The 72089-nt window shown below is 41.5% G+C and overlaps 3 protein-coding genes across 3 annotated transcripts in view; all 3 read left to right on the plus strand.

Annotated features, from left to right (window-relative positions):
* The window catches only part of KRT23 (keratin 23), a 15341-nt gene extending 9120 nt beyond the window's left edge, over positions 1–6221 (plus strand). The window contains exons 6-8 of the mRNA XM_044999704.1: positions 2558–2778; positions 4328–4359; positions 5777–6221. Of these exons, the coding sequence (XP_044855639.1) occupies positions 2558–2778; positions 4328–4359; positions 5777–5880 (357 nt within the window). The 3' untranslated portion in view covers positions 5881–6221. The remainder of the gene's footprint in view (positions 1–2557; positions 2779–4327; positions 4360–5776) is intronic.
* A 14947-nt stretch (positions 6222–21168) lies between these two features.
* Positions 21169–33695, plus strand: LOC123356436 (keratin, type I cytoskeletal 19-like). Its single transcript, XM_044999693.1, has 9 exons — positions 21169–21263; positions 22088–22619; positions 27818–27900; positions 28349–28505; positions 29310–29471; positions 29581–29706; positions 29846–30066; positions 31875–31918; positions 32938–33695. The coding sequence occupies exons 2-9, from the start codon at positions 22185–22187 to the stop codon at positions 33033–33035; spliced, it is 1326 nt and encodes a 441-aa protein (XP_044855628.1). The 5' UTR covers positions 21169–21263; positions 22088–22184; the 3' UTR covers positions 33036–33695.
* Positions 33696–40464: 6769 nt separating this feature from the next.
* Positions 40465–46850, plus strand: LOC123356434 (keratin, type I cytoskeletal 12-like). The gene is made up of 8 exons (XM_044999691.1): positions 40465–41019; positions 41639–41721; positions 41988–42144; positions 43475–43636; positions 43737–43862; positions 44272–44483; positions 45541–45632; positions 46699–46850. Exons 1-8 carry the CDS (start codon positions 40465–40467, stop codon positions 46794–46796), a joined length of 1485 nt encoding a protein of 494 aa, XP_044855626.1. The 3' UTR covers positions 46797–46850.
* Positions 46851–72089: the final 25239 nt, after the last annotated feature.

Genomic DNA, 72089 nt, shown 5'->3' on the forward strand with positions numbered 1-72089 from the left:
ATTTAAACTGATGGACACTTGCAAAGAAGGCTGTTATACCGCCACTATGTAGAAAATTCATTAGATACTTCCCTTCTTGTGACTGCACATGGAGGAACAGGAAGAAATGAGTGATATGACCTGGAAACCAGCCAGCAAGGTGCTCCAGTGGGGGGAGGGGGAAGGCTGAGGAGTTTTCCTAGTGGTCCAAATGTCAGGTTTGGAAGACCATGAGATGATATGTGAAATCCTACTACCAACAGTCACACACACTAGGAAGAATATTGGCTGAAAATCTTAAGAATTCCTCCGATAGGGTGACCAGATGACAACTCCAAAATATCGGGATTGCCGCAGGGGGAACGCCTTTTCAATTGTCACACTCACCACATCCAGGTCTTCGGCAGCATTTTGGCGGCGGGTAATAAATCTTGCTGCCAGAGAAAGAAGTACCCACCACCGAAATGCCGCCGAAGACCGTCAGCAAGTGAAGGACCCGCCGGCGAAATGCTGCCGAAGACACGGATGTGCCGGTGAGTGTAACAATTGAAAAGACGCTCCCCCTGCCTGTCACCGCCGCCTAATCAAAAACAAACAACCAAACAAAAACTGGACGCAGTGCACGAAACAAAATATTGGGACAAAAGGCGTCCCAACCGTACTTCGGTCAGGATGCGGGGCAAACTGCTCTATATCGGGACAGTCCCAATTTTATTGGGACGTCTGGTCACCCTATCCTCAGATTTCCCAGAGATTAAAGCTCCTGTGTCCATGACATGGAGAGCTTGGAGTAACACTGTATAATAAGAGGAAAACTGACAAAATGATCAAAGAAATGTCTCATTTACAAAATATAAAAGTGTATTTTGCAACTCCAGAGAGTGGAAATCTGTAACTTCCAAAGTCAGTAATCTAAGGTTAGAAAAATTCTGATATGCCATTGTATAACATGTATATTTGCCTCCCTTTTAAAAACTAATAAAAATTATCCTTTGTGATTTGCTAACACCCCAGATATAATCTTTCAATTTAGAAAAAGTTAATTACATAATAAAATGTACATTTGGTGTCAACCTATTGTTCCCTTTTCATTTTAGACCACTGTAAAAACAAAGAGAGTCATAGAGGAATCATCATAATTGAGCTGCAAATATAACCTTAACATTTCACCTTTCTAAAAAAAATTTCTGGATATGTCAATGTTATGTTAATAACTTTTGCAGAGGTTATTAAGAAAAAAGAAATGTGACCTCTGAAGATCATATTAAAAAGTTATATCCAGAAAAAGTAAATATTTCTAAAATTTAACTTGAGATTTATTTATGTTTACTTAGTCCTTGTCGACACCAATTTCAGATTGATTATGATAGCTAATGTCTGAGAAGGGCATGACTGATCACAGTATGAATGCAGTTTTATGCCAGTGTAATTCTGTTTAAAACAGTAGCTATATTGTTGTAAAAGTGAAGCACCACAGAGGTGAATCAGGCCAGAAAAGTGCTAAGTATTATTATTACATTACTGCTGTTGATAAATAGAATAATCAATTGTTTGACCACACTTTGATTTATTATGAAATATACTCTAGAGACCAAATAACCAGTGTCAGTTGGGCTTATTAATATGTACAGGAAAAAGATTCTATGATACCAGGCTCCAAAGAGCTATCCTATGTAGCGATGTTACATTCATCTTACATAGATGGTGTGCTCTCCACGTTATACTTTTCAGCTGGTATCATTTATATGATGATTTTACAAGTTAGATATCTCTTTACACATCACTAAAATCCAATCCATCAGTTTGTCTCAGTTCTCTAACTTCTTGTTCTGTCCCTTCCTTATCTTTTTTTTTTTATATACTAGCATTCCAGGTACTGGTCCATGAAGGTACTTCCCTAGCATGTACTAAGACATAGAACAAATGTACCTTGATTTTGCAAGTTTCCTTTCTGTTTGTGCCATCTGCCTAACTAATCAAATGCCAAGATTTATGGTATACTTAGACTACAGTAACAGGATTATTGTATAGGCCAGTTTAGGGTTTATCACTGTTATAATATTTGTGCTGAATGTTATTGTTGTTTAATGCATAGATAGATAGATAGATAGATAGATAGATAGATAGATAGATAGATAGATAGATAGATAGATATGCTAGCCAGCATATATTAGTCAACAATGCACAAATGCATTTTTGTACCTTTTTGTGAGGATTGTGCATAATTATGGAGATTGTCAGAGTTCAAGTCAGGTGGGATCAAAAGGCCATTCCAAGATTTCCTTAAAGACTGACTCGGTTACCCTTTGAGCATGGAGAACAGGGATGGGATGATTTAGGCTCCATTCCTGCAATTATGCACATACAACACTTTATTCATTCATACAACACTTTACTCATTTCAATGGGATTACTTACATGAGTAATCATGCATGTAACTTAAATGTTTGAAGGACTAGAGCCTTACATTTGGAAGCTCTTGCGGTTAGGGACCGCGCTTTCTGGTATTTTTGTACAGTATACACTGTAGCCACCTCATAAATAATGATACTAGTCTTGGTATTTTCTGCTCTTTCAGAAATATGCCCTCGAAGGTACCTTGGCCGAGACCCAGGCTCACTATACATTTCAGCTCCAGAATATACAACAATTCATCTCTAACTGCGAGGAAGAGCTGAGTCAACTCCGCCAAGACATGAAGTGCCAGATCAATCAGTATAAGATCCTCCTTGGGATCAAAACCCGCCTGGAAAAGGAGATTTCCACTTATCGTCAGCTCCTGGAGGGAAATGCTGACGGGTAAGACAAAGCTAGCCTAATTTGGGTAGAGGAGAGGGGAGTCCTTATGTTTATGTAACTTATTTATTTATGTTTAATCAGTATTTGTGGGCACCATGAAGATGGTAGTAAACATTGGTATTCTTATGTGTGTGGACCATAATAAAACCCACCAGATACTTACTGCACAGTGAAACTTGCATCGATATTATTTTAATTAACTACATTTATTTAACAAATATCTGCATGTATTGCTCTTGTGTCTAGTAATTGGGATACTTGAATTATTATGATATTTTGTATTTGTATAGTAACTTCCATCCCAGGCTCTCAGAGAACTTTAGAAATATATAACAAAATAAATTCACAGTACCCATGGAAGAAAAGTACATTTAATTAATGCTATTTTATAGGTAAGGAAACCAAGACATAGACAAGAGAAATGCATTACACAAACCTAGAATTCACCCTGTACTAACTGAAAGCATCTCAAAGTCTTGTAATGAAATGTGCTGCGTACTGTGTAACACCTAGGCTAGATTCTTCGGGGCTGTGATAATTTAGAGTTAATTTGTTTACATCTCTCTCTCTCTATGTATATATAGATATATATATAAACTAAATATAAATCTAAATTTATAAATTTAACTAAAATTTAACTAAAACAAAATTGCTACTATGTTCTTACACTATATGTGATTCATTTGGACTCAGGAAAAGATGGAAATTTCCCTAAAATTATTTTTCTATTTCCAGCCCAATTTGCAGTCTAAAAAGAAGAATGGAGATATGTTTGAATAGGCTTTGGATAATCATCCAAATTCACAATTGCCTCCATACTGCATCTCTGAAGTTTTGCCCCTCACTAATGAATTATCTAGTCTAGCCACTCTTTGACTCTATGAATCTCTGCATTTGGAAACCTCTTAGCTCACAGTTCTTTGTTCTGTCAATTAAAATTCACAACTTGCTTCTAACACATGAGACCTGGGAATTAACTAACCAGATGGAGGAAGGTTATTAGTACACCTCTACCTCGATATAACGCTGTCCTCAGGAGCCAAAAAATCTTATCATGTTACAGGTGAAACCATGTTATATCGAACTTGCTTTGATCCGCCGAAGTGCGCAGCCTCCCCTGCTCCCCCGAGCACTGCTTTACCATGTTATATCGGGTCTCATTATATCGGGGTAGAGGTGTAGTTAGTAGTAATTTACAGTTCTGCTGCTGAAACTCCCAGAGAGCACTCTCCTCCAAATACTGAACTCCTGATCAGAAACCACAATGGGCCCAACACTAACCTTTTATAGGACATGATGAAAGATACACTTTTCCTCAAAAGCAACAACAGTAAAACACAAAGGAGGGCATTCAAAGTAGAAATGGCTGGACCCAAGAGTAATGAAGAGCAAAATCCCTCATGGTAAAAAATACATGTTGTCAGTTTTTGTTTTTGCCCTTTAGATAGTGGCATGATGGTCACATTAGAAATACCACTGATGGATATATGAATGGATACTTGAACTGAGAATATTCATTTATTTTACCTTCATTTTATTATTTTTACAGAATAACAAAAAACTCTGAATCAAGCACTAAAGGTAAAAACTCCTTATTTTGTTCTCTAGAGTAAATACTAATCACATTCACATTGGATGACATTTATTCCTGTGTGGAGGGTCTATGCAAAGCTTATGCACAACTTAAGTTCCACTTAAGCCACATTTTGATATGGTTTAACTGGTGCATATGTCTCATGCAGGGGTGAATTTCACTCAGTTTGTCTACACTGCAATAGAAGGTGTGATTACAGCTCAGGTAGGCATACCTGTACTATCTTTAATCTAACTAGCCCAGCTAAAAATAACAGTGAAGCTAGATGTGGGCTAGGAATATGAATACATACCCAAGTGGGCTGGGTGCACTTGTAAGAGCTTGCAATTAAACCAGTCCTGCTGCAGCGTCACTGATCCTTTTAGCTGTCCTAGCTAGATTAAAGATAGCATGGGTATGTCTACCTGAGCTGCAATCACACCTTTTTGTTGCAGCATAGACATATCCTCAGCGTGTGCTGCTGTGTCCACCAGCTTGTAGCCATTTCTTGTACAGACTTCACCAGTTACTGAAATACATCATCCACAGCTAAGACTCTAGCTCAGGCCCTCATGGTCCTCAACAGGAACAGCAGCTCCACTAGGCAAGCTAAAAAGTAGCATCCCCTTTGGTTGAGCCAGTAAGTTTGGGCTGTTTGTGCCGGCTGCAAGTCAGTGCTGTCTCATATATCTATAGACAAAATTTTGTCTTTTTCACATATTTCTTTTAGACACATTAAGACATTTTGACTAGAGACGTGGGCAAGTATCTTTATTTATGTGATATCCAGATAGTTCACCTTTAGGTTGTGTCTATTATCACTCCATTCTGCGTATAGAAAAAATCTGCCTTTGTGAACTGGTGTCCAAAACTCAATATGCAAGCACTGAGTGATTGTGTTTGTTTTGCATAAAAGGTGCATACTAATTTTTGCAAGAGCAAATAGCTGTGTCCACAAAGTGACAGTGAAAAACTGGAAGCTACAGCTGACAGTTTAGCCCTAGCAGGGTCAGAAACCAGCATCAGAGACTAGAAATCAGTTTGTACCCTGCTTCAATACCAATTTAAACATACAACATAAGAATGTTGCCATGTCAAGCCAAAGGTGAAACATACAGAGCTTTTGACTAGCAGCTCAGACAGAAACGTTTCACCATCCACATGACATGCCATAAACCTATTTATGAACTATACTACCCCAGAAAATCTCTTCATGGCTACGTCAGGTCAGGGCCAACGAACATATAGCATTACATTTTCAGCTGATATAAATCAGAATAGCTCCAATTACTTCAAGAGAACTATGACAATTTACCATATCCGTGGATCTGGCCCATAAACAATGTACAAAAGCAAACTTTCCCTTGCTTGGTTTCTTTTCAATACTCCTCTTGCCTAATAAATCTCTTATTTACTTCCCTTCAGAACACGCTGGAATGACCAGTGGAAAGATCAAAACAATCACGCAGGACAGCGTGAATGGGCAGGTGGTGTCCTCCACCATAAATGAAATCAACCAGCAGATGTGAAGCAAGGCACATCCTAGGCCCTGGCTCTACCAATGGCCTAATATGTGGCCTTGGATCAAACCTCTTTCATGCTCTGTGCTTCAGTTTCTCTCTGTGGAAAATCAGCATAGTAATACTTACCTTCTTTGTAAAGCACTTTGAGAGCCACGGATGAAAAGTGTTATATAAGAGCTAGATGGCATTATCTTTTTTTAAAGAAAAATTCTTTTCCCACCAAGACATGGAAGAAAAGCTAGGTAATGAAAATGAGTCGGGAATGTTGGTACTGAATGTGGTATACATTTCTCACCAGGGCCATGAGTCTGCTGACCTCCTTCTATAACTGACATATTGTTTTCCAAACTGACTGTAACTTAATGTGAATTTAATAATTTTTCACCTTTGCTGTCAGTCTCAATTACCTTTTATCTTTTACAATAAATCTCATTGTCTGTAATAAACTCTATTCAAATACTTTCGCTGGTAGTTGTAGTTTTTTTACATTAAAAAACTAGAGGGCGGCAGATCCAAGAGGCCTGAAAACCTTGTGTGTCTTGGGCAAGTGTGAAGCTGGATGGTAACATCATCATCAATCATCATAATAATCAAAGAAAAGGGTTGTCACTGTGCACAAAATCCTACACCTGCCAAGTATATAAACAAGGTACGTTAGGCGTTTCCTGTGTACAACTTTTTAAATGTCAGGTTTTAAATATATTGTTTTTAGCATTATTTTAAAGTATATTTTAATGAAATGCCCATTCTGGAAATGTGTGTTTTCTCTTGAAGACCAACTGTAGAGAAATCTGCCTGTAAAATCCTCCTTCCATCAGTCAATATAATTAAATTCCTCTTCTTCATCTATATTTTAGAGTTTGTCCAGATACATCCTTCAGCCTCCATCTTTGAATTCCCAAATTTTCTCTGTGATGTGATTAATCCAACCCATCACTTGACTGTTTGCCTTCCTAACAGAAGTTCATATCCCATGTTGATGAGTGCTGTATAAGAACATAGATAGATAAATAGGTGTCTATTGACATATCAAAGAATAGAACCAAGGTCAATCATATTATTTTAGGAGTTCATGAACAAGTGAGCTGAACTGGTTAAAAAATTTTAATTTGAAATTTTTTAAAATGAAAAATGGCTTTTTTTTATCAAAACAGAAATTCACTTGGGACATGTTTGATTTCAGTGAAAATTTGTGGAGGTCATCAAAAAAATTTCAACTGAGAACTGAACATTTTGGGTGTTTGGTTGCCAAAAACTGAACCATTTTCAGTTTTGAGGTTTTCATTTTTTCCCTCAATAAAAATCATAAAAATGTTGAAGAAAAATTTCAATGAAAACAAAAACAATTCATTCTCATAAAAAATGTTGCAGGAAAAAATTTATTCTCAACAAACTCTACTCTAGTAACGAGGAGAAAGAGAGCCTGACAATCTCTGTGGCCAAGGCTTGCAGTTCCTATATTTCACATCAGCACATTCACCAATCAGGAGAATATCCTGACAGTGATGGGACAAATGACAGTGAAGTATAATAAATAGAGACACTGGCAAATAGAATCAACACAAGTGAATATTCAGCCAGGAGGACTGGAAAATGAAGCAACAGAAGAGAGACAGCATGGAGGAGCATGAGCAACTGCATGTGATTTGCACTCCCCAGCACACATGCACACCAGACAAAACAGTTCTGGTCTGACCAGTCTTATCTCAATGGGAGAAAATTACATTGTGTTCCTTCATACCTGCGCATCCTGAGCCTTAATGGGTTTGCACATATATTCTGTTGCTTAGTCTGCACTGAAACAAAGATCACAAAAGAGGGTGAAAGTCTCAAAAACTCAGGAAAAATGTACTTCTAAAATGCACTAAATCCAACCCCCATGACCCAGCCCTTTCTTACTGGCATGTTAGGACAAGTTAGTGATCACCCCTACACCTGGTTGCGGAAAGAATCCCAAGGGCCTTGAACAAATTACTTAATGTTTTGTCTAAATTGGGTAAAACTGGTAATACTGGATTGGTGGCTCTAGGCTAATTGAAGCTGTATTCCTTAGTGCCTAGCAGCTCCAACCAGCCAGGCCTGTTACTTAAAGCACCTGGGCTGGAATGTACCTGGCTGACTCTAAACAAAAAATCTGGATTCTTTTAAACTACCTTTCCACTCCCCCAATCCTAAAGTTTGGTCTAAATGATACTGGCTGGATTGGTCCCATAGTTACCCTTTCAACCCTTATGTCAAGGATGGGGGGGAGTAGGTGGCTATGCCAGCTCTGTGCTATCAAAGGATTCCCTTGCACTGGGGGAATACTTAGATGCCTGCCTGTGTTGGCTTTAGGCACCCCTTGCACCACCAGAATCTCCAACAAGAACCAAGGAATCACAAGCTTTAGACTAAAAAACGTGTAGACATTTTAAAAAAAATAATCTTAATAGTAAGAATATAAGAACATAAGAACAGCCGTACTGGGTCAGACCAAAGGTCCATCTAGCCCAGTATCTGTCTACCGACAGTGGCCAATGCCAAGTGCCCCAGAGGGAGTGAACCTAACAGGCAATGATCAAGTGATCTCTCTCCTGCCATCCATCTCCATCCTCTGACAGACAGAGGCTAGGGACACCATTCCTTACCCATCCTGGCTAATAGCCATTTATGGACTTAGCCACCATGAATTTATCCAGTCCCCTTTTAAACATTGTTATAGTCCTAGCCTTCACAACCTCCTCAGGTAAGGAGTTCCACAAGTTGACTGTGCGCTGTGTGAAGAACTTCCTTTTATTTGTTTTAAATCTGCTGCCTATTAATTTCATGTGGTGACCCCTAGTTCTTGTATTATGGGAATAAGTAAATAACTTTTCCTTATCCACTTTCTCAACATCACTCATGATTTTATATACCTCTATCATATCCCCCCTTAGTCTTCTCTTTTCCAAGCTGAAGAGTCCTAGCCTCTTTAATCTTTCCTCGTATGGGACCCTTTCCAAACCCCTAATCATTTTAGTTGCCCTTTTCTGAACCTTTTCTAGTGCTAGAATATCTTTTTTGAGGTGAGGAGACCACATCTGTACACAGTATTCGAGATGTGGGCGTACCATGGATTTATATAAGGGCAATAATATATTCTCAATCTTATTCTCTATCCCCTTTTTAATGATTCCTAACATCCTGTTTGCTTTTTTGACCACCTCTGCACACTGCGTGGACATCTTCAGAGAACTATCCACGATGACTCCAAGATCTTTTTCCTGATTTGTTGTAGCTAAATTAGCCCCCATAGTGATTTTCATCCATATATCTCAAGGTGAGACAAATGGAGGAACAACAACATAGTATTACATTAATTTTACTGATGAGTAAAGTGAGGCAGAGAGAGGTGAAATGACTTGTCCATTGTCATATAATAGGCCAGTGGCAGAGCTAGGAACGGAACCCAGATCTCTTGCTGCTACGTAAGGGGCCCATCCAGTGACTCACAGAAAAGATTAATTATGTCACACAAATACATTACTATTAACTACACATTATTTCTGACTATATGAGAAATAGAACAGGAGTGTAACCATTTAATACAAAGCAACAGTTCTATTGGCTAAACCTGGTGGTATCTCAAAGCACAACAGCAGAGCTCAAATCACCAATATCCCAATACATTTGTTTTGGTTTTGACCTAAGATTAGAATAATTTTATGTGAATGTATGTATGCTTACACTTCTAAAACTTCTAACTAATATTTCTTATCAACATTTTAATATTCAGGACTGCATGATTTCAGAGTAATACTAATATGGATGATTGTAATTTTTACAATATTTATGGTTTCTGTTATGCAATATTTGAGTATCATTTTTTCACAGGATGTATTTCGCTAACAAAATGTTTGATTTTAAAAAGGATTATTATAATCCAAGTGAAACATAGGTACTATATTATTAACTGGAACATAATTACTGATATGTTCACGTATGCTATATAAGGCTATATGTGTTATGTTTGTGTTTTCTTTTAACTGTGAAATGATAGCATTCATGATTCTAAGGAATGACTGGAGGGAAAACAGCACAATCAAGACAATGGATTTCAAGAAGGCAGACTTTAGCAAGTCGGTAGATAAGATCCCATGGGAAGCAAGTCTAAGGGGAAAAATAGTTTGAGAGAGTTGGCAGTTTTTCAAAGAGACGTTATTTAAGGGCACATGAGCAAACTATCCCACTGTATAGGAAAGAGAGGAAGTATGGCAAGTGACCACCCTAGTTTACCCAGGAGATCTTCAGTGATCTGAAACTTAAAAAAGAGTCCTACAAAAAGCAGAAACTAGGTCAAATTACAAAGGATGAACATAAACAAACAACACAAGCAGATATGGACAAAATTAAAAAGGCCAAGACACAAAATGAGATTAAACTAGCTAGAGACATAAAGGGTAACAAGAAAACATTCTACAAACACATTAGATTCAAGAGAAAGATCAAGGACAGGGTAGGCCTGTAACTCAATGAGAGAAAGACAATAACAGAAAATGTCGAAATGGCAAATGTGCTAACTGACTCCTTTGTTTCAGTTTCCACCAAAAAGTTCAGTAGCAATTAGATGTCTAACATAGTGAATGCCAGTGAAAATGAGGTAGGATCTGAGACCAAAATAGAGAAAGAACAAGTTAAAAATTAGACAAATTAGATGTCTTCAAGTCACTAGGCCTGATGAAATACATCCTAGAAGCTGACTAAGGAGTTATCTGAGCTATTAGCAATTACACCTCTACCCCGATATAACGTGACCCGATATAACACAAATTCGGACACAACGCAGTAAAGCAGCGCTCGGGGGGGAGAGGGGGGCTGCGTGCTCTGGCGGATCAAAGCAAGTTCGATATAATGCGGTTTCACCTATAACACGGCAAGAATTTTTGGCTCCCGAGGACAGCGTTCTATCGGGGTAGAGGTGGATCTACAAAAACTCATGGAAGAAAGGAAAGATTCCAGAGGACTGGAAGAGGGCAAATATAGTGCCAATCTATAAAAAGGGGAATAAGGACCACCCGGTGAATTACAGACCAGTCAGCTTAACTTCAGTCAGTTTATCATGGAAAGTATGGGAAATATGAAAGTGGAACTACTTGTGTGAGTAAAGTTACAAGGAAAGTAGTGAAAACTGCTATGCAAAAAAGACTTGATTTTCATAGGTACTGACTAAAGAAAAGTGTCATATCAGGTCTTGAGATGGGTTTATTTACTGTTCTCTTTCTAGAAAGTCATTCTGATAGTCTATCTTAGATGGAGAATGGCAATTTCAACCACCTGCAGAACATAACAGGGGTGATTTTCAAAAGCTAGCGTCCATCGAACTTAATTCCTCTTAAATCCTGAGAGGCTTTTGAAAATCTTCCCATCAAGTCCTTCTGTAATACGGAAGACAAATTGTCAAAGGTAAGGATGCACAAGGAACTTCAATGTACTGGATGACGCTGTACCTCAAGAGCCACCTGAAAGATGGAAATCACCACTGACTGTAGCTGCTGGAGGCAGAGAAGAGCAAACAGGAAAATAGAATCACTTAAACTTTGAAACTGAAGATTCAAGATAGACCAGAACTTCCTGTAAATAAAATTCTTCATGATTAGCTCAGAGTTCCTCCCACCCAGGATAGCTCAAATTCAGTTAATAGAGACATGAGACCTTTATAACATTAGGAAATAGGAACCATTATTATAATAGAATTGGAACACTGAAACTCAGTGATGTCCACACCCTTGATCTACAAAAGTCCCTGAAGGGTTGCTGGGAGATGCCCATTCCTGTGGATGAATCATTTGGAAAAAGGAAGGATCTATCAACAGGAAAACAAGGAGAGGAAAAAAATGGGAGGCCTGTACACCCTTAGCACAGCTAAGAACTTGTACTTTCTGAATTATAAAGCAGAACCATTTTAATTACTGGCTTCATTTGTCAACTTGGCTTAGTGGTATCTGAAATAATTTATGATCTGACTGGTTTTTCACTGCTTCCTCACATTTCCTTCCTCAGTGTAAAATTTAGCAATTTTAGAAAAGTTTATTGCTAAATTGACTTGATCAACATACACAAGCTATGCTTCTCTCTTATGGCTGCTGATCTCAGCTAGTTGTTTGTAAAATGCCACATCAGATGCCAGTGTTAATTGATTTATAATTGAGGTTCAAGGTCCTTTTAATGGAAAACCAGTGCATGGTTGACAAAGTAACAAGGCATGCCATGTTAACACAGGTGTATCTCTTTCTTTTATACATAATGAAAAAGGCCTCCTAAAATGCTTTGAATGTGTATCATAAACTCAAAGGCGTACAAGCAGTAAAAAACAATTAAAGTAAAAGCAGTTCCAACAATTGTCTGGACTTCGTGGGTAATTTATCTGAGTTTTCTACTAAAGATATAGTATATTAGGTAAACTCCACATCACATAGGATACATTTAATTTATGTTCATGGATGACTTGTATGATCAATGCACCATTTTGCAAATATTTATGTTTTCATTTAGCTTTTTACCATTCTCTTGACATTAGACGTGCCAGATTAGTTTAGACAAGAATCAGAAGAGGTCCCTGACCTGGACTGGAATGCTCTGAGCTATGACTAGGGATCAAGAGATACAAATAAAATTCAGTTTACAGAACTATCTAGTTTTCCTATGAAATTTTTCTACATTTGGATAGGAGAACATTAGGAAGCAAGCTAAAGCTTTTAAGAAAAGAGACACGGTCAATTAATGGTACTTCTCTCTTGATAGGTTCTATAGGAGATAAATATTATTATTCAGTGCTATTGGAGGTGGGCCTCAAATCTGTTTCCTGCTTGATGGGAGCAACAGAATAAAAGCCCTTCTGACCACATTTCTGGAGGAAAGGGAGAAATTCTTAACAGTGAAATTTCATCTTGACGTCCCCACTGCTTGTAGCAAAGAAGCTATCTTCTCGGGCCAATTTTTGTACCAGCCCTGGTGCCATTTTGAGAAGTATGCAGGTTGCTCTCAACTCCACTTGCTCAAAGGATTGTCCACCAGCTGATTATACCCAGACTATGTCACACTCAGGCTATGCTACTAATATATCTCTATTTGCCCCTGACATGCCCACACAGGTAGGAAGGGAAGGAGGTGCAGATGTCAGCTATAGTGGAGCTACATCTACTGAGCAATCCCTTTTGCACTGCTTGAGTGACACAAGGGTCTGGTGCAGTGGGGCTGAGGGCTCAGAGAGCATCTGGACCATAAACTGACCAGTGTCTAGGAAACAAAATATTTCTCACTTCATATCTGAAAATGTTACCAAAATGAGTACCTGGTTTCTGGAAGCCTGCATGGCCTAAGAGAAGGACATCACAGACTTCCAAAAGGTTTTAAAATAAAAATGTTTGGGGGTTGCATGGGAAAGCGAACGACACAGCAACATTTTATTTGAGGGGGAGGAATGTCACTCACATCTGCCCAGTGGTTGTGTCTATAGTCAGTGTCAAGCCCTTATTTCTCCATTTCACAGTAAGCAGACATATTTAGAACAATCTCAGAGATGCATGATCTTTAGGCAGACGAGCTGCATAGTGCAATACTGGGGTGAGTTTTCTTCTGTTGGAGGTACCCTTAAATAAGGTATTAACAAAGGTCTCTTCTTTTGATCTCTAGAGGTTTTGCTATCTGGAAGTTAAAGGCTACCATGGCACTTACCAAAAAGAGTAAGGAATGACTAATCCACTGGTAAACATTAATTCAGCTTCTAATGTGCACAGTGATACGTAAACAATTGCAGACTACATAATAGCTGTTCCTACTGCTTACAAAATCATTGCAATATATTTGTACTTTAAACTCAACACTTTTTATGTAATGTTTGAGATTATGAAGGTAATCCTCACAGCACTTTAAACATTTAGATGTAAAAGTCCTTAATCCCTTAGTCTACTGGATAGTGTGAACAGATTTTTAAGATGTAAAAAACATGAGTAATATATATGAGACTACCATGACAAAGTACATTTGCTTCAACTGGAAGCAGCTGCTTTCTTAGCCATGCTCAAGTCCCAGCATGGATTTCTTCCTGTAAAATAATGTCCTAATTACACCACAGGTGGCTGATTTAAGAAGACATGCGGAGGACTCTAGCGATGAATATATATGTAAAACAAGTGGGTTAGAGTGATTTGGACAAGTCCCAAAAGGAAAATACTTGGTTTTGATATCCATACCTCACATACGGCATGCAGAAACCCATAGATGTTAAAAACAACAACAACAAAATACTAATTAAAATGTTTGTGAACCTCCTTCATTCCCTGACTCAGTCCAAGGGTCCTTTCCCTTAGCTTCATAGTCTTTTATAGAGAAAAAACACTGTTTGACATTCTTGTAGATGGTATTAAAACAGGTATTTACTGTCCTTTTTGGAAGAAAAAGAGAAAAGGTTAATTAAGATGGCCTAAGCTGATATTGTTGTCACCAGGGGCGGCTCTAGACATTTCGCGGCCCCAAGCACAGCGGCATGGTGCAGGGGGCGCTCTGCCGGTCACTGGTCCCGCGACCGTGGGACCAGCGGACAGCCTGCCTGCCGCCCCCCCGGCGACCGGCAGAGCGCCCCCCATGGCATGCCGCCCCAAGCACGCGCTTGGCGTGCTGGGGCCTGGAGCCACCCCTGGTTGTCATTGAAGTCTGACCCTGTCTCAAAAGAACAGCAAAGGTAGAAAAGGCAGCCTCTTCTGTCTGTGGTGCAGACGTTCACTTGCAGCACTGCATTTGGTGATTTCAACCACAAATATTTCCTTCTGTTTCTAGAATCTTTCAGCTCATTATTATGCCATCCCATGATTTTACCAGGGGCTCTGAAGACCTCTTATCACAGTTCTTTTAACTTAAACATTCAATTTATGCTAATCTTTGTCTCTAACTTCTGCTTACTTTTACAAAAAAGCAATTTTATACAAGTGATTTGGACTTTTGTTATATTGGATAATTTAGAGCATAGAACTCTGAACTAGGGCCACCGAGAGTGGGTTCGGGCCCTGGCGAAAAAATTTTTTCGGGCGTCTCAGCAAGGGCGGACTGGCTAAACAGGAACGATGAAGCCAGGGAAGCCGGGCCCCGGGCCCCCTTCCAGACCGTCGGGCCCCGATAATTTGTACCAGCTTCCCCCACCCCCTTGTCGGCCTGCTCTGAACAATACATCCTAGTCTATATGTTCAGAGGAAGAGCTGCCCCTATAAACTACATGGATTATTGCTTCCTGAAGTTGTCACTGAGCAGGGCAGTTGCTTTGTTCTTAATTTACTTCAATAAGCTGTACTTCTTGGTCACAGCTGGAATGAGTAATAATCATTCTGAGCATTAGATAGGGACGTGGCATTTTGAGGATGCACTATTTGGACTAACAAAGATGTGGGAAATAATTTCCTTACAGGGTGGAGAAGTGCCCCAAGTGCTCTTCTCCCCTCACCTCACAGTACAAATATTTAATTTAAAGCAGCTGAAAATCATATAACTTGGTGAAGATTAGAACTGAACACTATCTTGGTATTACATGCCAACTTGCTATAAAATATATAGGAAATTGCTACAGAGCTGGCACCGTTACATATCTCAGCTGCCCTACTCCATGCCAGATCAGTGTATGAAGTGTCATTATTAGAATCATAGAATCAGGGTTGGAAGGGACCTCGAGAGGTCATCTAGTCCCACCCCCTGCTTACTGTAAGAATAATGTTAACAGGGTTTCAGGTGACTGGGAACCATGGTACATCAGCGATAGTGTTACAGCAAAGAACAGATAAAGAAGGATAAAACATAGCATAATAAAATAGCCATTTTCTTGTTGCATGTCAGCTACACTCCATATGTGGCATACTAATCAATATGAAACACATGGTGATCGATTCCTAATTCAGAGGAAAAACAAATAGCCACAATGTTTGCTGTTCCTGCTCAAAGGGTTCCCTACCCATATTTGTGATTAGGTCTTAACTACACTATAAATAGCCTCTTATTTCCTAAGAAGCTTTTTCCTGCACCATTTCTCATTGTGCAAGAACCACCTTAGCATATATTTAGAGAGAGAGAGAGAGAAACCTTCTCCCGTGCTGAGAATTAGAAAGGTGGAAGGAGAACTGCAAAGAGATATGTTGCAATATTGAACAAGGAACCCCTTCTCCCCTGAATGCATATTTACATAGGGAGTCTATTCAAGACTGCATCAGTGAAGTTCTTCAGTATACAAAAGTCCAACCTAAGAAGTGGACTGAGATCAGCAACTCATTTCACACAGGCCACTAACAGGCAGCAGAGAGCCATGACTTTTGTACCCGATCAACCTGGGCAACTATCAAAGGCTGAGATGAAAGGTCGCCATTATCAATTCCCAAAGTCAGCCAGTTTTTGTTTTATCTCTTTACAATAAAAGCAAAGCATACTTTACACACAAAGATTTGCATGAATACAGGACTAAGGAGAGGCATGTCCCCTTTCTTGCACTTCAGTGGGTTGGTTAGTAACTAGATGAGTAATACTAAATGGCACGCACATGTTAGCACACTCCTGCATGAGTCATCCTCACTGCCTTCTCAAATATCACACAGGTAAAATTTCTTCAGGAAATTAAATAATCTCGGAATGTTTCTGTGAACACCTTATTTCACTAGACACAAACCACTCAGCCTGTGCAGCTCCTTTCCCTGAAAGCAGTTGCTGCATACGAATCTGTAGCCTGTTTTTACGGAATATTCAGGAGTGAAACTTACTGGGAGGGAGAGAAAAAGACAGAAGCGTGTAGTATATTAACACCCACAAAAAGGTTTAATTGTAAACTTTCAGAAGTTGCTAGGAAACAATGTTCCACCTTCAGGATCACCAATCACCCAATGATACTTGACACCCACTGAGAGTTATTCTGATGAAGTAATACATCTAACTTGAATTTGCATCGATTGGCTGACTTACTCTCAATCCCTTTTGGTGGTTTGAACTGTAGCCTGCTTCTGCAGTTAAATTTCTCTTAATAAACACTATTGTTAATGTTCCCATTTGCCTTTAGATTCAGAAATAACTATTGCTACAAATGCACCAGGATGAGAGAAAAATGGTCAGGGGAGAAAGAGAAGAGAATGGTGGGAAAGGAAAGAGGAGTAGTCAAAAGAAAGAAATGAAGTGGACAGAGACAGGAGGAAGAGAAAGACACAGTGATTGTCACAACCATAACAACTCTGTTATCCATGGAAGGAGCAGTGCTCTGGCACCTCAGTGAATCATTGTGTCCAGATGGTGGATGCTGTGCTCTGTTGTTAGTGGAACAGCTGCATCAGGAGAGACTGTGAAAGACCCACATCAGAATATCTTATAGCCCAGTAGTTAGGGCTCTCTCTAATGCGTGGAGAACTCTCTTCAAATCTATTTTCCTCTCAGGCAGAGGGGGGAATTAAACCTGGGTCTCCCATAACACAGGTACATGCTTAGGACACCTCTTCCCTGGGCATCTCCTGTTGGGTAGCTTTGTGGCTCCCTGCTTAGTGTGCAGGCTTTTGTGGATTATATTCTGAGATACCTATCTCTCCCTCTTCATTGTATAGGGATCCTTGACACCGTGGATCACAGTATCGTTCCAGTGATTTTCTAGGTGCCTAAGTCCCTTTGTGGATCTGGGCCTGTGTAACTTTCAAAGTTAGTTATTGCTCGAAATATGCAGAAACACTTGATGCATTCTGTTCTTTAATTTGGATATTATAAGTGTCAAAGTTAGACTCAAGACTCCCAGTTTGTCAGACCACTCTGTTTTATTAGCACAGGACTCTGCTAATAACACCCAGATAATGTGAGCACCATGCACAGGGCCGCCCGGGGTGGGGGGGGCAAGAGGGGCAATTTGCCCCAGGCCCTGGGCCCCACAGGGGCCCCCACGAGAGTTTTTCGGGTCCCCTGGAGCGGGGTCCTTCACTCGCTCCGGGGGCTCCGGAAAACTCTTGCGGGGCCCGGGCCCCCAGAGCTTCTTCCGCTCCCGGTCTTCGCCGGCGGGGGGTCCTTCGGCTCCGGGGCGGAAGGACCCCCCGCCGGTGAATTACCGCTGAAGCGGGACCCACCGCCGAAGTTTAGCTCGGTCTTCGGCGGTAATTCGGCGGCGGGAGGTCCTTCCGTTCCGGGACCCGCTGCCGAAGTGCCCCGAAGACCCGCGGTGGGGTCCCCCCGCCGCCGAATTACCGCCGAAGATCGAGCTGCACTTCGGCGGCGGGTCCCGCTCCGGCGGTAATTCGGCGGCGGGGGGGCCCCCACCGCGGGTCTTCGGGGTACTTTGGCGGCGGGTCCCGGAATGGAAGGGCCCCCCGCTGCCGAAGACCCCAGGCCCCCGGAATCCTCTGGATCGTGCAAGAGACAAATCTTATTTATACAGATAAAAGGGTGAGAACTTAACAAGATAACAAAGGAAGCAGAATCTGATAAGTTTACCTGGGCTAGACATGTATATCTTATTTCCTTAATAACTATTACCGATCTTCTGTTAATGTTTCACCATTAGCTTAAGTGGACTCATTGTTTGTGCCTAATGTTTCTTTTCCTGACACCTGTATTTCAACATTTCTTATTTCTGCTTAAAGGTGCATACAACATTTCTGTAATCCATTCTTATTTTTACAATATAATTCATTCTATTTTCACACAAGCCACTGCCAATCAGTGGAATAATTAGCCAAGTGAAGTTATTATGACTCAAACACCTGCTGCACTCAAAATAAGGTCTCATAAGTATTAACTCTGTTATAATAGATTCTCCACTCCTCTCAGATTTAATGTTTTTAATAAACAGATAAAGATCTATTGCTGGTTTCCATAGTTACTGCCTAAGAGATTTGATTAGTTTACCTTGACTTCAACTCTCATAAATATTCTTCAGTCATTTACACATATCAGTCACACACACAGAGGGTTGAAGTCCAAAGACAATTCACATTGATGAGGGCAGGGCATCCCTATATAAAAAGTTAACATGCAATAATATTTTAAATGTTGTTCAGATTGGGTTGGAAAACTTTCAGACTTTGAAAATTGCACTTTATGTGATGATCAAAAAGTATGAGGGAAGTGCAGATTCTCAAAATGTACTTAAAATGTTTAAATTTAGGGCCAATCTGTGTTGCACCAAACTGGAAGGAAGCCATCAGAGAGCTAGCTATTGCTTCCTGATTCTCTGCCTGGCCCCAGGTGCAGGTTACAGAAACCTAGGAGCTGCCACAGCACAACAGTCCATTAAGGACAGTCTGCCAGCGAAACACAGGTAGAGCACAGTCCACTCTGACCACACCTCCGCCTCCTCTTCACCATCTAATATCTGCCCTCTACTATGAAATTGACTTCTTATTACTTGGGCCTTAGATGTCCCCATGTCACCCCCTCCCCACACAGAGGCATAAAGAGTGGAGCAGGTGCAACCATCCCTCAGTTCCTTCACCAATACAGAATCCCAGAGGAGTAGGTCTCTGTAGTAGAAGGGAAGGAGGGCAGGTTGTGGAATCCATGTGGACAACACATCTCAAAGAGCCACAGTTACTGTATCGTAAGTAACTGTTCTTTCCTCTTCTATTGATTGTCCACATGGATTCCAGTCATTGTAACTAACAACCAGTTATCTGTTTGCCTGGAGATGGACAGTAGGAGTCCTACTTAAACAATGATTGCAAAGTAGTCCTACCAAAGCAGGCATCTGATCTGAGAATCTCTGCCAAGCTCTGAACATCAGCATCTGGTACAGCTGCTTTAAACTATGAAAGCCCGGTGTGCTTTTTTGACTGTTCTGCTTAATAAGGTAAAGTAACTGCAGTTCTCTGAGGTTCTAGAGCTACTGTCTGTTCTGTGCATACCTACGCCATACATGTTCTGAAAACACCAAAATTTGTTCAATAACCCATTTCTTCCCTAGCTTTATCTCCCTGTATTTGGTACATAAGCACCTGTGCCCAATGTACAGCTTACAGAATAGTTTACCTAGTAAGATCATTGCTATTAGCAAGGCCTCACTGATTCTGGTAATTGGTTAATCATGAAATGTAAAAGACAGTCAGTCTCCTTCTATAGAAACCTGATAGTTCTGTGTGCACCTTGCAGTGAAAGTAGAAAACAGACCCTATACCCTCACTGTGGAATCACTCACCATCTGAGTGGAAGTGGGACATTTAAGCAGAAATCCTGGTGTGAAAGCCTGGCCTCACTGAAGTCCATGAGAGTTTTGCCATTAACTTCAATGGGCCAGAATTTCGCCCCTGTTCCTAGCACAGCACCAGAGAAAACAGGCCTTACAAAGGGGAACTCCATCAATACTGGGGCAAAAGAATCTTTCTTCCCTCCTAAGCCAAGACCACAGCAGCAACTTCCACACTGCTTCTATTAGAGCACTGGTTTCAGAGTAGCAGCCGTGTTAGTCTGTATCCGCAAAAAGAACAGGAGTACTTGTGGCACCTTAGAGACTAACACATTTATTTCAGCATGAGCTTTCGTGAGCTACAGCTCCGAAGAAGTGAGCTGAAATAACTTTGTTAGTCTCTAAGGTCCACAAGTACTCCTGTTCTTTTTATTAGAGCTCTGCTACTGTCTCCATATTTGCCCTAAATGGGGTTGTCAGTGGATCTGCACAATCCTGAACCCACTAGCCACATTCCTTTCTTCCCCACCTCCCTTTATCAGCAGCAACAGTGTTAGTAGTTCTTCTAGTTCAAATAAATGGAAATGGAACTGTGCAAGTAAAAATACATTTTTCAAATTAGAAAATATTTGTTACTGGCACACAAACCTTTTGTTTTTATCAGACATCTATAACAAAGAAAGTAAAAGTGCGCATATCATGCCAGATACCTAAGTAATTTGCAAACTCTAACCTTCCTTTTTATTGGTCCTGAATGATACAAACATATCTTTCTTTAAGGGCTAATTGTTTGTTTGAGATACAACAATTCTGTGTAGAGGAGAAATGTAGTATCACCAACATTTGGAAACAAAACCATTCTGTCAAATGACAGGGACGAGTCTAAATCTTCAAATTTCTGTAGAAAATAGCCAAGTGGACACAGTGTGTGTGTACATGTGTGTGGGTGGGTTGGAGGAAAGAAATGTGCTTTTTTTAAGCAAATTATTTTTTAAATGTTTTGAATAAAGGAAACAAGTGTACTGGAAAAGCAGAATGGTTTTTACTAACATGCCAACATAATCAGTTAATGTTAATCATTAATACACAGAGTACAGCCTATTGTAGTTGCCAAAATACAGCTCAAATTAATACATATACTTTTATCTGTTGAGCATATAAAACATGAAAAGAATATTTAATGACAGCTTATTTGTTTCACTTTAACTTCAGCCACACAAGAGTGCAAAAAGTGCTAGAGACCAGCTAAACTGGGCAGGTAAGTATGTCTACAGATAAAATAACTTGGCTAAACTTAATCTCCAGTATAGCTCAATTGCTGCTATGGAAATGAAAGTGAGAAACGAGATTACAAATGCTCTTGCCCAGTTATTTAAGTTGCATTTACTTACATTGTATGACAAAGTAATATTCTTTTTATTTTCAAGTGTATTGAAAGTCAGTTCATTTTCAATTATAGTAAGGATTTCTTGTTTAAAACCAGTATTATATTTATGTGTAACATACCTGACCTTTGCTAATGTCACAAATGCTTAATGTCTGTTTTAAATGTTAATGCTGTTTTGCATTTACTATAAAATAAATGAACATGGTAAATACAAAAGTAATCTTTCTAATCATTTGTCTAATTCGATTTTTTTTACACAAACATACTACTATTATTCTAAATAGTCTCTCAGGCAGTGACTATCGTCTTGTCAGTAGAAATATATTATTGACTCTAACCAAGTTTTATGCCCCTGGTTACATAAACACACTTCTGCTTTTTTTATACCATAATCTACAAATCAGGAGTAAAGGTATTTCCTTTGTTTTTTTTTCAAAAGGAATATCGAGACTCTGGCATCAGGTAAAATGCAATAAATTTTTCAATAGCTTAAATGTGTTTTACCTTTTCTCTAAAAAAATCACAAAGATGCTCCCACTACCTGGGGACTTTTCCTGGTGCACACATGAACAAATTAAAGTTCTGTTACATTACTCAGATGATGGGGGCACGACGCTGAGAGTTGGTAGTGTTGAACCCAATTAAACTGTGTGTCAGCAGAGGTGGAGTTTACGACTGTCATGCCTCTTTTTCAGATAAAGTATAAAGGTTCAAGAAGCATACAGTGCTCTCCACTCTAGCTGCTCTGAATCTTGTGGTGCTTTAGTTATTTAATTAAAACAAAAACCACCAATGGCATTCCAGAGCCGAAACTACCTTACTGGTACAAGCTCCATTTTCCAGCCTACTCCACCCAGTCTAAGTGGTTCAACCTACAGGAAAACAGCTATCCGAAAGTATCAGGCGCCAAGTGTCTATGGGGGAGCTGGTGGCTATGGCACCCGCATTTCCACCAGCACTAACTATGGAGGAGGCTTTGGTGGTGGCTTTGGCAGTGGATTTCAGCTCAACACCAGCGGTAGTGACATCCTGCTTGCTGGAAATGAGAAACTGACCATGCAAAATCTGAATGACCGTTTGGCTTCCTATCTGGAGAAAGTGCATTTTCTAGAAAAAGCCAACTCCCAGCTCGAAAAGCAGATCAGGGAGTGGTATGCAAATAGCTCTTCAACTACAAAGCATGACCACAGTCCATATTTTAAAATCATTGAAGACCTCCAACACAAGGTAAGAAATCATAAAAATATCCATTATTTTGCAACTTTATATGCTTCTGTACGCCAATGATTAGAGAATGAAGAGAGTCAGCTAACTGTAGAATATATATTTTTTTCAATTCACTGTGGCCTCACTGTAGATACATCAATCATTTAACTTTGGCAAGATTCAGGTTAAATTGTGATGTAGTAAACTGACTGCACATTTTAGATGCTATAAAAATGTCTATGGAAACAGTTCGAAATCTATCAGGGTTATGAGTTCAATCCTTGAGGGGGCCATTTAGGGATTTGGGGATTGGTCCTGCTTTGAGCAGGGGGTTGGACTAGATGATCTCCTGAGGTCTCTTCCAACCCTAATAATCTATGATTCTATAAAGGCTGAATTAATTCTTCTATAATTACACAATATAGGGTTTTCAGCTGTAGATTTCAAAGTGGGGCTTTCCAGAGAAGATATAATTATCCCTATTTTACAGCTGAGGCACAAAGAAGTGAAGTCACTTGCTCTAGGTCATAGACCAGACAAGGAGCAGGGGTGAGGATAGAACTCATATCTCCTGCCTCTCATTATATTGTCCTAGCCAATTAGCCACACACAACTGGAGTGTGAGAATATAAAACTTTTTAATTCTTTCCTCAATGTTGTTGAAGGTCGGACACTCTAAGTTAAGACACTTACCTTCATCTTAATGTAAATTATTTCAGAAGTTCTAAGTACAGAGAAGGCTTTAAAGGTTTTGAAAGTGCTGTTACAGTTTGTCATAATCAACATATGAATGGATCACCAAACATTCAATGACAAGTAACATCTTTCTTAATATTACTGAATTAAAAAAACCCACAAGATAAAGTGACATTAAGGATCAGATTTATACCTACAAAAGGCAGGAAATTTAGCGTAAATGGTAAAATTCCTTTCTTAGCTCATCATAAATTGTCTATTAAAAAGGTCTCCAAGCATCCATTAATTTTATTTATCTATGCACAACAGGGAGTATTAAAGATAGCATTTTGGTTATCTCTATGGATTGCCGTGTATTTGTGGCCTGCACACAAGTACTTTCAGACTTTTTTTTTCGTGTGTGTGTGTGTGTGTGTGTGTGTGTGTGTTTAATCTAATCTCTTATTCTTTTACACCTGGACAACAGTAAATAAACAGATGGCTGTTACCTGGGAGGTGCTGTTTATTGAGGAAATCTAAAAATCTAAAGTTCTCTTTGTTGTTTCATAATTCACTAATTTCCCCAAGTAATTTCAGCTGTCATTTTTTATTTAAATGTTTTGTTTACTATTTACACAAAAAACATTAATACTTAATCTTTTTTTCAACTGTTAAAGTAGCAGTAAAGGAAAATGTCTCATAATTTTACATATCGGCCCCTGTGTTGCCAGTGTCACAAACATTACATTCCAAAGAGATGGTCTCTGACAGCAAGATGTTCAGCAATGTGGATTAAGGTTTTAAACTTTATTTTAAAATCCAGTTGATTGTAGATCTAGAGGGAAGTCACTTTCTGACTACTATGCTGAGCAAACTAGATGCAGCTTTCATTTACAGGAAACCCTTGTCTCTCCAATATCTGACCTATGGGCATTCTTCATGAGCTTCCATCTTTATACCTGCAAAAAAATCTCCCTTGTCAAAATATCACCACTAACCGAATGCGTGGCTCCTAAGATTATGACATGATGAGGGAGAAAACTATGGAAATAAACAATTCACATATATGACACCATACATAATGTAACATTTACATCATGGTTTTTGATGTTCCTGAAGCTGTTTCAAAAGTTTTTCAAAAAGTGGCCTGCCTTTTAAACACTCTTCTTAGAAATTTTAATAAAAATGGGTTCCTGTAGCGGGGTGGTCACCCCGCTCCTGCCTGGAGGGGATAAAACAGCCCGGAGGAGGGCTGCAGCGGAGCCAGCTAGGCTGAGTAGAAAAGCAGCCACAGCTGTGGCCCACCTAATCAGGCCCAGCTGGCCCTTATAAGAGGGCTGGGGCCAGAGGCTGAACACACAGGCAGTCTTTCTCTAGATGTTTAGAGGGATGGGTCTGGCTGCTGGGAGCTGAGCAGGGTACCTAAAGTGGAGCAGGGCTGGGGAAAAGCCAGAGGAGCTGCGGAGCCCCCAGGCTGCAGGCCTTGCTAAAGGCTGGAAAAAGTACTGGGGTTGCAGAGGCAGCAGCTCCAAACCCTCCTTGCCAATGATGAGTGGCAATTATACTGCAGTCTGCCCCAGTGAGCGAGGGCTAGATGGTGACTGGCAGTAGCCAAAGACTGAGGCGGGGTGGGGATAGGGAGTTGGAGGTTCCCCAGGAAGGGGAGACCCAGTGAGACTGTGGGGTGCTGCAGGGGGCAGAACCCCGAGAGAAGGGGCACCAGGGTCCGGGAGGGACACAGGACCAGCGGCAAGCGAGACAGGCGCTTCTGAGTGGACAGAGCTAATTCCCAGGATGACCAGCAGGAGGTGCTGTGCCAGTGAGTCATTGCCCCGCCACAGTTCCCCAGCCCATTTCATTTTTTTTCTGCTGCAAATGTGAGCCTTGAGATTTTGATAGGCCTCTCTTCAACATTGCCCACAGTTTGTGTTTTAATTTTTCTATGGACTGGAAATTTTTTTCTTGTTTACAGCATCAAATGGTCTGGATCATACCTTTTGGCCAGCCTACAAGATCTATTTTATAAATGACCCTAATTTCTTTGTGACAGTCCAAGCATATTCCACTCCAGGAATCTTTACAAAAAACACCTGCTCTGTGGTACAATCTGGTGCATTCCGAAGGCAAAAAAAAGTAATTGGTCTTCAGACGTAGCTAAGATCTAGAATAAAAATAAGCCATGGCAGGAACACTTTAGTTGTATCTAGAGATGGGAATGAAATCCACCAGAAGCAGGGAAATATGCATGCGTGTGCGTGTACGTACACACACACACACAAACTGAAACAATGTATGTGTGGGTACATGCACTAATGCTATTTACATTTTTCCTTCTATTTTATGTCTTATATCTCTTCCCTGGTCTTTCAAAGTTTGTAGTTTTCTTTCCTTTCTTCTTCCTCCAGTTCTGAAAATGATAAGCTTGAAACAATGGCAAAATGTCAACAATATCACGTACCATTCTTTGTAGAGACAGGGTTATAGTTTGTAACAACATAAATCAATATTTAAGATTGGGACACAAATCACAAACAACTAGAAGTTCAATGTTTAGGACGTCTTTTTCCATAACATAATCTGGGCTTCAGTGGTTTGTTTTTTTTTATCTTCATTTGCTTTGTCGTCTTGACAAAAATGTCAACAATAAAAAAGATATACTTCATGGAAAATACATAGACAGGGCTGGATGAAATAGAGCATTGTGAGTGGACAATGGACTCCTCCTGCTTTATGAATATTAAGGCACACCTGAATGTTTGGTTTTGGAGCAGACACAAAGATCCAAAAACCATATTACAAAGACATTATATTATACATATTAGGGGGAGGGATAGCTCAGTGATTTGAGCATTGGCCTGCTAAATCCAGGTTTGTGAGCTCAATCCTTGAGGGGCCATTTAGGGATCTGGGGCACAAATCTGTCTGGGGATTGGTCCTGCTTTGAGCAGGGGGTTGGACTAGATGCCTCCTGAGATCCCTTCCAACCCTGATATTCTATTATTCTAAAAGTCTGATATTAAATTAGAGCCAGATTTTCAAAAATGCACTTGAAGAAATGTGTATGCACATTCTTGATCTGAGTGAACATAGCTGCAATGAACACACAAACGCTAATTTGCATGCACACACAGCTACTGCAGGTGTGCAGAGATATCAAGCTTGCAAAGGTGCATTGGAGATTGAGTGTGTGCAGGTCAGGGTTGCACAAATGTTGACTGAGTTTTTTAAATAGTCAGGGCCTTATTCATTCCATCTGGCATTTTTTCATACCATACAGTAACAAGTTCTCACTGCCGCTACTGACCTGCCTGCATTCTTATCAGCTTTGAGAACCATCCTAGCTATGGTCTATATACTCTCCTTCATGTTTAAACCCACCAGTAGAGAAAACAGAGAAACCAACATCTTTGCCCCTACACCTATGGAAATGAGTTTGTGGAGCATGGCGAAGCACATAGCCATGTATACACATAAAAACTGAGGATCCATGAGGTTCCACCCTTTTTGATCTCAAGTCTTTTGTGAAAAGGGCATTGCCTATCTTTAGTAAATTGGCTCCACCTCCTCCCTCCAAGGGGAAGAGAAGCCACAGAGGAGAATTAATCCTGCTTCTATCAGCACTAAATACTCTCAGAAAACCACCAGTGTTTGAGTGGAGCATGCAATGCAAAGTGGATGCTCCCACACTCCAAAATTCTCATGAGCCTTGACACATTATGTAGACCCACAGACTTCTAAACACACAGTTGATGAGAGGGACTTCAGCAGGGAAGGGAAGGGAGGAAAATGTCAGAGTCCTTGCTTTCTCCTTCCACTGCTTTTGGAAGATTCTTTTACTTAGGTTTGATCTACACGGAAAAGTTATTGGCATAGCTACATGGGTCAAGGTTAAACTGCACCCCTGAGCAACGCAGTTATGCTGACAACCCTCTGACCTTGAGTCTAGACATAGCTATGTGCATCCATCGACATAACTAACATTATGGTGGTAGTGTTCCTGCACTGAAAGAAAAACTCCTTCTGTCAATGTAGGCTTCATCTACTCTAAGGGGCTATGCTCAGGGCCGGCTCCAGACCCCAGCGTGCCAAGCATTTTGCCGGGAGGGCGGCAGGCGGCTCCGGTGGACCTTCCGCAGTCATGCCTGTGGGAGGTCCACCAGAGCCACGGGACCAGCGGACCCTCCGCAGGCACGTCTGCCAGAGGTCCCCTGGAGCCGTGGGACCGGCGACCGGCAGCGCGCCTCCTGTGGCATGCCGCCATGCTTGGGGCGGCCAAATTCCTAGAGCCGCCCCTGGGTATGCTGACAGCATATAGTGTAGTCTCCAAAGTGTACAGAGAACCTTTGATTTGCTTCCCTTAACACCATAAATTAGAGAAGAATGTATATTCCTAGATATCAAGATTTTCTGAAAACAGAACAATCTGATTGCTGGCACAGATTCCATATTTTAAAATGTCATCCAAAGTTATTTTTATAACATTTAAATATTGGTTTGCTTTGCTAACTCCAGATTACTTGACAATCTATCATCTTCTTTTCCAGATTGGTGCTGGACATCTGGAAAATGCCCGGCTCGTCCTGCAGATCGACAATGCCAAGCTGGCTTCTGATGACTTTAGAATGAAGTAAGTTTCTATGATGAATTAATGTGATCTCCTCCCCACTCATGTCAGTCAAGTGATCTCTTTAAAAGCCAGCGGGGTCTTCTGGCAAAGGGAGGGAACTGAACCTCTTCAGATCACTGAAATGGAATAGTAATACAAAACAGATACATTACATAACTCCCACCTGCCCTATTCCTATAGAGAAACCCTACATATACACTTCTATATCTTGTCTTGGTAATAAAGTTATTGGAGTTAAAATTGAGAATTAAACTGTTTGTTCCTAAAGAATCAGTAAAAAGGCAATTTGCAGACTGAGACAGTAATAGTGATTCTCTGAGACAGAACTACAGTCCTAGCTTATCACGGTAAAGCATATAAGTAATTACATATTAATATAGTAATTATCTATGAATTGCACATTAGTCATTATATATTAATGATGCTGGAATGAACATTTCTTTTCCAGGTATGAGAATGAGCTAGCAATCAGACAAAATGTGGAAAATGATCTTGCTGGACTCCTCAGAGTCCTTGATGACTTGACCTTGTCCAAGGCAGACTTAGAGCTACAGATTGAAGGTCTGAATGAAGAGCTGACTTTCCTCAAGAAAAACCATGGAGAGGTGAGAGCAGCAGAGAAAGTCATTTAGAATTCACACATTTCTCAAGGGGACACAGAAAACATTTGACACATGCAAATCTTGTTCAGAATAATGAAAATTCCATGGTTAATCTGAAAAAACATAAACTTTATAATTTGAGACATAACTTGAAAAGATAAAACTATGACTGTTAACCAATCTTGGTTTCTCCCATTCTTTTCAAGAGGTAGGATCACATAACTGAAATCTGGAATTAACCTGCTACTCTGTTAGTTGCTAACAGAAAGCCTGAATTATGTCACATAGGTCAGGCCTCCTTTGTTACAATCCATAACACAAAATGATTCCTCTTAGCAATCATAAGTCATAGTATTGACTTTTTAATACCTACATTCTTTCTAACTGTGTAGAAAAATGACATTTTAGAGGCTCTGAAAATTAAGGCGTGATGGTCCTCCTTTAAAGAATATCCTTTGGTTCTATGGGCCACCACTAAATACAAAACTAGATACCTGGGAGCGAAGACTCCTGCACTCTATTCACAGTTCTGACACTGCTCACTATGACCTTGAGGAAATCATTTCACCTCTGTGTATCTCAGTTTTCCTTGCCATAAAATGGGGAAAACAGTACATCAGCGGGGTGTTGTGAGGCTTTAATTAATATTTGTAAAGTGACAGAGTCTTTTATAGCTCTCCTATTTCTAGGCATTTTGAATTTGTTTGTGTCTTTCTGCCCTAACATGACTACACATTTCTCTTCCTATTTAAAAGCTTAACTGATATTCATAAATATGAAATTATCTATAATCGCTATTGTTTGTAGGAAGTTGGTGAACTGCGTAAACAGCTAGGTGGCACGGTTAATGTAGAGGTGGATGCTGCTCCGAGCATTGATCTCGCCAAGATTATGGAAAACATGCGACAGCAATATGACAGCATGGCAGAAAAGAATCGTCAAGAGGCCAAAGACCGCTTTGATAAACAGGTAAAGTCTCCCTGATCACATAACAGCAGCACCTCACAAGGAGTTCAGTCTAGATTTAAAATTGAAGTTCACTGCCTTTACACCTTCTTTTCCATTCTTTGTATTTCAGACAGAAGAAGTGAACCGGGAAGTCGCTATTAACGTTGAACAACTGCAAACCAAAAAAACGGAGATCACAGATCTGAGACGCACCTTCCAGGGCCTGGAGATAGAACTGCAGTCCCAGCTTAGTACGGTAAAGCACATCGAAAATAGCTTTAACAGATAGTTGTTTGGATAAACACAGGAACGACATAATTTTAAAACACAAATAAGTAAGACCTCTATTATTTCACATTATTGAATTATTACTCTATTATTATTATTTTCTGTAGAAAAAGGCTTTAGAAGACACACTGGCTGAGATGGAAGCATTTTATGGTTCACAACTTGCCCAAATACAGGCTGCAATTGGCAATGTAGAGGCACAGCTAATGCAGCTTCGAGCTGACATGGAGAGCCAGAGCACTGAGTACAGTACTCTCCTGGACATAAAGATACGCTTGGAGATGGAGATTGCCACATACCGACGCCTACTGGAGGGAGAGGATAGTAGGTAAGGAACTGAGTATCTGTGAAGTCTGTTGTTTAGTTCAGTTTTATATCAAGTCAGCAATTATCCTAAATACTCTTTATAAAGGCTGCCTAGGGGTAAAAAGAGGACAGGTGTTGAATTACACTTGCATTCAATAAAATGAATGGATAAAGGATGCTTCTGCATGCCAAAATTTGTTCCTGCTTACACTGGTTACTTTACTGGTGGTGGTAAGTCTGGCTGAAACTAAAGAGAATGAAAGTCAAAGACAGACAAGCGAAGTGAGAAGGTAATTATGCTCTAAAATAGAACAATATTTGTGTTTAAAAAAATTAGTACAAATGCTTCCCCCACAAAAAGTAACAGTGAAATGGTCAATTACAAGTACCCTTGTTGCATATGGTAATATGTCTCTTCTAAGCTCTGGCACTTAACTGTTCAGCTTCTGGGGAACCCTGATTGGTAGCACAAGGGCACTCTTCATTATCCTTTGCACCATGGATATCACTGCAAAGTAGCATGGGGAGAGAGGATGGGGACAATCGGGGACTTGGCCAGTGGGTCTGAAAACAATGTGGCACTCTTTAGTAAAGCAGGCTGCAGCCATTACTGCATTGTCACACCTCCTTGCAATAACTATTGCTGATCAATGATTGAAAGACAGAGAAAGAGTGTGTTCCGGAATGTAGGGGGTAAAAATACCCTCCCCTTTCCCCTGGTGCACATGGTGGGTCAGTGCCCCCAACTGGTCTTGCCACTTCCTGTTGACTCGTTGGCTACTCTCAGGTAAGTCTGTCTCCCTTTTCCATTCCATTCCTCATAACACAAATGTGGTAGGGACTTTTCAAGGAGCCCTGCCTTCTTCTTCCTGCTGACAGACAGTCAGTCACCACATTCAGCTACAGAGAGGACATTCTAGAGCAGGGGTGGGCAAAGTTTTTGGCCTGAGGACCACATCTAATATTGTATGGTGGGACATGAATGCTCATGAAATTGGGGTTGGGGTGCAAACTCTGGCTGGAGGTGCGGGCTCGGGGGTGGGGCCAGAAATGAGGAGTTCAGAGTGCAGGAGGGGGCTCTGGCTGGGGCTGCGGGCTCTGGGATGGGGTTGGGGATGAGGGGTTTGGAGGGCAGGAGGGGGATCAGGGCTGGGGCAAGATGTTGCGGTACGGGGGGGTGGCTCAGGGCAGCACTTACCTCAAGCGGGCCCCGGAAGCAGTGGCATGTCCCTCCTCCAGCTCCTATGCGGAGGTGCAGCCAGGTGGCTCTGCTGCATGCTGCCCCGTCCACAAGTGCAGTTCCTGGCCAATGGGAGCTGTGGGGGCAGCGCTTGGGGTGGGAGCGGTGTGTGGAGCGGAGCCCCTTAGCTTCCTCAACGCGTAGGAGGCAGAGGGAGTACATGCCGCTGCTTCCGGGAGCCACGTGGAGCGGCCCCTGACCCTGCTTCCCAGCGGAAGATCAAGGGCCGGATTAAAACGGCTGGTGGGCCAGATCCAGCCCGTGGGCCATAGTTTGCCCATCCCTGTTCTACAGGCCGCTAAAGAAGTTAATTGGTTCAGTATCCACTAAGCCTCCTCCTAGTACCTGACACAAAGTTCATTTGCTTAGGCTTTGTTCCATTCCCCCTGGAGATAACTGTTTGTAGAACTGAATGAGATTAATCCAAGGAATTTAACAAGAAAAACAATGTTTAGCACATGCTTAAGTACCTTGCTGTATTGGGGCTTAAGTGAACAAAATTAAATGTACGAAGATCAGTGATCTCAACATTTCTTAAATGTAATAAGCACCTGTATTTACAAAGTACGTTTCATTCCTATATTTAACAGACATTTCCAGTCAGAGATATCTACTATAGAAGAGACTGAGAAAGGTATGTCACTTACATTTTTGTTTTCAGATTTTTATATTTGGTTGCTACTAATTTGCATTAAAATGCATTAAAATGTATTAAGCTGATATAAAACAAATTGAGGTGCGATAAGTCTTTCAGATGCAAATATTAAATCAGTGAAATCTTGTAGCAAAATTGCCAATTCAATTGTCTGACTATATAACTCTCCATGTAATGTTTCTGTTAAAAGCACCTTAGAACTATTCAGTTTGTACAAAACCCAAGCACCAAAATATGCTCAGGAGGAATAAAAGATTCACTCAAAACAATGTTCTGTAAAAAGTTCTGGGTGATGTACAAGATGTTCAGTAATTAGAGAAACCATATTCTGTACACCAAGAAAGAAAGTTTATTTACTGTCAAAAATCAGCTACTAGTGTAACCTCTGCAAATTCACACTTACGGGACTGGCGCCTCCTTGTGTTCAGCTGTATATTCTTCAAGAAATCACATGCATTGTCCATGCTTCCCTTTTACATAGGTATTCCTCCACTTCCACCCTAGAACTGGCCTCAGCCCACACATGAATTAGACAGTACTATTTTGTTTGTTCTTTTCCATACTGAGGGATTTTTTCCAACACCTGGAAGTGTATCCTTCCATTTGCCCCAGCTATGACCAGCAGGCACTCTACTAATATGACACCTGAAAACCCAGAATTTTGACTTCAGACTGAAATTAGCATATCATTTACACTTAAGAAGATGCTCCGTATCTATTTTACAATAAATGGCACTTTCATTCTTAAACCCACTGTTAAACTGAAGAGCAAAATTATACATGATCAGTAATTTAACTTTTCTTTTTCATATGTGTTTCAAATTTTCTGATGTTCCACTTGATTACACCAATGGGGGATGAAGTGAGTCCTTCTAAATATGTTTGCTCAACAGGCTGGAAAACTAAAAGTATAGAGTTAGTTACTGAAGTAAACATTAAAAAAGTATTCCTCTTTTAATATAAATGTTTTAATTAGCACTCTGCAATTTTATTTCCAGAAATAAATAAAATTAGGAAGATCAAGACAGTTGTTGAGGAGGTGATTGATGGCAAAGTTGTCTCCTCCGAGACCAAAGAGATTGAAGAGAAGATATAAGCAGCATCAGCAGGGAGATGCCTCTGAACTTCTTAGAGTTGATGGCAAAAATTATTTGATTAAACTTCAGTGGGAGTTGGATTGGACTGTTTGTGGCTATGTCTACACTGCAGAGTTTTGTCGCCAAAAGTTACTCTGCTTTAATTAAAATGCTTTAATTAAACCGCTTTTGTATGTCCACAGTATGCTCCTTGTATCAGCAGAGTGCATCCAGATTAGCAGCTCTTGCATCGACACAGAGAGCAGTGCACTGTGGGTAGCTATCCACTATGCAACTGACCATAGGGTGCTTTGGGAAGGGCTGGCAATGCCTCATGGGGCAGATACAGCGTCACATGTTGCAGTTTTCTCAATCCCATCGTGCCAAGGGCCCATGGACATCCTACTAGATTGCCAGCTGCTTTTCAACAGAAGTGTGTGATGGGAGGGGGGGAGCATGTGTGTGTGTGGGGAGACAGAGACAGACTGTGTGTTGCGGGAGTGTGTGCGTTGGGGGAGAGTGAACAAAACTGCCCAACAAATCTCTAAATTCAGACCGTCACTGGAAGCAACCAGTCCTGAGGCAAGGGGAGGGGGACACCCCTGACATCAGCTCCCACCCTGGCTCTGCACAGCACAGTAGTCTCTCTCTCACACAAAAACAATGAGTCCAGTGGCACCTTAAAGACTAACAGATTTATTTGGGCATAAGCTTTCGTGGGTAAAAATCCTTACTACTTCAGATGCATGGCATGCATCCGAAGAAGCCAAGCATCTGAAGCCATGCATCTGAAGAAGTGGGTTTTTTACCCATGAAAGCTTATGCCTAAATAAATCTGTTAGTCTTTAAGGTGCCACCGGACTTCTTCTTGTTTTTGTGGACATAGAGTAACACGACTACCCTCTCTCTCTCTCACACAGACACAGACACACACACGCCTCTGCCTGCCTGCCTGCCTCTGAATTCATAGTGCTGTCAGAACTTCCTGGAGCTATGAAAGGGGAGGGGGTACATGCCTGCAGGGCAGCTGAATTCAAAATGGTGAGCAGAGTGGTCACAGCGGGTATTGTGGATACTGGGGGAGGCCAGTATGGCAGCAGCTACACTGATGCTTTGTCACTTTAAGTTTTCCACAAAAAGCTTTATGCCTCTCGTCGAAGCGGTTTCATTTTGTTGCTGAAACTGAAGAGTTTTATTGAAAAAAGTGGCATTGCAGTGTGTACACCTCCACTGTTTCATCACCAAAAGCTGCCTTTTGACAACAAAACTCTGCAGTGTTGACACTGCCACATAACTACAGTGGGGAACTTTCTATTTACTTCAGTGGCACTTGGATCAAGCTGAAAGAAAACTGCCATGTTATCTACTGGGAATCAACATGCTATATCCTCATTTTTTTGTCTATTAATCAAATATTGCTTTGCCTCACTAAGTTGCAAGGCACAAATATCCTTTAATAGCTCTTTACTTACATGGTGACTGGCAGTTTGATTACCAAATGTGGGCCATTAAGTGAGTGAATACTGTGTATAGACACAGCATGCCGTGCTGTTAAAAATCCATGATTATTTCTGTTTATCTTAACCATGGTACATACGATTATAGCAATTACAATGGATCTTCTAAGGGTAATTAACCAATAATCTTCAGCAATATGCAATTACTATGTAGTTATATATTTATGAAAAAGCTTCATAAAACTGTAGCGATCATATAAGGACAAAAGACTTAGCATGATGCGTGAGCCATGTAGTTCAATGTTATTGAATCTTTCTTAAACTATCAAAATTGTTTCCTTTGTACTTCTGGTAATAAACGTTACATGTGACACGTGGTATCTGTGTATCTGGTGTTATACTATACAGCACATTGGTGCCTGCTTTTGCTGAGTGTGAAGATTAATGTGGTCCTTGTAGTTCCAACAATTCACCATACTCTAGTCAAAATACACTTCTACCTCAATATAGCGCGACCTGATATAACACGAATTCGGATATAACGCGGTAAAGCAGTGGTCCGGGGGGGCGGGGCTGCGCACTCCGGTGGATCAAAGCAAGTTCGATATAACACGGTTTCACCTATAACGCGGTAAGATTTTTTGGCTCCTTCTGATCGTAGCCTGATTGCCTGAGACTAAATGAATGTGCACAGAAAGGCTTGCGGAACTTAAGACCTTGCAGTGGGGAGGCGCTGTCAAGGTCTTGGTGGGTAGGAAGACATCTCTTTTCCTGGATTTGCTTAGCTTCACGGAATGTCGCAGCAGTTTGGTGTATTGGCGGAGGAGCAATGTTAGACAGAACGGGTATCCATGATGTTGGAGCTGACCTAAGGGTTCCCGTGATGCAACGCATCACTATATTCAGCTGGGTATCCACAAGTCACATGTGGATGCATCTGCTCCATACTGGTCCACAGTATTCAGCTACTGAATATACAAGTGCTATTGCAGATATTCGCAACACTGATGCACCCCAGTTGTACCTGCTAGTTTCTGGGTTATGTTGGCTCTCGTTTTTATCTTTACAAATAAAAACGTAACATTACGTCCCTGTCATTTGACCCCTTGGCTGCATACATTCTCAACATAAATTTTAGAGTCCCATTGATCCTTTCAACTAAACCGTTTGTCTCCCCACACGTTTTACCCCACACATCTGCCATAATTCACCTCGTAACTGGGACATGAAATATGACTCACAGTCTGAGCTCTCCTCTGGAAAACCTATTCATCTGAATACAGTGAACAGAGCCCTACCCACTGTTTCAGCCTCTATATTAGAATAGGCAACTGCCTCTGGGTATCTAGTGGCAAAGTACACTTCTATCAATATACATCTCTTTCCTATTGGCGTTGGCCAGGTCATTGGCCCAACTACATCCATGAGAAAGCATAAGCATGAGAATGACTCTATAGCCTGGTGATTAGAGTACTCACTCAGGATGTGAGTGACCCACAAGCCAGTCCCCTTGCTTGAATGGCTTTTTAATTATTTATATTATCCACAGTGCCACAGCTTCCATAGGAGAGACTGAAGGATTTCCCACATTGGAATATCCCATGTACCAATGATTACGGCACTCTCCTGAGAGATGGCAGATACTGTCCCTTCTCTCTTCACGTCAAGAGGGGACTTGAACTGGGGGTCACTAACATCCTAGGTGAGTACCTGAATCACTGGGGTAAAAGTTATTAAGAAATGTTTTACTAACACCTTTTCCCAGCAGTAAATGCATACTGCATACGATCTTTCCCACAGAGTACCAGTTTAGTAAGTAAGTACATAATGTCCTCTTGACAAAACAAACACAAAAATCTTCCTTTTGAAGTCACCTCCCCATTCTATTATGAACTGTATACACACAGCTGCCAAAGAAAATACTTTTTATCTTTCACAACCACGAATCAGACACCATCAGACTGATTCTATTCTAAACAAACAATGCTTTTAATGAAACCTGTCTTTTCCTTTGTTCTCTGGGACCAGTACAGCTCATACCAAATTTCTGCCAAATGCATACCCAAGCTCCAGGATGTGGATAAATTAAAAAGTGCTAAACTTGAGATGACATATCTATAACTATATAATTAAGTCATTACAAAGAAAAATAAGTTTTCTTTTTACTGAAATAACTTTAAAAGGAAAGTGCGTTGACTTTAAGTGTTCCCATGTTTAAACCTGTGACAAGAACCTATATATGATCTTTAGATACAAGTCAGGAAAAAATATTGTACTATCTATGAGCTTTCAGTCCCAATAACTATTTTAAAAGATTTGCACACATCTACACCTAAAAATGAGATTTTATGGCCAAGAAATTTGTTTAAGGAGTCTAATTTAATTGTTGGTCCAATAAATATATATTGTCTTCCCTCTCCCTTTTTCCTTGAGGATTATTACAGATGCAATCATTTTGTCTGTCCCACATTGTATGTACCTCCAATGATTCAAATTAGTGTTTGTGTAAAATATCCTGCTAGTAACATATCACAATATAGTGCTGTCGGTGTAGCATAAGGTGTTTCCAGGCTGTGGTTCTGCCCTCCTACATCTACAAAACACACTGACTGGAGGGCACTTGAATCTATTTTATGTTCCACAGTTTAATAAGGAATAAATAGCATGATGATGAGTGCAATTCTGAGAACCTGTATAGAAAACTGGCATTTTCTGAGTCTCATGAACATTGGTACAATTCATACCAAAGGTGATATAGTTTTTGAAAATGGCAGAAAGAGAAGAAATATGTACTGATAGGGGATTGTAAATCATCTTCTAAAATGCTATAGTACTAGTATTTCACACAAAGAACTATGCTAAAAGCACATTAGGATTGCATGGTTAAACACCCAGACATCAAAAATTGCCAAAATTAAAAATACATGTGCAATCTACCACTTTGTGCATTTACATTACGATACAATTTTACTTAAGGTTCTCTGTGAACCTTACAAGTTCTGTAGCAGGAAAAGAGGTCTTTTTCAGATAACCCACTAGGCTTTGTGATTTCTGCAGACAATCTCACGTGGAACAGGCATGGCTAAGAAAGACAGTGCTACCTAATAACTGCCCCCATGACAAACGGGCCGATAATGTCATTATTAATGAAGTTTGAAAGTCCCCAAGGCCCCCAAACAGCAGTTCCTAGGGTGTCCTCTTCCCTTTTAAGTCCACAGTCATAAGTAGAGCTAGGAAAATAATGGATTTTGGTTCAGTGGCAATTAAAATAATATATTTAATAAAATAAACAATAATAAATAATAATAACTAATAATTATTATTTTTATTACTTTCAGGTCAAACAACAAGGAATATTTACTAGATTTTTCAGTGAATTGTTTTGATTTTTTGAATTTTTTTAATGGAAACAACTAGGCAAAATTCACATTAATTCACAAACTGTTTTGGTGTCACTGAATCCACATTTTTTGTCAAAAAGTTTCAGTCTAAAATTTTCACCAAGCTCCAGTCATAACAGAAGATGACCATCAGCCACCCAAGAGATTAGTGCCCCGACTTTGGGATATTAACAAATTATATAAAAGAAACAAAGGTGATTTCAGTTTGACAACAGAAAGTCTTTGTGTATGTCATGTGTATTACCTCTTATTGAACTTTCTGTATGATTTTTTTAATATGTCCTTTTTTCCTAATTTTAAATGCTGGTTGGAGAAGGCTGCAATTTTTTAGTCCAGATTTAAAACCACATGCATGACAGAAATTTTCAAGAACTATATTCCTTTTAAAACGTAAAATTGATATAGTAATGCATTATATATCCAATTATAGATACAGTAATTCCTCACTTAATGTTGTAGTTATGTTCCTGAAAACTGTGACTTTATGCAAAATGATGTTAAGTGAATCCAATTTCCCCATAAGAACTAATGTAAATAGGCGGGGTTAGGTTTCAGAGTAATTTTTCACCAGACAAAAGACATTATGTACATATACAGTATAAGTTTTAAACAATTTTAAACAAACAGTTTAATATTGTACACAGCAATGAATGATAGTGAAGCTTGGTTGAGGTGGTGGAGTAAGAGGGTAGAATATTTCCCAGGAAATGCCTTGCTGAAAAATGATGAACTAGCACTCGGCTGAGCCCTCAAGGGTTAATACGCTGTTGTTAACGCTCTACAAGGCTGTATGGACTGAGGCAGGAGGGAGGAAACACAATAGATGCAGGGCAGAAACTGCAAACACTTCCCTGCAAAAACTGAACACGATGATGAGCTCACGCTCTCCAGCTGGAGCGCAACACGCCCTCCTCCTGACAGCACATGCCTGGCTGCAGAGGTGCCGACCTTCCAAAGTGGTGGGGGAGGCACACATGAGTGAGAGAGAGAAGAACATACATTGCCCCTTTAAGTACGCTGATGCCACTTCAAGTATGCTGCCTTTTTAAGCAGATCAGCCAGTTCAGACAGGAAGCAACAGCTTCCAGCAAGCTTCCTCCTTTCTGTCCCTGAGCCCTGGCCCGCTCCTCCGCTTTGTGGAGCGGGGTACGGAGTGTGGGGAGGGGCAAGGGGATATCCTGATAGCACCCCTCTCCCCCCCCCAGCAAGCAGGAAGCTCCCAGGAGCAGCTCCAAGGCAGAGGGCAGGGCAGGAGCAGGACAGCAGTGGGGGGAGGGTCAGCTGAACTGCTACTGGGCAGCTACCAAGCCACATACTTTACAGAGAATTTAGGGGAGCTGATGTGGGGGGGGGGGGCTGCTGGCCCCCCCTGGTTCTAATCCCCACAAGGAGGGGCTGCTCTTCCAGAGAATCCTGCAAGCAGTGGACAAAGCAGGCAGCTGCCAAATGACATTGTAGGGGAGCATTGCGCAACTTTAAATGAGCTTGTTTCCTAACAGATTAGCAATGTATCAACGTTAAGTGAGGAGTTACTGTCTATTAAAAAGGCTCAGGTACCGCTCTCCCTCCCATCACTACAGAGTTTTACTACATAAGTTGTCTGTTTATTGTGAAGGAAACATGGCTCAAAGAAAAACAAAACAAAAAGGATATACCAGTCTATGCACTGTCTATTTATGAGTTCTTTAGGAAAGATAGTATTAATGTAGGTGAATAATACAATTAGTGCTCCTAAAAAGTGACTCTTGGACCTAGTAAAATATTTCCTTCTTTATTCATAAATACATAACTTTGGGATGGTAGTACAAGGGAGACTCAAATACAATTCCTGTTAGATCCCCAAAAAAACATGTATGCTGTAGACCCCCTTCTCATTGGGATAAAGTACAAACACAATACAGTCGTGAATCATTTTCAAACAACTTAGAGAAAAGAAAAAACCTTTAAAGAGTCCAATATAGAATGATGGACTAATATGTCACTAATATTTCTCTGTAAACTCTTCCCCATCCATACTTATTATTGGTGTCTAAGTGCTGGTATTGCTTTCTGCTCAATCTTTAGTGATTTTCTATAGAAAATAATGTTTTTGTTCTTTTCTCTCTCTTTTGTGACAACTGACAGAAAGAGAAATATAATGAGATTAAAGGAATCTTTCTACTGATTCTCTCAGGTATATTACTACAAGAACAGCCACAAATAATAAAGGAGATTAATATTAGAATGAGAAAAAAAACTATGTATGAGCGATTAAAATGAAAGATATTTTTCTGTGCTCAGTTGCACATGATGAAACATTATAATGAAAGCTTAGCTTTACTCCACCCATATCCCCTATTAGTAGAACAAATATCTGGAGGGTGATATATTTTCACATGAATGGACAATATGGATTTGCACATATCATTTAGTCTGGTCAGGAGATGTTGAGCTAGGAAAAAAAGAAAAAGATTAAGTGCTTGCTTGAGAAGGTGTGGACTGTACAACTGAAACACCCATTTCTTTCTGTATATAAAGGCTAAAAGGGCTCTCTGAGCTACCCTGTTCTGTTTCATCTACTTGTTACACTAGATCAGGGCAACTTGAACACGATGTCTCTTTCTGTGCGTACAGGGGGAGGATCTCAGCAATTTTCGTCCCGGAGTGGTCTTAGTGGGGGATCTGTAAGAATATCTAGTTCCAGTGGTGCAGGAGGCTTTGGTGCGGGATCTGTTGGAGGCTTTGGTGTTGCTTCTCTGCTTGGTTCTAGTTCTGGCTTTGGTGGAGGTTTCGGTAGTAGTAGCTTGGGGGGAGGCTTGGTTGGTAGCTTTGGTGGCAGCTCAGGTGGTGGCTTTGGAGGTAGCTTTGGTGGAGGTTTAGGAGGTGGCTTTGGTAGCGGCTCAGGTGCTGGTTTTGGAGGTGGCTTTGGTGCTGGCAGTGGTGGTGATGGTGGCCTTCTCTCTGGCACGGAAAAGGAAACCATGCAGAACCTGAATGACCGTCTGGCTGCCTACTTAACCAAAGTACATTCTCTGGAGGAGGGTAATACTAACCTGGAGCATAAAATCCGTGAGTGGTATGAGAAAAATGGTCCTGGTGCTGATGGCCCTGGAGCTGGCCATGATTACAGTAAATATTACCCACTAATTGAAGACCTTAGGAATAAGGTAAAAAAAATCACCTGTTGCATCTTTTTACAATCTAAATTCACCTAATATTGTCCAAGATGAAAATTACAATAATTCTTTTGAGAAACTAATAGCAAATTTTCTATATGATACTGTTATTTGTAATGATCATCTATCATATTGTGCTGATACTAAGAACATTTTTGTTGTAGTGCAGATAAAGCAAATTTATTGAAATTGTGTAGCGAAATCCCTTTTGATGATGTGAACTCACCAAGCCTCATTTGAATTAAAGAGAAGGTAGAGATAAAATGAACTAATACTAACTCAGATTATTACTTTTCTTCTTGATAGTTAAAAAAAAGTTTTCATGTTAATATTCTTCATACTTCTTTCACCCCATACATTCTTTCATCCTATTCATTCTGCAATAAAGAGACTATCTGAAAAGCTACTTTAAAGCCCATGAGCCAGATATTCACTGGCATAAATTGGTTGCTTATTTACATTAGGCAAGAATCTGGTCCTAAATATTTTAGTTATATATTATACAAGAGTCTAATGAATGTCCCTTGCATTATTATATTACTAAATACATTGAACAGTAAGTCTATCAGGTTATAGAATCACTTTCTGGGCATCCTGCTTGTCTTTCCAGATCATTAATGCCACTATTGATAATGCCAGGATCGTTTTGCAGATTGATAATGCCAGACTGGCTGCTGATGACTTCAGACTGAAGTAAGCAGAGAGTACTATTATGAAACCCATTATAAATGTTTTATTTAAAAATTCCAAATCGATTCAGCGATTTTCAGGTATTTCTCTTAGAAAATGTAAATGAAACATTATTGTACAATTTAATAACAGTCATAATCATAATACATTGGTTTTGAAGTGGTAGTAAAAGATGTAACCATTTAGTAAAAAACAGTTATGTTATTTTTATTTGTATGTTACACTGATCCCATTTATGGTACAAAACCTGGTTTATCATTTCTGTTAAGATATGAGAATGAAGCAGCCCTTCGCCAGAGTGTGGAGGCTGATATCAATGGTCTGCGTAGAGTTCTGGATGAGCTGACTTTGACCAGAGCTGATCTAGAGATGCAGATAGAAAGCCTGAATGAGGAGTTGGCTTACCTCAAGAAGAACCATGAGGAGGTAGACAGATTTTTTGCTTCAGTATTGCAGTTCTCATAAATTGATTAATAGTAAAACTCAAAATGTACTAGAAAAAAGGAGATGAGATGTGCAATGTCCGTATTTCTCTGACTTTTTTTTATCCCGAGAAAGAGCTCTTTTTGTTGTTGGGTTTTTTTTTGTTTTTTTTTTTGTCTTCAGTTCAATCAAGGAATTGGGGGAGAGAGACACCGAAAGAGGCAGCTAAAGAGACAAACTGTGAGCGCTTAATGGTGCTAGTATTACTGGTTTTCTCAGATTCACTCCCAAGAATATATGCTTTGTGTAAGGCCTCTTTGTGTAGGTACAACAGATAGGTGTATCTTTGCCACACCCATGTTGGCCTAACTACTTTATTGAAAAAGGATTAAATAGGCTTGGATCTGCCATGGAAGAATGGAATGGAAAAAGCTTCTGACTGCATCTTTTGATTACTTTTCTGGGCTTTAAAAAAACATCAGGTGCAAAAGCCCCTTAAAATGCACCAGCATGTTACATTCTGTTTAGTTTTGGTTTTGCAAAGTTCAATTATTTATCTTTTGCCTTTGGGTAGGCAGCAACATGTTTTCTTTCCAGCTGCTCCTGAGTTTCTGGGTTTATTTTGGAAATGGACAGGACACTGAGCTGTGAGCATATATTGATTCCACTAGTATGCAACACATTTTTAACTCTTACTGTCACTTCAACACAACAGCTCTTCTTAGTTTTTGGTCAGTCTATTCAGTGACGAATGAAATGAAACTGGTTTGCAAGATCTTTTCATATTCTTTTACAAAGTATCATGAAAATCAGCCAGATGTATTATTTTGATACAATGGATGTTTACATGCATTTTCAACACATGTGGCAAAACTGTATGAAATATAAAATAATGTATGAAAAAATATTTTTCCCACCAAGGGTAGGTTTTCTCTCAAGTTGAAAGCTAATACTGAAATGAACCAGAAGAACCTGTGAAGTCAATTAAACTAGTACCCTATCTTTCCCTTCAGTGATTTTTTACTAATAGCCTAGGACACTGGGTGGGGAAGAGATGACTTCTCTGTAATTTAGAAATGTCCAAAAAGATGTAAAAATTGAAATAGCAAGATTGTAGATATGAATTGCTGAGGTTGCTGTGATACAGTGAAAAGAAATTCATATTTAAAACGGAGTAAATTTAACAGTACAGATAGTGGTTGATGAGTTTAGGACGGTTTAATATTGAATGAAAGTGATCTTGAATCATACACTTTTCTTTATACATAATTTAGAGCTAATCATTTTGTTCATTATTATACTGAAACACCTTTATTTCCTTTTATCCTTCTAGGAACTTCAAGGTTTCCAAGGTAATGCCACTGGCCAAGTCAGTGTTGAAATGGATGCGGCTCCAGGAATTGATCTGACCAAGCTTCTGAATGACATGAGAGGACAGTATGAAGTCATTGCTGAACAGAACCGTAAAGAGGCTGAAGCATGGTTCAATGAAAAAGTAAACATCTTAGAGCTAACAAATTCAGCCAAACGCGGTTAAATATAGGAAAAACATTTGTAGTCGCTGAATTACGTTCTATTTTTCCTTGACATTTCAGAGCATGGAACTGAAAAGGGAAATCTCCACCAACACTGAACAGCTTCAGTCAGGAAAAAGTGAAATCACAGATCTAAGACGCATTCTTCAGGGATTGGAAATTGAACTACAATCTCAACTTGCCATGGTATGCTCACAGACAGCTGCTACTCAGAGCAGCGTTTCCAATTTCAGATATACTGCTATTTAAGATTCACATTTAAGTATCCCAGGAAACTCTGTGTTCTTTTTACTCCATAAACTCCAGCAATATCTGGAATACCTGAATAGCAAGTAATGCATTATAAAACAAATACATTGTTATGACTGGGTATGGCAAAAAACAGGATAACATATTAAATAAGAAGCCAAAGCAGGAATTCTACAAATTAATATTTCATTCTAAGAAGAAAGTTTTTAAATATTTCACTATACACAATGAGAAAGAATACCACGTCTCTCCATCATTTTAGGCCACTTTTCTTCCTAATTATTAAATTGTTTTCTTCTCCCCATTCATAGACTACATTTAATCAGTAACGTATCTTTTTATGCAGAAAAAATCCCTTGAAGACACATTGGCAGAAACAGAAGCAAGTTACTGCGCTCAACTCTCACAAATACAGCTTCAGATTGGGAATCTGGAGTCCCAGCTTTTCCAGGTCAGGGCTGATATGGAGCGCCAGAATGCAGAGTATCAGCAACTCCTGGACATCAAGACCCGGCTGGAAATGGAGATTGAGACCTACCGTCGCCTGCTAGATGGGGAGTTTGGGTAAGTAAAGAACTGAAATTGAAAACTCCCTTTTTACTCATTCCCATGGTGAATTTCACAATCTTTCAATGTGAATTCCAAGGAAGCAGGAATGGTGCAGACTGGAAGCAACAGAAAGTAAGGCCTAGATAGACATATTTCAACAATACATTCGTTGGTTGTAAAAGATCCTGTAACAATTAAAGTTATAGCTATTTTTAAATATAGAAACCATTTAAGGAGAATCAGCAATTCTGTCCTAGATTTAAGTCACTCCTTGAACGTGAGTGGAGTTAGTGTGTGTTAGCCTGAATTAGAGATACGTGGAATTTCAGCAGGGCCGCCCAGAGAATTCAGGAGGCCTGGGGCAAAGCGGGGGAGCTGGGGCGCTTGTACTCAACCGGCGGTGGTCCAGGTCTTTGGCGGCATTTCAGCGGCGGGGGGCCCTTTAGTCACTCCGCGTCTTCAGCCGCACTGAAGGGCCCCCACCGCCAAAATGCCGGCCAAAGACCCGGACCGCTGCTGGGCCGGGGCTCGCGGGGCCCCTGTGGGGCCCGGGGCCTGAGGCAAATTGCCCCAATTGCCCCCCACTCTGGGCAGCCCTGAATTTCAGGGCTGATATGACAGAATTAAACCTGTGTAAAAGTAATGAGACTGTTCACACAAAATTTATTTTGTTTTGGGCCATTTCATTCCAGAAATTTTGTTTTTCATGGAGTTCCTGCAAAATTACCAGACCACTGACTTAAGAAAATGTTGAAGGAGATGTAGTCATATATGTTTTTGAGGTTAAATAAATTGTCCTTGTCAACTAATACATTTGGTAGTCTGGTAAGAATTGCAATCTCAGTGACTAATCGAAGCGGGATAATATAATGATTTTTTTAAAAGTAACATTCTCACCCATGATGCTGATGATTTCAGTATTTTAAAACAGAAGAAATCAGAGAGAACTTATTCCTGACTCATCCAGGATTAAAAAAAACAACAACAACAACAAAAAACTTGCTGCTCTAGCCTCCTGATCCTGACAACTATTGTGTGACATTGTGTATCTGTGATTTCTTTGCAGAAATGGATTTGCTGGGGGACAAGGAGGTTCATTTGAAAGTTCATCTTTGACAGGTTCCAAATCACAAACACAATCACTGGATTCTTCTAATGGTGAGTTGAGTCTCCTGGGATAATATTTATTTTTGCAAGTCCCCATTGACTCTGAGCATTTAACTTCAACTGATGATTAGATTTGTGTGTATATACTACTGAGTACTGTGAACTGTAGATGTAAAATTGTTAATGTTTGTATGGGGGAGGAAATACCCAGTGATATATAAAATGATTTTATAGAACAATTGCTGTAACTAAATTAGTAAATGCCATTCTGTTCCACTACACTGTAAAGTTCATCATGACAAGAAACTTTAATCTTTAATTTTAAAAGGATTAAGGACATAACTAGTTATCTGTGTGTATAATTCTGCTTTATAACTTTAATTGATGGAATCTGATGTCAATGTCAGTGTCAACATACGAAGATTCAGCAAACACACACATATATGCAAGGTCAGACCAATGTGAGAACCACAAACACAGTTATATGTGGGACAGAAAAGCCTGTTCTTGACTATTGCAAGCTGTTGTATCCTTGCTTTGTGATTCCCGTGTTTTTCATATAAGTTGTTATTGTGTCTTGCTTCAAAGCAGTGAATGGCGACATAACTGTTGCTTCCTAGTTGCTGGGGTCATCCCAACATGCTTTCAAGTTTGACTTCAGTATGTCCTTATATTGTTTGTTCTGGCCACCATGAGAATGGGTGCCTTGCTTTAGCTGACTATAAAATATGGCATTGGCTTTTCTCAAGTTGGCCATACAAACAAAATGCCTAGTCCAAAGCAGCTGAACTGAGTGTGCTCTGAATGACATACATCCAACAATGATTAAGGAATTTGATATTGGGAATCCTGTCATACCATTTGACCCTGCAAACAGATCAAAGACAGAGCATATGTAACTGATCAAGTTTCTTAATGTGGTGACAATATGTTGTCCATGTCTCACAAGCATATGGAAGCACTGTAAGCACAGTTGCCCAATAGACATTTAGCTTAGTGCTTATTTTGACATCCCTGTCATTCCTTAGGCAGCATTCCAAATTCCATTCTGCATTTGGAGGGTTTTTTTAATAACATTAATACTTTCATAAACTAACTCTTTTTTATTAATGTTTAGATCCAACCAAAACCAGAAAGATCAAAACAATTGTTGAGGAGGTGGTGGATGGTAAAGTTGTCTCATCCCATGTAAAAGAAGTTGAAGAGAAGATATAAGCAACAGCATAACACTGCAGAGGATCCAGTCATTAGATTGTGTCTTTGACAAGCATCCCAATGAAGAGACATAACTTAGGATCTCTATCCTTTTGTCTGAAGAGATGAGTACATGTTGCCTTCTTTTTCTTTTGATTTTATTAGGATTCTTTTATACAAAACTAAAATACATTTCTGAATCTCTGAAGTTTGGTAATGCAATAAACATTCTGTTTCAAATTATACTTGTCTTTATTACTTTTCAAAATTACTTTTATTACTTTCACCATTCAAATCCAGCTATTTTTATGTCATTAGTAAATACCTGGAAAAAAAAACAGATTTCTAGTGTACATGTTAAATTTTCAGTTTATTATTATACAGTAGGCTTTTTATCTGTAATTTTGATAAGTGAATAATATAATTACTCTGCTGTTCTAAACCCCATATACAGTTTTTGACCAATAAAAAAGGAATAAACAAGCTTTTAAAATATGAGTACTCTTTGAGAGGTGCTATCAGAACTTTAGAACTGTAGTTACTGACCATATACTTTTTCCTGTTCAGTACCTTGCTTTATCATACAGTTTGTGCAGGGCCGGCTCCAGGCACCAGCCAAGCGAGCTCATGCTGGGGATGGCAGTTTCTAAGGGGCGGCTTCCGTCCAATCCTAGGGCTGCACGGCTGCCCTATTTTTAATTTTTTTTCGCTTTGCCTCCGGGTCCAGCCACCCTGCACCCAGAGTTTTTGGGGTTTTTTTGCTTTGCATCCGTGTCTGGCTGCCCTGCGCCCAGGGGTTTTGGGGTTTTTTTCTGCTTTGCCTCTGTGTCTGGCCACCCTGCACCCAGGGGTTTTGAGGGGTTTTTTTGCTTTGCCTCTGGGTCCAGCCTTCCTGAGTCCAGGGGTTTGGGGTTTTTTTTCGCTTTGCATCCGGGTCCAGTCACCCTGCACCCAGGGGTTTTTGGGTTTTTTTTTGCTTTGCCTCCAGGTCTGGCCGCCCTGCGCCCTGTCTTATTTATTTATTTATTTACTTGCTTTATTTACTTGGGGCGGCAAAAGAGTCAGAGCCGGCCCTGAATTTGTGGATGTTTGTAATTTTAATCCTCATTTAAGAAAGAGCGTTTGTACCTGAAACAAGAACATTACATTCAAGCACTGTTGAAGTTTGTGATCAAAGCAGTATTCGATGGTGCACAATTTAAATACCATACTCTGTAACAAATCGGAGTATCAAGATACATTTATTATGAAATGTAAATACATTCTCTTGTTCCCTAATTTTTTTCCAGCTGGAACCACCCAACACACTCCAGAGCACAAATGTTGTAGATGAGATTTGATTTTATTTATTTTAAACATAAACATATTTTAACCTAAACATAATAAAGGAAGATTCATACTAGTGATTTTACTACTGGGGCACTAAGAACATTTAGGAAAATAAATTCCATTAATCAGTCACAATTAATTCAACATAATGCTTCCAAATAAAGAACACGTATGACTCAGACTGTAAGTTTGCTGAAGTGGAACTGTTTTATTCTGTATTTTGTAAAGCATCACAAACATGTATTGTGGTGATATAAAATAATTATTACTCATAATTATTATTAATATGACTCAGCTGCTCCAATACCCCAGAATACAGGGCACATTACACTAGGGGACTCCATAACAGCAGTCAGATTTCATTAACAACTGTAAATTTTACTGAATACCCTGAGTAGCACAACAGAAAACTGAGAAGCAGTGTCAAAAGTGCCTTCATTAATGAAGACACAAGCAACTATAACAGAGCATTTACCTATAGTGTTCTGCTTAAAAGTATGATCCAGAGTTAGCAAAGAATTACATGATAATGACCGAGATACTATCACAGGGAACATTCTCTAAAAGCAGTGACTTGTCATGGTGTGGTGTGTGTTAAAGGAGGGTGAGCATGACATAAATGGCTTGCCCCAATGCTGGGGCATGAGATGCGGACAGCCAGTGTATATGACATGGCTTTCCCCATTTGCCAGCAATGGACGTTCATGTTGGCAGAACCCACTGCACCTGAAATCAGAAAATGAGTGACTCGTGAAGGGCAAAATTAGCCAAACTAGTACTGCCACAATGGAGAAAGACATTTAAAATAAACATTCTTTTTGCAGAATCATGCTTGTATACTTACTGAAAATGAAAAGAGTGTTTGAGAGTAGATAGTCTATCTACGTTTCAAAGTATAATATCATAACCAATTATAAACCAGATTTTATTCTGCGATGTCATCTATTGGGGGTTCACAAAACAAACTTTTCAAATATGTTTGACTTTTTAATCACAACACTTAAGTAACTATTAAAAAGCATCTCACCTGAAACAAAGGTATGAGACAGATTGCGAGCCACTGAACAGAATCTTACTTCTTAAATAGTCCCATTGAATTCAATGAGGCTATCTGAAAAGCATAGCTCTATCCAGATGAGGGTTCACAATCTGGTCTGAAAATGAACAAAAATCTTAAACTTGCATGCATCGGCCATGACTTCAGTGATTTTACAGGTGTGTTCTATTGGATACCTTCACAGAACTATTATCCTTGCTACCTTTCTTCTTGATAAAGCAATTAAAACTGACAGCATTCATTTACTAGAATATACTTCTCAGTGTCTGACCTCTCAAGTGAGCTGACAGATATTTCATGACAACTGCAGGGAAATGTTTTTTCATGATTCTTAGTATATAACAGAGCTGATGTTAATTTATTGTGAAATCCAACCCTGTGCACAAGGGCATCACAAGACTTTAAGCATTCAAAACAGCTTAAGTGAGATTTCAGTCGTTAATATGCCTTGTGCTGGCATTCTGCACAGGGGTGAATTTCACCCTTAAATCTTTTTTACTAGAACAACATAACTTATTATTCAGCTTAAAATACATTCAGTACTAATTTTCTTTATTTAATTAACAAAGGTAGATTTTTTATATTAAGTTTATGATGTATTTCACAAATGTGTTGCTAGGCATATGAGAAAAACTTGCTAAGATGGCAGATGAAGCCTCATACAAATTGTAGTACTATGCTATGCAATGTTGCAAGGAAAAGAGCATTTCTTAAGATATGTCTGTGACTTTGCATTCCATAATGTTTTTATGAAAATATGCTTTGAGTGTAAATATGATGTAGCTGGAATATGCTTCATGCAAAAGGTCTTGTGTCAGGTATTATTACAAAGCTTATGATCTACTGAGTGTGTTCATTCTATTTGTTTGCATATATTATTTCTATGTCTGGAGTTAGGAGAATAAGATATAAACCTGTATTACTGATATAAATATGTTAAGTGGAAGCCATTAAGGGTGCTTCAGAATCAATGAGCTGTGAATGGGTTTGTTAACCTGCAAGCCTGCCTATGTACATGTCGGCTAGCTCTTGGGTAATGAAAAATGAATTTGCTGACCCAAATGAATGGTTAGAACGTGGCTTGACATGACTGAACTGCGAAAGAAGATTCTGGGAGCAGAATCCTTCTCTTAGCATCAGGCAGATGGTAGAGGTGAAACTGACTGGCTCCATACTGTGTGTATGATCAATACTTATCTTTGGATCAGCAAATATGTCCACTTGAAAGCAAACGACATGTGTAGGAAATCCTGAGTGGAGAATGGGCTGACCCGGGCATCTCAACCTCATTGAAGGACATCACGCAGGGGGCTGAAGTGAATGATTGAAAAAGGAGTGATGTGGGGAAATGTTCAGTTGGCACCACTCTGCAGTCTCGTCCTAAAGTATTAATTAGGTAAAAATTAGTAGCTACACGCCTACTGGGCATGCTTTTAAGACATGTGACTCCTTTGAGGAAAAAGAATATAAAATCAAGCAAATTAAATTACTGTTGGGGGAATTCCTTGATTGACGCTTGAAAACACTGCTAGAGAGAGTGGCCAAAACTCTGCTCCGTGGGCTCGAGTAGGACTGTGACCAGAGGGGTTTCCAGGCAGCCAAGGCCTTGCCTTGAGAGAATCCAAGACAGACCAGAGGGCTGAGGAGACCAGACCTGTAGAGAAGTCATCGTTCATAGAATTGTTAACCATCTTCTCTGTTTGCCAAGCAGGAACTGTGTGAGGCTAGCACAGGGCCTGTTTGTGTATGTTTGTGAAAGAGAGGCTCGCTAAGAGAATTGTATAGCTCTTACTGTATAGTTCTTTAATGTCTAACATAGGAGTTATGTGCTTAATGTAACCCTTTACTGCTTGTGTAACTCCTTCTTGAATAAACTGCAGTGTATGCAAGCTAATTACTTTGGACCTTTTTCACTGGTATGAATTGGTATTTTACTTGGGAATTGGTCCCGCTTTGAGCAGGGGTTTGGACTAGATGACCTCCCGAGGTCCCTTCCAACCCTGATATTCTATGATTCTATGACAGTAATCTGCTCCACTGGGAGCCATTAAAGATACATTCAGGGGTAGTAGCCCCCTGGTGGCAACAGCAGGTACAGGAAATCTTGTTAATATGTAACATTCAACAGTATATTATGCAATCCATCAAGAAACTGTCTGGGGAGACACAGAATAACCTATGTGATTATTAGCATATGACATGAATAATCTAGATGATTTTCAAAAACTTTTAGTTCTATTTAAATAATATGAAAGAACTCTTCTTGTATCCCAAGTATGTAAAACAGATTACTCCTCATTAGTATGAAGCTTTGGGGAAAAAATACCTGCAAATTAATTAATTATCTGATGAATGTGATATTCAGAAATGACTTTGACAGATCTAAGAACCACCTTATCTTTATGAAAAGACATAAATGATGGAGCAGCCATCATGGCATTTAATTTACTCATCCTTGAATGCCGCCTTAAGAGATAATACAAAGAACAGTCAGACAAATGTTCAAAAGGTGGTTTCATGACTGCTGATAAGACCAAATTAAGATCCCAAGGAAGGACAGGATTTTTCATAAGGAAAGACATATTAGATAACCCCTTCATGCACTTCTTAACCACATTATGCACAAACAGACATCTACCATCATCACAATATGGTAAGCTGTGATAGCTGCCAAATGAATTTTCAAAGATGGGTTGGATAACCTCTCAATTAAGTGCATTATGTAAATATCCCACAATGCAACATATGGAAGCTGAGCCAGGAAAATCAGATTTTCCTCGCATCCAAACCACAAATCTGGACCTTTTCAAATAGTAAGAGTACATTTTGCACAGATGAAGATCATGACTGTTCAAAGTTCGATTGCCCAAGCCATCAGGTGAAGGGACTGTGGAGTCGGATGAAAGAATCTTGCCTGTTCCTGAGACAGGAGATCTGGTGACAGAGGAAGATGTATGAAGATCCAGCTGAACAATTCAAGAAGATAGGTGAACTACTGCTGACATGGCCAAGCCAGGACAATCAGAATTATTTTTGCCATGTCTTAATGAGTCTTCCTACCACCTTCTAGATCAATGGAAAGGGGATGAGGGGGGAAAGCATACAGAAGGTCTCATCTCCAGTCCAGAAGGAAAGCACCTGGCATGGACTGACTGTCCCTTCCTGCTCTCAACCAGAAGAGGCAACACTCTCTGTTTACTCCTGGGGGAATTCTGTGCCACTGCGCATGTGCCGATTTCCTTGCTTCTCCACAAAAAATGACTTTCTGATGGGGAAGCGAAGGGAAGCCACAAGCAGTCGTCCCCAGCAGTAGGTTTCGGGTGTCCAGGGCAGCCGGGAGAGAAGTAAATCACTGTGGGGCAGGAGGTGGGACTGGGGAAGACTTGGCAGTTGCTAAACTGCTAGTCCCAGCTGGATTGGGAAGGATTGGACTTCCCCTTCTGCACGGCATCTGGGGCCGGGTCAGATCCACCCCCAGATTTCTCCCCCCGCTGCAGGCAGCTCTGCAAGCACCACCACCACCACTTCCTTCACCCATTGCTGCTCAGTTGCAGGGGGAGGGATCCCTGTACAGGGAGCTGCTCCCCCATTCGCCCAACCCCCATGCATCCAGACCCCCGCATACTCCGACCACCAGGCCAGAGCTCTTGACCCAGTTGACCCGGGTGGAGGAGGCCGATGAGTAAACCTCCTGCCAGGCCTCCACCCGCACAAGGTCACCCTGGTCCTGGATCATGAGGAACACATCATCGGCGTATACTGACAGGACCAGCCGCAGCTCCAGCTCCTGAAGCACCAACCCCGTCAACCTCTGGCGGAGGAGACAGAGAAAGGGCTTAATCGCCAGAGCGTACAGGTGGCCTGACAGGGGGCACCCCTGCCGCACTCCCCGCCCAAAGCTGACCAGCTCAGTCAGGGTCCAGTTGAGCCTGACCAGACACTCTGCCTCAGCGTACAGCACCTGGAGAAAGCCCACGAACTGGGGCCCGAAGCCAAATGCCTGCAGAGTGCCCAGGAGATACCCAGGTCCATCCTGTTGAATGCCTTCTCCTAGTCCAGGGACGGGAAGGCGAAATGACAGACCATCCCTCCACCCCAGCTCCAAGAGGACCCGGACCAAGTACAAGTTATCGAAGATGGTCCAGCCCGGGTTGGGATGGACCATGTCCACCAGCACAGACCCCAGCCGCAGCGAGATGGTCTTCGCTACGACCTTGTAGTCCGTGCTGAGGAGCGAGACGGGATGACAGTTCTGTAGGTCGCGGAGGTCCTCCTCCTTCGGCAATAAGGTGAGTACAGCTTGCCTTCACGAGAGAGGGAGGACCCCGCTTTTCGAGGACTCGGGCCTCCTTCCAGGAGTCACAATACTAAATAATTAACAGAACACTAAGAATGGAGGAAAAATACTCGAATCCAAATGGACCAGAGCAGTTCACTTCCATCTCTGGCATGCGACTGGAAGGCGCTGAGGTGGTGGAGGGCTCTGCACCCCTTTATATATAGCCTCACCCTCAGAGCATTCAGAAATGCTGAGCCGAGGGGGCAGAAGCGGACGCATAAGCACTCTAACAGACACTGGTTAGAAAAGGTTCTACTCTTATGCACCACTAGGTGGCACAATACCCATAAACGGGAATATGCAGAGCCACTAGAAAAAGAACCACTATTCCCCCCCACCCCATTGTGCAAGTGAGCAGGGACTAGATAAAGCCTTGGCTCCAACCCTCTGTGTGATGTGCCGGATTATATATGCTAAGCCAGGCATAAACCCAGCACAGTGCGGTGAAGAGACCAGAAAGCTCTGAGTCAAAGCTGGCTTGCCAGGCTGCTTCTGGGGCAACACCATTGCATGCATCCCCTTGCTCAGGGAAAATTGTAAAGTGACAATCTAGCCTATAGTATTAAGCACTACCATGATTGAAGAAACAAAATAAGCTGAAATCAGCCCAGAAGTATTTGCACAGCCTCCTGGCAAAAGGAACTTCAAAAATTGCAAACACATGTAACAAATTATAGAAAGGACAGGTAAAAAAATCATTAAAATAATTTATTCGGGTTAGGGAGAAATAAAGCTGTAAAGAAATAAAAGAATTACTCGGTTTTGTTCAAAAGATGAAGACAGAAGGGTATAAAGAAAGGTATGAACTACTCTATTACATCCATTTTCTATCTTGACATGACAAACACCAGAAGAAAGAACACACGTGGACATTTTGGGGCTGGCTATTAATAATCATAATTTACCTAATGGTGAGCTAGGGAAAGTAAATCAGCAAAAAAATGTATATACTTAAGAAGAGTATGATGCAATTTCAAATTTGTATATAAAACCTTAAAATTATCTTCACAGCCTCTACTTAAACTGCATATTTGCGCTGGAAAACACTGTACATCTTCTTTATAACAATGATTTTCTTTTATCACAAGTGCGACCAAGTTTCCCCCTCACAAAGCAGCAGCAGATCTGTCTGAGTACCAACAGGGCTGGCTCCAGCTTTTTTGCCGCCTCAAGAGTCAGAAAAAAAAAAGAGAAAAAAGGAGACCAGTACCAACAAAAGTCAGATTACTGAACTGAGACGTACTCTTCAAACCTTGGAGATAGAGCTGAAATCCCAACTTGTTCTGGTATGAGAACAGATACGTTTTAGATTAATTTCTAAAGATATAAGGTAAAATTTTTAATGGGACTTTGGCTCCTAAGTGCCTACATTGCTTTTGAAGATGGGGCTTAGGCTCCTAAATTTCATGTGGTCATATCTTATTGTTATTAAAACAAGTTTTTTCTTTCACCCCCTCATATTAGTATTGTGCATTTTTCTTCTATGTCAGAAACAATCTCTTGAAGCCACCTTGACAGAGACAGAAGGTCGCTATTGTTTCAGAAATACAAGTGGTGATTAGCGGCGTGGAGACACAAGTGCACCAGATAAGGGATGACATGGAATGCCAGAATTCAGAGTATGAATTACTCCTGGACATCAGGATTCATCTGGAAAATGAGACTGAGGTTTACCACCGCCTGCTAGATGGAGAGGGAAGGTAAGAAAAGGGAAGAGTACTGAAGAAAACAATGTATTTACAGCTGAACAAATAACTGATTTTTCAGGTTAGTGGCCAACTGAAAAACAAAATTAAAAAAAAATCTTTTGGGGTCGACTAGAAAGGGAATTTTTTCAGTTTTCCTTGCTAAAACGAAAAACAACAACAAAAATTCTGTATCAGATCAAACAAAATGTTTCATTCGACCCAAAACAAATGTATTTGGGAGGGGGGGTTCATTTTGGTTTCAGGTGTTTTTAACCTCTTTTTGGTCTTTTTAAAAAATATATCTAAGTACATTTCTCAGCAACACACCAAAATGCATCAACTTAAAAAAAAAAATTGTCCAAAACTATTCATCGAATTCAACTTACATTCACAAATAGTTTTGGTCAAGCCAGAAACTGCAGTTTTCAGCAATTAAACTATGTGTCAGAAAAATTTCACCCAGCTCCGGATGTCTTATCCACTTTCTAGTCTAGATTTCTACATGTATCACTGCACCCTGACCATTGCCACTTCACATTAGTGCTGTTTAGCAGGATCTAATTTCATATTGCATTAAAATTGCTAAGAAAAAAATCTTATGTTAAACATTTATGTTTTCTACGACCCTTTAAAATACTGAGTAATACAATTTTGATTCCCTTTTGAAATCTCTCTGTATTCCTTGAAATTTTAATATTACTATATGGTAAATATCTTCCTCCTTTGTGTAAAAGAGTCACCATTTCTTCATTCAAATCCATTTTTAAAACAAACACAAACCTTTCACCACAAAACCTTTCCTTGAAACTGGTCATCAGTACTACTTCGATATCAAACTTTCATGTGATCTGATGTACAGTGTGTCTGGAATGGATTACTCATTGTTTCATTTGAAATGCATGCTCCTTGGGCAGGGACTGCAGATTAAATCGTCACTCATACTGCAGCCCCTTTACACCAGATAAAAGGGCAGGACCAATGTAAAGGGACTCTACAAGCCTCGGTTCCAGCTGGTAGAAAATCCCCCCAGTGCTGGAACTGTGAAAGACAGTCATATAGTTGTTTTCCAGGGATTCCCTTGCAAGCACAGGAATATGGACATGTCAGGGAGGGGGCTGGAGGCAGGAACAGTATGTCAAGCCCAAGACTGGAACATGCAACAATGTGGCGATTCCAGGTGGCACTGCAGCCCATAGGGCTCCGGTCCCAGATCCTCGTCCAGCTCAGGACTAGGAGGACATAAAGGTTGCTTAAAGTGATGTTTCCGAAATGGTGGACCCCAACCCACCAGTGGGTTTCCGGAAGGTTCTACATGGGTCGCAGGCCTAGTGCAGAAGGGCTGGAGAGTAAACCTGCCATTCACTCACCCTGCAGCGATAGCTCCTGTCCGGCAGGGCCTGGCTTCCCACTCCAGGCATTCCAATCCAATGCACAGGGTGGTTGCACCACTTGGGTTTGGCCTGGCTATGCCTTCATCATGACGGAGGGGTGGCTGAGCCAAACCTGATGGGGCTGTGACCCCATGCCCCAGGATGGGCTGCCTAGAGTGGGGAGCCAGGCCCAGCCCTGTGGGACAGGACCTACTGCTGCTGAGTGAACACAGCCCAGTCTTGCTCTCCAACCTCATTTTCTTGGGGTCTCCCCTCCACACCAGGCCAGGATTAGGGCAGCAGTGCCGAGGCAGAGGGAACTGCTGTGGGTGATCAGTGCCCCCTCAGTGGGGCGAGAAGAGGAGGAGACAAGTTCAAAGTCAGGAAGCAGCCCCTTCCACAAAATCACTATATATTTTATTATTAATAATAATAATGATTATTATTATTAAATGCATTGATAGCCGCAACACAAAATAAATTAGTTGATTTATTGCAGCAACCAGTGAAATCCTCTTTTACAATCAATATCTGCTAAAGAATTCCACTGAGCTCAGATTATAAAATGAATTTACCAGGCAATATCTCAGCCTCTTATAAATCCCAGATTAGAAAGAAATTCTTGCTTTAGTGAATTCCCCCACCCACACCCCTTTTCGCAGGACTTTCCCTGGCAGGCTTCTGTGGAGCAAATGCACAGCTCAGGTTTTAGTACCAAATTTGTTTTAAAATAACTTAAGACGAAATCAGCACATCAGCTAAATTATGGCTTTGAGTCAAACAATGACAACGGATCTGATGTCCCTTTCTTTGCTAAAAATAAAAAATGCAAAATTAATAATCCAGGTAGCAGTGCTGTTCATACATGTCATTCTAAGTTTTGTTCTGTTTCCTGTTGAAATTATGAGTGTGAAAGATGAAGAGAATGGAACAGAGCTAAACTTAAAAGCTGAAAAAAAGATTGCTCATCAAAATAAAAGATTAAATGAACAGTGAAATAAGTTTTGCTCTACTCCACCTACTGCCATAACAATCCTTGGTGTAACTAATATCCTAAGGACATATTTCTATGAAAGTGTACTTAATAAAGTTAGTAAAAACCTTAATCAGAAAAAAATTACCCAATTGTAGATAATAGACATTAACTTGTCAAACTACATTTTGCTATAAGGAGACCGAATTCAGGAATGAAATTTTCTGTTAATTCTACATATACAAGCTAAAAATTTGCCTGGCTGATACACCCTCTGCTATACGGGGGCAGATCCCACTTCTGTTTCAATGCCATATCTGTCTCTACTCTCACGTCTGATGGCTCCAGGAAGCTTTCCTCACTCAGTACTAGTGGTAGTGGTGGATCTCTCAGAACATCTAGTGGCCTGGGCTTTAGTAGTGATCCCAGCTTTGGAAGGAGCTGTGCCTCAAGCTGCCGCTACCCATGCTACCGCAGCAACATTGCTATTTATACCCATGCTAGGTCAATGAGATCTACTGCGAGTACGCATACATGAGCAAGGGAATCACACCCCAGCACATAGTGTAGACCTAGGCTCAGAAAAAGTGTCAATGGGATTACTCATGTGCTTAAAAGTAAGCAGGTACTTAAATACCTCACTGAATCGTAGCCTAGATCAGGTGACCCAAAGACAGTCTCACTTTGTGGATACAGTAGGGGCTGTGTTAAACTTATTCCAGGTGGTGGTCATTTTTTCATATCTTATAGTGTTACGTCACTGGGTTATTAAAGTCCTCCTGGGTTTCTCTATCTCCAGAAACTCAGAAGTTTTCAAAGGGTTACTAGTGGTGATATCAATGTTGAAATGGATGCAGCTCCAAGAGTTTATCTGACTAAATGACATGACAGCACGGTATGAAGCTCTTGCACAAAAGAATCACAGAGAGACAGAAGAACAGTTCAACTCTCAGGTAAAAATGGCATTATTTGGAAGGTATAGCAAGTATGTGAAACTGATTTTATTTAATTAACATTTTATTTTTATTTGATTGTGGTATTACAGTATGGAGCCCTGCAACAAGTGATTTCTGCCAATGTTGATCAACAAAGCTCAAGAAAGAGTGAAATAACCAGTCTGAAAGGCACTCTTCGTGCACTGGAATTAGAGCTCTAGTCCCAACTTGCCAAGGTATGTAACAGTTGTCACACCAGTTTTCATAATTAAAAATACAATACATCTTTGCTGCATGTATAATTATTCTGATAGGGATTTATATTCCACCGTGAAAATATATTCCCTTGTGACTTTGTGAAGAAAAACAAACTAAACAAACAGCATCAAGATTGCACAGACGATCCTTTTACAGGTGTCAAAACCAAGAGTCAAGAAAGGAGGAAATCTCCAAAACAAGTGTAGCATCCTGAGTGTCCTGAGGAATAATTTCTATTTTTTAAATCAGAATTACATCAAGAGTTTCTCATTTCTTCTACTTAATTGGAAAATATTCTTTAATGAAAACCAGAAAGTATATTCTGATATTCTAATTTTATTAGCTAGTCTATTTCAATAAACTTTTTTACTGTTACAAATTATATATTTGGTCTCAACTATAGTTACATTAAGCTGTGAAACTCTGCACCTCACTTGTTAATACCCGCAGAGAGAGCAAGTCAAAATATTTAGAATTTAGTCTCAGTTCTGATAAGCATAGAGATTATGAATGTTTACCCACATTTTATGAGGCCAGTTCTAGAATGACATCCCTCTAGCCTGTTCACCACACAAACACAGTAACAGCAGTTTGCAGCAGCATCCAATGCTAGAATTAACTCCATCAACTCCACTACCCTTCACCATCACCTTCCATTATCTTCAGGGGTACAGACCCAAATCCCACCGTGACCCTCTTCAGACAGGAATTCTTCAAGAGGGAAGTTTCCTCTGAACAGCACCTCCTAATAATGGAGGCCACCACTCATGGTCTTCCTCTTCCACTCCCAACATCTCTTTTTCATATGCAGGAAACCCGAGGCCATAATCTCTTTCCCACTCTTATCAGTATCTCCCTTTTGATGGGGAAAATGTACCACTTCTCATTCCCCTTCCCCCACATGTACATGTATTTAGGGTGTAAATATTACCCAATAAGAAATACCATCTATACACACAAAAGCAGAATTATGGTTGCTGTAAAAATCAAAACACAGTAACTTAGAGTTTAGTTTATTTGCTGTTGTTCTATTGAATAATTTTTTCAGTGTATCTACATTTACATTATTTCCTAAACTGGACACTATCATCAAAACAGACACTATGACATCAGAAGAAATATTAGTATAAACTTGTATAGTATGCAGCAACTACAACACCACCAGCTACACTCAAAAGTCAGTTACCGTACTCTTTAGAAAGCAGCAACAAAAGGCACCAATGACGACTATTTGACCAGAGCAGCTAGCAACTACCATGACACTATTTTTAGCCCACACAGTGCAAAAAAATTTACTCAAAATAGCCAGAGTACAAAACTAACTAAAAGGCAACAACAGTAATTTAATGTAAGTATTCAAAGTTACTAGCATTCAAAAAGATATAAAAGACAGCAAAGAAATAAATGTTCACACTTACCTTTTGCTGTCGGAAATTTCCATGCCTTGCCAGGAAGACGTTCTCTACACAGGAATGGCAAAAAGAAAGAAAAAAAAGTTAATGCTAACTAAATAAAAAATAAAGAAAATACACTACCTACACACTTTTTGCAGTACATAACATTCTTCCTCTTAAACCAGATGTTTCCCTTCACACTACAAAACGATTGATGTATATGAACCATGATGTCCAAAAACACCCTCGCTTCCTAGAAGAGCTAACAACTCACAGATTACTTTGGTTATGCAGCTAAAAACATCAAAGAAAACTGCTGCTTCAAGAAGCCATGCCTGGGCACTGAAGAAGATGGCAAACCAATCAAGGTATATAGAAATATTTTCCAAAGCCAAGGTCTATAAGGGTGAAAGACAGCTGCAACCGGCTGCAATTCCAATCGGGAGCTGTCTAGCTAACCATGGTCAGAAAAGAATTGGGATGCAATTTTTGATTGATCTGAAAGATGCTCTGGCCTATCCTGTGCTTAGGACCTACAAATCAAGAGTGGGAATCCAGTTAAATGATATATTTAGAGAAAGAAACACTTTGTGTAGATGTGACATTTTTCATTTAGCCAATGCCTGTTTTAGAAAGTAATTGTCATAGCAGGATTTCAACAATTTTTGCCATTTCACTACAAGATTGTGCACTACCTTATCATTTACTTCAGAGCACCGCACCGCCCACAGATCAAGGGGGGGAAAGGGAATGAGAGAGGGTGTAAATTACTTTTGATGAAGCAGCTTACTCCCTGCTGTGCACCTAGCCAGCTACTCTGGCTAGAGGTGGGAGTGACCAGAGCTAAAGCTCCTTCCACTTTCCATCCTTCTTTGCCCCCTCCCCACACATTTCTCCAAACTAGGGAGTATTGGGCACTATCTCGTTATCTTCACTGCAGTCAAAATCGTAATCTAAGCGTGGCCATGGGAGAGAATATATACAGGCCTTACTCCCCCTTACTTCCTTGTGTGGCCAAGTAAGGGCTGTGACATTTAATCCATTAGAGACCAGATAACCCTTTCTTTAGCCTATCTGCCACCAAGAGACTGAGCCCTGCCACTTCCAAGTTCACTTAGTAAAAACTGAGTTCCATTCTCCGCTATTCACAATACAACAATCAAGTGTCCCTTTTCCTGCACACCGGCCCATCTACAGATAAGAATGGGCCTTTCTGATACCATTAATCCAAAGTGTCATCAAGATTCTTTGATGACACTGTTGAAAAGAAACACTGCTAGTGCAGTAGTTTAGTACACAGTAAGACACTGTGTAATTCATTATTCACATGCCTGAGACCAAAGTGTCAGTCTACATTATTTTCAGTCTCTTGGATCTAGGAGCTATCATTTTATCATCTGTTATGATATGGCTATCAGATTATCATAAATTCAACATATTCATAAATGATCTGGAAAAGGGGGTAAACAGTAAGATGGCAACATTTTCAGATGATAAAAAATTACTCAAAATTATTAAATCCAAAGCAGATTGCAATAAATTACAAAAGGGATCTCACAAAACTGGGTGACTGGGCAACACAATGGCAGATGAAATCCAGTGTTGATAAGTGTAAAATAATGCAACATAATCCCAACTATACATATAAAATGATAGGGTGTAAAGTAGCTGTTACCACTCAAGGAAAAGATCTTGGAGTCATCGTGGATAATGCTGTGAAAACATCCTCTCAATGTGCAGCAACAGTTTAAAGAGCTGACAGCATTAGGAAAGGGATAGATAATAAGACAGAAAATAATATGTCACTATATAAATCTGTTACGCCCATACCTTGAACACTGCTTGCAGTTCTGATCACCCCATCTCAAAAAAGATGTATTAGAATTAGAAAAAGTACAGAGAAAGGCAACAACAATTATTAGGGGTATGGAATAACTTCTGTATGAGGAGAAGTTAAAAGATTGGGACTGTTCAGCTCAGAAAAGAGACGACTAAGGGGGATATGATAGAGGTCTATAAAGTCATAAATGGTGTGGAGAAGGTTCTCATAACAAGAACCAGAGGTCAACCAATGAACTTAACAGGCAGAAGGTTTAGAACAAACAAAAGGAAGTACTTCTTTCACAGAATGCACAATCAACCTGTGGAACTAATTGTCAGGGGATGTTGTGAAGGCCTAAAGTATAACTGGGTTCAAAAAAGAATTAGATAAATTTGTGGAAGATAGGTCCATCAATCGCTATCAGCAAGATGGCGTAGGATGCAACCCCATGCCCTAGGGTTCCATATGCCTCCAACTGCCAGAAGCTGGGACTGGACAACATGGGACGGATCATTCAATAATTACTATTCTGTTCATTGCCTCTGAAACATCTGGCACCAGTCACTTTTGGAAGACAGGACACTGGGCTAGATGGACCATTGGTTTGATTTAGTATGGCCATTCTTATGTTCTTATCTGAGAAGATAGTAAAGAAATCTCTACAAGATAACAATCTTCAAGAAGTCTCTACAAAAGAATGATCTAAATCAGTGTTTCTTAAACTGGGGTCTGAGGACCCCACTGATCAACTCCCGCCCTCACTCCCTCCCAGCGCCTCCTGCATGGCGCTGGGTTTGCCGGATTCCTACCTGACCTGCCAGGTCTGGAAGCACCCCCCTGTCTGCTGTGCGGACACCTCGACATCAGTTTCCGCCCCCCCAACTCCCATGTACCGGGTCTCTACTGAGCTGGGGTGATGGGACAGGGAGAATCTGTGTGTGCTGCTGCCTCTCTGGGTCTGGCAGCAGCTGCTTGTGTCTCAACAAGCCTTCAGGTGCCTGATCCTGAGTGCTTTCTTGAAAAGACCACGCTCAATAATCACTCAGGCACACACACCAGACACTCCCCTCAATACAACACACATTCTCTCTCTCTCTCTCTCACAAACACACATGTCTCTCTCACACAGTCCCCCCAACACACATACCAGGGCTCCCTGCATCCAGGTTACTTTCCCCACCTGGGTTGTGCTGTGAGGTGAGCATCAGGAGCTGTGCTCTCCTGCCTCCCCTATGCAGCCCAGGCAGGGAAAGTGACCTGGATGCAGGGAGCCCTGACATCACTCTGCTCCCCCCTCACAGCCACCTAGGAGTGCATGGGGCAGAGGAGCCACAGTGCCGTGTGGGAGCGAGCAGCAATGCCACCTGCTCCATCACTGCACCCAGGTCAGTTTTCCCATGGGGGTGCAGGAGGGCAATGCAGAAGTGAGGGGCACAGGAGGGGGGCAGGGGTTGGGGTGAAGAGTGCACAGTGCAGGGTTGAGGGCACAGGAGGGAGGTGCAGAGGTTAGGGGTGCAGGGGTTGGGGTGAAGAAGGCACAGTACAGGGGTTCGGGGAGCAGGAGGGAGCTTCAGGGGGAAGGAGTAAAGGACGTGTAGGGATTAGGGGCACAGGAGTGGAGTGCAGGGATTAGAGGTAAAAGTACAGAGTAGAGGTTAGGAGTGAAGGGAGGGTGGGGAGCCATGGGGGGCCGGGGCAATGGGAGGAGGCACCACACCCTCGGGGGCCGGGCACACCAAAATGCAGGAAAGAAGAGGGGCAGGGGTGGAGCGGGGGTGGGGTGGGATCTTGGGGGAAGAGGTGGAGTGGAGGCGGGGCCTGGGACTGAGCGGGGGGTCTGCAAAAAATTTTAAATCAAAATGGGGGCCCTTGGGTTGTTAAAGGTTGATAACTGCTGATCTAAAGTATAGTGGAATAAAATGGAGATGATAAAATAAACTAGTTTGACTAAAAATGCTCTCATCATTAATGAGATAATATATCAAATATGTACATTACAGTTACACAAATTGCAGCAATCTAAACTGCTCCCTGTTAGCATCCCAAAAGTAAAGTGGAAGTGGTGGAGCCATGGCCAGCACAGCAGGCTGGGCACATGTCACGCTGTACTCAAAAAATGCGAATGCCATGGGGGCAAATCCACCAGGTGCCACTCACCCACCGTAACCCTATACTACATAGGTGAGCTGCTTAAGAACAAAGATATAAGAAGCATTACATGCCAAGGTAATAGGTGCAATTAGATTAGATTAGATTAGATAAAATAAAATATCCTCTGCCCCCACATGCAGTAGTGCAGGATTCCAACCTAGCATGCAAAAGATCTTATTTAAGATTCTACTGAAACATGTAGTATTTTGTTAAAATATCCATTAAAAAGTCTATCAGTATTTCTCCCATGTAAACCAGCGGAGACACTGTTCCTATAATTTGTTCCCTCCCTCGCTTTAGGGTTTTTCTTTCTGATGAAGCAACCATTTCCCAGAGTTCAACCCTGGCTATTTTCCAAGCATTAGGTATCATTTCAATCAAAGTGGTAAAAATTACAATCCTGCAAAAAATACTACCAAGTAAGGGGTTTTTTATATCTTTGTTTTTCATCTAAATTAGTAGCAAAACCCTTGTTGACTTCAACTGGAGCAGTACTGGTCCTACTATCAGGGGCGGCTCCAGGCACCAGCACGCCAAGCACATGCCTGGGGCGGCAAGCCACGGGGGGGTGCTCTGCTGATCGCCGTGAGGGCAGCAGGCAGGCTGCCTTTGGTGGCATGCCTGCGGAGGGTCCGCTGGTCCCACGGCTTCGGCGGACCTCCCACAGACTGCCGCCGAATTCGCGGGACCGGGGACCTCCCACAGGCAAGCCGCTGAAGGCAGCCTGCCTGCCGTGCTTGGGGCAGCAAAATACCTAGAGCCGCCCCTGCCTACTATATAACCCAAGGGCTCACTTTGCTTAGCAAGATGTTATGATACAATATGAATTTCACTCATGGTGATTAAGCACAAAACAGATGTCACTACTATGCTCCAGAGGATTGACGTTCGAATTACTGCTTTAGAATATACTCACATCATCAGTTCTATTGTCCTGCATTACTGACTGTTATTCTTAGTGACAGTACGTGCTTGAATGAATTGAAAAACAATGAAGAGCCAAAAATTTAAAATTAACTGGAATTCCTGAAATGATACATTTCTTTGAGGCGACTGGTTCCATTTTTTGTCAATGGTTTGTTAATCTCCTGGGCCTTTAGCTCCATCTGTCCCAGTTTTTCTACCTCAGCACAAAATCTGTGGTCCAGGTTCTCTTATTTGCTACAGACCCTTTACATGGGCAGCATGAAGGAGTCAGAAAACTGGTTTAATTCACTAGTTGAGGATTACATGGATATTCTGAGGATATTCTCAGCATATGGGAATCTCCAGGTGGAATAGCCATTTTTAACATAGCCACTACCTTGCAGTCCCCAGTATAGGGAGCATGGTTGGATAAAAGGCAGCATGGCCAGAGTGCCTCTATGTTCATGTTCTTTTACTGTCAGAATGTCCTCTTAGAGCCACAGGCAGACAGACATACCGGTATATTGTAGAACCCATGCAGCTGCTTTAAATTGTGCCAGGGGCTGAAGTGGCCTCCAGCTAGACTCAACAACAGGAGCTGCAAAGGTGGCCCAATGACTTCAATTCATCTTTTAAAAACACAACCTCTGTCCCAATTCCTTGATGAATATATAGAGGGGAGATGCAAGGTGCACCACCCATTGAGTGTGCAGCCTATTCATCCCCCAGCATGTCCTGCCAACTTTCTTCTACCTCCTACTATCATTTTGGAAACATCTGCCCTTATAGTGGCACATATACATATATGAAGCAGTCCTCACCCACTTCTGAGCACGAGGACTGAGCCTGTCCATGGATCTTGCATGTAGTGAGTAAATGTGGGTGAGGTTCATTCCGTTCCTCTTGCTCCGTATATCCACACAGGGGTAAGGAATAGTCTGTCTCTTTGCCTTCACAGTAACAGAGCTGACTGAGCATATGTAAAAAATGAGCAGCTGAGTCAAACCAGAACATTGTGGTTGTTTTGTGCCCTAGAAACACTTGAAGTAACAACTAACCTATATCTAGGAGTGAAGCACTCAGTATTGGAAAGAGGCTCATTTTTGATTGATCTATTTTGAGGGAAGTTTAAATAAATCCTGAGGATGTCGTAAGATACATTATTTATTCCTCTCTTCTCACTGAGGCTTCCAATTAGCTGAATTACATCTGGGATGAAAACATCTTTCACCTCCCACTGTACAGAAAGCTGGAAAGTGTTTTGGTTCTTTTAGGATTAGATAAAGATCTTTCTCTAATGTATATCATTTACAGGCATTGATCCAAAGGTCAGGCATGAGTTGATAAAGCTATTTTTGTTTAAAGCTGAATACAAAAGTGACAAAAGGTTATACAGTATTTTTCTCAGTTTAAAGAGACTTATTTAATATTTTAATGATTTTTTAAGTATCTAAAAACAATAAAATATAAGTTTAAAAAATAAGTATACATGTTCACTGAAAAAAGACCATTAACACAAGCAGGGGCGGCTCTACAAATTTGGCCACCCCAAGCAGTCATGCACGGGAGGCGCCCCCGAGCCGCGGGAGCAGCGGACCTCCCGCGGGCATGACTGCGGAGGGTCCGCTGGTCGCTCGGCTGGACCTCCCGCAGCTGCGGGCGGTTCGCTGGTCCGGCGGCTCTGGTTGAGCTGCCGCAGGCATGCCTGCGGGAGGTCCAGCCGAGCCGCGGGACCAGCGAACCGTCCGCAGTCATGCCTGCGGGAGGTCCACTGGAGCCGCCGGCCGAGCGTCCCCTCCGCAGTCATGCCTGCGGCAGGTCCGCTGCTCCCGGGGCTCCGGTGGACCTCCCGCAGGCATGACTGCGGCAGGTCCGCCGGCCCAGCCTGCCGCCCCCCCGGGAAAGGGCCGCCCCAGGTGGGTGCTTGCCCCGCTGGGCTCTGGAGCCGGCCCTGAACACAAGAGAAAGTAGTGAAAATCATCTCCCCGGTTGAGAGAATGGCAGACAAAGCATTATCTTTTCACCTTCTTGTTATGATCTATTAAACACAACACTGCTCAACACAAAAGCCTGGTCTACACTAGGCGTTTAAATCGGTTTTAGGAGCGTAAAACCGATTTAACGCCACAACCGTCCACACTAGGAGGCACCTTATATCGATTTTAATGGCTCTTTAAACCGGTTTCTGTACTCCTCCTTAACGAGAGGAGTAACGCTAGTATCGGTATTACCATATTGGATTAGGGTTAGTGTGGCCGCTGATCGACGGTATTGGCCTCCGGGCGGTATCCCACAGTGCACCAGTGACCGCTCTGGACAGCATTCTGAACTCGGATGCACTGGCCAGGTAGACAGGAAAAGCCCCGCGAAGTTTTGAAATTCATTTCCTGCTTCCCCAGCGTGGAGAGCTCATCAGCACAGGTGACCACGCACAGCTCATCAGCACAGGTAACAATGCAGTCTCCTGAGAATCGTAAAAGAGCCCCAGCATGGACTGCACGGGAGGTACTGGATCTGATCGCTATCTGGGGAGAGGATTCAGTGCTAACAGAACTGCGTTCCAAAAGACGAAATGAAAAAGTATTTGAAAGAATTTCTAAGGCTATGACGGATAAAGGCCACAGCAGGGACTCAGTGCAGTGCAGAGTGAAAGTTAAGGAACTCAGACAAGCCTACCAGAAAACCAAAGAAGCAATCGGAAGGTCCGGGGCAGGTCGAAAAACATGCTGCTTCTATGCTGAGCTGCATGCAATTTTAGGGGGCTGCGCCACAAGTACCCCACCCCTGATCGTGGATTCCGAGGTGGGGGTTGTAATCTCTGCCATGGCTGAGGATTATGCAGACGGGGAAGATGAAGATGAAGAAGAGGAGGAAGACCTAGCAGAGAGCACACAGCACTCTGTGAGCCCCAGCAGCCAGGAGCTTTTTATCACCCTGACGGAATTACCCTCCTCCCAGCCCTCACAAGCCACTATCCCAGACAATGACGCCATGGAAGGGAGCTCTGGTGAGTGTACCTTTGCAAATAGCAAACATTGTTTTTTAAGCAAGCCTTTTTTAATGATTGATTTGCCCTGCGGACTTGGGATGCATTCGCAGACAGTATAGTTACTTAGAAAAGTTTGTTAACATGTCCGGGGATTGAGAGGAAATCCTCCAGGGACATCTCGATGAAGCGCTCCTGTAGGTACTCCAGAAGCCTTTGCAGAAGGTTTCTGGGCAAGGCAGCCTTGTTCCGCCCACCATGGTAGGACACTTTACCACGCCATGCATGTAGCAAGTAATCAGGTATCATTGCGTGGCAAAGCATAGCAGCGTATGGTCCCGGTGACTGCTGGCATTCAAGAAGCATCCGCTCTTTATCTTGTTGTGTTATCCTCAGCAAAGTGATATCGTTCAGGATAACCTGGTTAAAAATCAGGAATTTAAGTAAGGGGGGTGGCCATTTTTCTACTGGGTTCGTGGACTGCAGCAACTTAAAAAAAAAAACCTTTCCTGCACGTAGCGAAGCGGGGGGAGGGGAGGAGTGAAATGCCGATGATCTTTTTTGTGTTTGGTCACCGGCGATCTTCCCCAAGCTACCAGCCACGCAGTGGGTGGGGGGGTGGGAAGGTTGTTGATTAGCAGGGAGCTAGCGTGGTATTAGCCATGCGTTGGGGGGGAGGGGTAAATCACTACAGAAGCCGAAAGACAGTGGCTTACCATGGCCACATGCAAGCTGAATTCTGATGCCTGGACCTGTGTCTGTGAGATCTGTAACTCCAGAGCTGCAAGCACTCACTATTAAGATGAAAAATGCGACCTTGTAGGGAAATCACATGTGCTAGGTGAATAGTGCTGTTCACTGTGAAAGAGTATAACCATTGTTCTGTAAAATGTATCTTTCTAAATATTTATCTCCCTCATGCAGCTGCAAATTTTTCAACCATCCCTCCTCCATCCCAAAGGCTAGCACAGATAAGGCGGAGGAAAAAGAAGACACGAGATGAGATGTTCTCGGATATTATGGAAGTTACACGCAATGAAAGAGCTCATCTGAATGAGTGGAAGGGCGTGGTATCAAATTACAGGAAAGAGGCCAGTGAACATGAGGACAGGAGGGATGAACGTGAGGACAGGAGGGACAACCGAGATGAGAGGTGGCGGCAGGAAGACCGGCAGGAAAATCAGCGGTGGCGGCAGGAAGATCAGCGGTGGCGGGATGCAACTCTGGGGCTGCTGCGTGATCAAACTGACATGCTCCGGCGTCTGGTGGAGCTTCAGGAATGGCAGCAGGATCACAGAGTGCCGCTGCAGCCCCTGTATAACCACCCTCAACCCTCACCATGTTCCACATCCTCCTCACCCAGACGTGTAAGAACGCGTGGGGGGAGGCTCCGTGCACCCGCCCACTCCACCCCCGTGGACAGCCCAACCAGAAGGATGTCGTTACTGTGAATTTTTTTAATGGCCTTCTCCATCCCTCCTATCCTCCTCCCAAACCACACCCTTACTTCTCTCCCTCTTTTTATAATGAATCAATAAAGAATTCATGCTTTTTAAATGAGAGTGACTTTATTTGCATAAGTAAGCTGTACTCAAAGGGGGAGGGGGAGTTGCTTACAGGGACTGAGTCAATCAAGGGGGTTGGGTGTTCATCAACAAACACAGCAGTCACACTGTACCCTGGCCATTGATGAAGCTTGTTTTCAAAGCTTCTCTGATGCGCACCGCTTCCTGGTGTGCTCTTCTAATCTCCCTGGTGTCTGGCTGCGCGTAATCAGCGGCCAGGTGATTTGCCTCAGCCTCCCACCCCGCCATAAAGTTCTCCCCCTTACTCTCACAGAGATTGTGGAGAATACAGCAAGCAGTAATAACATAGGGGACATTGGTTTGGCTGAGGTCTGAGCGAGTCAGTAATGTCCGCCAGCGCGCCTTTAAACGGCCAAATGCACATTCCACCACCATTCTGCACTTGCTCAGCCTGTAATTGAACAGATCCTGACCACTGTCCAGGCTGCCTGTGTATGGCTTCATGAGCCATGGCATCAAGGGGTAGGCTGGGTCCCCCAGGATAACGACAGGCATTTCAACATCCCCAACTGTTATTTTCTGGTCTGGGAAGTAATTCCCTTGCTGCAGCCGTTTAAACAGAGTAGTGCTTCTGAAGACGCGAGCGTCATGAACCCTCCCTGGCCATCCCACGTGGATGTTTGTGAAATGTCCCTTGTGATCTACCAGTGCTTGCAGCACCATTGAAAAGTACCCCTTGCGGTTTACGTACTGGGTGCCCTGGCGCTGCGGTGCCAAGATAGGGATATGGGTTCCATCTATCGCCCCCCCACAGTTAGGGAATCCCAGTGCACCAAAGCCATCCACTATGGCCTGCACGTTTCCCAGAGTCACAACCTTTCGTAGCAGCAGCTTAGTGATTGCTTTGGCTACTTGCATCACAGCAGCCCCCACAGTAGATTTTCCAACTCCAAATTGATTCCCGACTGACCGGTAGCTGTCTGGCGTTGCAAGCTTCCACAGGGCTATCGCCACTCGCTTCTCTACTGTGAGGGCTGCTCTCATCTTGGTATTATGGCGTTTCAGGGCAGGGGCAAGCAAGTCACAAAATTCCATGAAAGTGCCCTTACGCATGCGAAAGTTTCGCAGCCACTGGGAATCGTCCCACACCTGCAACACAATGCGGTCCCACCAGTCAGTGCTTGTTTCCCGGGCCCAAAATCGGCGTTTAATGGATAGAATCTGCCCCATTACCATCAGGATCTCCAAAGCGCAGGGGCCCGCGGTTTGAGAGAATTCTGTGTCTACGTCCTCATCACTGTCATCGCCGCGCTGCCGTATCCGCCTCCTCCTCGCCTCGGTTTGAAGGTCCTGGTTCACCATAGACTGCACGAGAGTGCGCGAGGTGTTTAAAACATTCACGATTGCGGTATTGAGCTGAGCAGGGTCCATGCTTGCTGTGCTATGGGGTCTGCACAGTTCACCAAGCAAAAAAGGCGCGAAACGGTTGTCTGCTGCTCAGGGAGGGAGGGGTGAGGCTGTACCCAGAACCACCTGCGACAATGATTTTTGCCCCATCAGGCACTGGGATCTCAACCCGGAAATGCCAAGGGGCGGGGGAGGCTGCGGGAACTATGGGATAGCTACGGGATAGCTACCCACAGTGCAACGCTCCAGAAATCGACGCTAGCCTCGGACCATGGACGCACACCACCGATTTAATGTGTTTAGTGTGGCCGCGCGCACTCGATTTTATAAAATCTGTTTTACAAAACCGGTTTATGCAAATTCGGAATAGTCCCGTAGTGTAGACGTACCCAAAGTCACCTACATGTTCTACCCAAATACTCTGAACTTCAGTCAATTGCACAATGACACTGAGATCCAAAGGAAGGATTTGCACAGGCATCTAAGGGTGAGCTATACTAGTAGCCTCATTACCTCAACCAATTTAAATAAATGACATGCAAAAGGAACCTCAACTTATTAAACAACAGAACATTCAAACAACCATGTACATTATCCACTCCTCAGTTACTGCAAAGATCATCCTCAAATCAACTCAGAGTGCCTAGCATTCACTGGATTTTAAGCTAAAATGTTGGTACAAAATTCATAAAAATTCATTCATTCATACAGCATGTTGGCCCAATTCAGCAAACCAATTAACTACTTGCTTCAATTTAAGCATGTAAATCCATCCCTGTTCTGCAAGGCACTTAAGCACAGTCTTAACTTTTAACAGATTGAAAAATGTGCTCAAGTGCTTCAGAGAACAAGGATGGACTTACTCAAGTTTTAAAGGTAAGTGCATGAGTAACTGATTTCTGAATTGGGGCAAATTCTGCAGAGGAGATTACTTTAAATGACTCCACATTTTTATCTGAGTAGTCCTGATAAAATTCCCAGCTCCAAATCTCTCTGTAGCAGGAAAAGGGCCTGAAACATAAGCCCTTGTATCAGAGGCCTGAGCTAAAGTAGTGGTCAAAACTTTGCTGATATAAAGCAAAGTTAAGCTGTAAGCAAGAGGCAGGCCCTACTCACAGAATCTGTCAACAACAGGGCTGGTATTGCAGCAACACACATTCCTAAACAGTGCTA

This window comes from Mauremys mutica, chromosome 25, assembly GCF_020497125.1.
Source record: "Mauremys mutica isolate MM-2020 ecotype Southern chromosome 25, ASM2049712v1, whole genome shotgun sequence".
In the NCBI taxonomy this organism is placed as follows: Eukaryota; Metazoa; Chordata; order Testudines; family Geoemydidae; genus Mauremys; species Mauremys mutica.

Coding starts and splice junctions, on each gene's coding strand:
- LOC123356434 (XM_044999691.1), top strand. CDS start 40,465: ATGTCTCTTTCTGTGCGTACAGGGGGAGGATCTCAGCAATTTTCGTCC. Junction 42,145..43,474: donor TCAAGAAGAACCATGAGGAG/GTAGACAGATTT, acceptor TTATCCTTCTAG/GAACTTCAAGGTTTCCAAGG. Junction 44,484..45,540: donor CGTCGCCTGCTAGATGGGGA/GTTTGGGTAAGT, acceptor ATTTCTTTGCAG/AAATGGATTTGCTGGGGGAC.
- LOC123356436 (XM_044999693.1), top strand. CDS start 22,185: ATGGCATTCCAGAGCCGAAACTACCTTACTGGTACAAGCTCCATTTTC. Junction 22,620..27,817: donor TTGAAGACCTCCAACACAAG/GTAAGAAATCAT, acceptor CTTCTTTTCCAG/ATTGGTGCTGGACATCTGGA. Junction 28,506..29,309: donor TCAAGAAAAACCATGGAGAG/GTGAGAGCAGCA, acceptor TATTGTTTGTAG/GAAGTTGGTGAACTGCGTAA.